This window comes from Elephantulus edwardii, unplaced genomic scaffold, assembly GCF_000299155.1.
Source record: "Elephantulus edwardii isolate Elephantulus edwardi_28Jun2011 unplaced genomic scaffold, EleEdw1.0 scaffold00043, whole genome shotgun sequence".
Classification (NCBI taxonomy): domain Eukaryota; kingdom Metazoa; phylum Chordata; class Mammalia; order Macroscelidea; family Macroscelididae; genus Elephantulus; species Elephantulus edwardii.
The window spans coordinates 6,014,030-6,081,915 of record NW_006399793.1 but is presented as its reverse complement, the minus strand read 5'-3'; the positions used below and the strand labels follow the sequence as shown (position 1 = coordinate 6,081,915).

Below are 67,886 nucleotides of genomic sequence, written 5' to 3'. Positions count from 1 at the left end.
CTGGATAGAATGCATGGATATATGAAGGTGATAAGAGGTTGCCAAGAGCTGATTTTTTCAAAGATCTCTTGAGACAAAAAGTCTCTTTTGGCGCCATGAGACATTTGAAACACCCTCTCTTAGCATTTCCTCGCCTATGAGATTTCAAATTAATACAGATATTAACTTTATATCTGTCTCTACTAATTCTTGTTTTTTACTGAAACCTTTAAACTGTATGATCTCATCAGTATTATAACTTTGAACACAAGACAAAAAGTCAACAAACACAGCAGACAAAAGACAAAACAACACAAACATTGAGGCCTCTTATAACACCTTTCTCCTTATTATTTCCAACTGTTCCTCATATTTCTGTGTTAACATGTTTTTCTTCTTATTCTTACCCATATTTTAAACTCTTCTGAGTTTTAATACTTTTCCTATTAATAACAATGGAGAATTTCAAAGGGAGCTGCAGGCTCTATATCAGCTTTTCTATTAAAGGTGCAAGACTTTAGAATTCAGCATCTGACAAAGCAGGGATAGATACAAAACCTCCAAATTGTTTTAATAAATTTCTTTCCCATCAATTAGCACTAATGTATAGCACATAAAATTGCATTTGAGCCTTTTGGTCATCAGGTTCTGCACAATCATAAATATTCTTAGAGCTTTAACCATTGAGAGAGGTTCCTAATTCAGAAAGAGTTAATGTTAATTTTTTGCAAAGGCCAATTAAGAGACTAATTATTTTTTTTACTAATAACAGACACATTAGCTTTTATATCCATAGACCTGTAAAAGAAATTTGATTAACAGAAAAAGAGAGGACTTTTGATCATTAGTGATGGTTTTTCCAAAACAAATATTTCTCAGTACTTCCAAATCCTCTTACCTTTGATCTATTAATAATAGGAAATGCATGATAAGGGAGAAGCAAAAGTTGAGCAATTATTTAACCAGTGTGTAGGAAAAGGAACAATATTTTTTTTTTACTTCTAATGAAGAATTTAAGATACTAAAGAGCTGAACAGAAGACTCCAAAAGCAGCTCTGAATGACAAAGCAAAATATTACAATGAAATGTGTGAGGAGCTAGAGTCAGAAAATCAAAAGGGCAGAACTCGTTCAGCATTTCTTAAGCTCAAGGAACTGAAGAACAAATTCAAACCTAGAGTTGCTGTAATCAAGGATGCTTTAGGCAGAATATTAAACGATTCAGGAAGTATTAAAAGAAGATGGAAGAAATATACTGAGTCATTGTTATCAAAAGGAATTGGCAGATACAGAAGAGTTTAATGAAATAACTTACGAGCAAGAGCCTATGATGATGAAGGAAGAAGTTCAAGAACAGCTAAGATTTTGCTAATGAAATTCTAGTAAGAAAAAGCAGTGACGGGAATTTTCACAGGGCCAAAACAACGGTAATAGTCATTTAAACAATCCCCTACCCTATGCCATTGCTTAGAATCAATAGTTCCTTCTGGTGGAAACCATGGACAAACATCTTCTAAAAACAAGAAAAATTTCTTTAAATCTTTTTTTTTTCGTTCCCCTTATACCTCGTGCCTTGAGGGAATCCTTGATACCCTTTACGTACAATTCATGTTCATTTTATCCCTGTCCCATAATTTCTCTGCCCTTAGCTCCTCTCGTGCCTGTCTCACAGGGTGGGTAATCCTGTGGCGGCAGCTATGTGCCTGTCTCACAGGATGAATAGTCCTGCGGCTGGCAACAGTGTGAGTCTTCACTCGTGGTCCCAGACTCACAGCAACTCAATGGATAGACCGGCCGGTCACTTCTAGCGGGCAGCGTTCATCGTCCTTCCCCGTTCCTGTGCCCCACATTGGGCACCAATTATGCCCTGGCCCGTGGGAATCTTCAACGGTGACCCTAGGAGGGGAAGAATGAGAATTGGGGGCACAGGAGGCACAGAAGCACGGAGACAAGTTGAGATTCCAATCAAGTGTTGATTTTATTGAAAGCACTCACAGCTTATATACAGAAACACAATGGGGGGAGTGGAAAAGAGAAGTACACAATGGGGGAGAAAAACATCATGTTATTTCTAGTAATCTGAAAGTTATCTGGTAAACAGAAACTTAGCAGGGCATTTCCCTAAATTTATCCTCCAGGGTGGGGTAAACTGAAACCTATCCTCCCAGGGCAACATGTCCAAATATGTTCTTTGAGAATTACCAAATGGTTTCAGAGAATTACAAAATGGCTTCAGCTAAGTTGAACTAGCAGCCCCCAACAGCTTTGAGTTGTGTTTTTATAATACATTCTGCTAAGATTAGTAGCAGAGCAGTTATAAGAAGTGTTGAGTCAATGCTGTCCCAAATGTTTGACCTGATATATAAATCCATGATTTCTGATAATCAGAAGCTGCTCCTTTGATCAGTTCTCTAGCTCTTCTTTGTCTCTGCTGGTGGCTCACTGGAAGGTCTCCCAGAGCAACAGACCCTTTAGGGGAATGACTCACTTTACTGGTAAGTGATGCAGACCATCCCAGGATAAAATAGAGTTGGCACTGAGGTTCCATAAGCTTATATAAACTCTAAAAGGGTGGGAATTGTTTCCATTCAAAATCCTCTCTCGGTAATACAATAAAACTTAAGCACAAAACAAACAGTCAATCCTTAGCTAAAACAGACATTTTGAATCACAAACCTTTGACACTAGAGGTTGGCAGCTCAATTCCTTACCTCCAAGCCTCTCCTAACAACATGCTCGTAGTATATGAAGCTTCGCCATTCTTGCCTCCAAAAAGTACTCTGGTCACACTTTCTCCAAGAAAAAAAATATTTGTTTGTTCTTGTGGCATCTACATCCAGAGACAAAGTCCAGTCCAAAGCAAATCATCAAGTCATTGCAGTCAACACTAGCTCACAGCATGGCTCATCTTCTTTTCATCTAGTTGGGTTCTGGTCAACGTATCCCCAGCAATCTGTGGCAAGGTCCAAATGAGCATCAGCCATAAACTCTGAGTTCACACTTCTTGCTGCATTCCAAACCATTAGGTTCCTTCATTCAGCCTTAGCTCCTACATGGGTCAAATCAATAAGCCATGAAGTGCTTATAACTTCTTGCCAGTGGTGAGAATATTTGTCTTCTGATGTTGAGATGTAATCCATATTGAAGACTGTAGTCTTTGATTTTCTGCGCAAGCATTTCAAATCCTCCTTACTTTCCGCAAGCAAGGTGATGTCATCTGCATAAATGAAGTTGTTGATAAATCTGCCTCTAATCTTAATTCCACATTTTTCCTCACAGATTCCAGATTCTTGAACAAAATGTTCAGTATATAGATTGAATAAGTATAGAGAAAGAATACAACACTGAAGCACATCTTTGTTTTTTTAAAAAAAGTCTTTTATATTGGTATGCTTACAAAGTTCGTATATATTGTGTTTCACACTATCCTTCATTCACATTGTATTTCATACAATCATTCCCATTCATTATGCTTTATAAAAGTGAAATATGTCCACCATTACACTGTCAACACTAGATTTTCCCCATTTCCTTTACCCTCTTCCCTCCATCCACCAAATTGTGCAACTCTGTGATTTCCCCCCCTGCCCATCCTCATTCCTCTTGGATTCTCCCCCTCCCCCCTCCTTGGATCCTTATACACATTTTACTAATTTTCTATTTCTACAATAATGGTCTTATGCAGTATTTGTCCTTATGAGACCCTTGTCTGAGATTGTATTGCCAAAATATTTATTTCTTTTCACCCCCCCTTTTTTTAAAAAACGTTTTTGATGTGTACAGGGATTTAATTTTTATAAGGTCCCAGTCATCAATTTTATCCTCTCCTGGTTGTGTATTTCTGTCTGTATTTTTCAGACATTATACCACAGTCGAGGCTTGGAAAGGCAAAGAAGAGGAAGACTCTTGAACAATTGGGTTGACATGGTGACTGCTGCAATGGACTCTAATGAATCAGGAAGTATGAGTATGGCACAGAATAGGGTAGGGTACAGATCTATACTGTTCATAGGGTCTCTATGGATCAGACTTGATTCGACAGCACCTAACAACAACAACATACCTCAAATATGTTTATTTCCCAAGACCTGAATCCAAAATAGTTTAGTGACCTCTTTTTAAAAATTTTATATTAGTTTGCACATGTAGTGTTCTCTTTCCCTATTCATGCCACAGCCTCTTGGTCTAGTTATAGGTTTTGCGTGAACACAATTAAGTGCTCTGAGATGCCCTTTACTCTCAATTTTAACCATAATTTGTTATGATGCATACAGTCTAGAGTCAAATGCCTTTGCATAGTCAATAAAACACAAATAGACATTTTTCGGATATGTTCTGCTTTCAGTCGGGATCCATCTGATATCAGCAGTAATATCCCTGGTGCGATGGCCTCTTCTAATCCCACTTGAACTTTAGGCAGTTCCCTCTCAAAGTACTGTCCTGCTTTTGGATGATCTTCAGGAATATCTTGCTTGCATCTGATATTGATGATATTGTTTCCTCATTTCCATATTCTGCTGTTTCACCTTTCTGTGAATAGGAAAAAAATATGTATCTCTTCCATTTAGCTGTCCAGAGAGATTTCCTCCAAATTTCCTGGCATAGACTAGTAAGCATGCCCAGGGCTGCTTCTGTTAATTAAAACATGCAATTTTGTCGATCCCTGGGGTCTTATTTTTTGCCAGTGCTTTCAATGCAGCTGGAATTCTTTCTTATTACCTTTAGCTCTGGATCATATGACACTTTCTGAAATATTTCAGTATCTAGCAGTTCCTTTTGGTACAATGATGTACTGCCTCCATCTTATTTTGATGCATCTTGAATCATTCAAGATTTTGTCCAAAGCATCTCTAAGTATTGCACCTTTAGGCCTGAATTTATTTTTCCGTTCTTTCAGCTTGAGAAATGCCAACTGACTTCTTCTCTTTTTATTCTCCAATTCCAGAACTTTGCACATTGCATTATAATACTTTGCTTTGTCTTCTCAAGCTGCCTTTTGAAATCTTCTGATTAACTCCTTTTAAAAAAATTATTAATATTATACTAGTTTATTTACAAAATTTTACTACGTTGTTTTCCAGAAGAGATTCTTCTAATTTCCCTCACCTCCTCATCAAATTGTACAATTCCATGATTAATCCCCACCTCCACTTCAGCCTCTCTTCCATGAGCAACTTGAGCAACACAACAACATTAAAATAGCAGAGATTAAGGCATGAAGTTACTGGCTTACATGCTTTTATTAGTATAGTCATTAGTAACATGACTGTCAGAGGAAAGTTATTTCCTACAATATGAATATTAATGACTAGAAAAACCAAAGAGTGGTCTGTGGTATAACGCATTTCTTTTTTCAAAATTACTTTCTTGTTCGTTTATCCACAAGAAGATTGGCTCTTGTCACCATTAAATTGAGTGGATTCAGCAGTAAAAGCTGAGAATCTCAATACACACAAGAAGAGGAAGAGTGAGCCTCTTTAAGGGCCAGATACTACTGTGTCTGCCAAACAAGATCTACACCAGAGTAACCACAGCCTTGACCAATAACCAGAGGTAGTGCTGACATGGGGATGCTGCCCATGGAGCCAAAGCCAGAGGCCTTCACTCAAGCTTGCTGGAGGACTGAGAAATGACACAGTAACGGGCAGAACAAAGCAAACTTTGTAACACTGACCTAATCCATGAGATTGATGTTCAAATAATTTGAGGAGATACTTGAAAAGCTGTCTAGACTGATTGTTATCCAGCTGCCGACTTGAATTATACACTGTTAACTTCCCTAATAAACTCCATCAATATAAATATGGTTCTGTGAAATCTGTGTAGTATTTGAAAGTAATCTATGTAGTAAGACTGGTGTTGGAATTAGTAGGAGTAGGTGCAGGAGTGTGAGAGACCATGGCTGACTTTATCTCAATTAATGTTGTACTGTGGATGTTATTGATGGGGACAGTTTCCCTTTGTGAAGAAAGCAGAAGTCAAACTTGGCCTTTCTCATGTTGAGTACCCTCTTTTTACATTTCTTCCTTTTGTCCTCCAGCAAGCCTGAGTTGAAAGTCTCAGGTTTTGTCTTCTTGAGGCAACAGTCTAAGTCAGCTTTGTCTGCTACCAGTCTCTGTTTCTTGGAAAAGACTGCTGCTGCTCTTTTCTAGATCCTGGTTTGACTGGCACAGTAATATCTGGCCCTGAAGGATGTGTACTGCTTCCTCTTTGTTGTTTGTATTGAGATTCCCAATTTCTACCACTGAAATGACTTGATTTAAACTTTGTGGAATGGTGAGACTAGCCAATCCCTTTGTGAATAGGATAAATTACATTAGTTGTATGATCACACCCATCCATGTGGAAAACACAGTGTAATGGTGGTTGTTGCTGTTATGTGCCACTGATTTGCTTGTCACTCATAGCAACACTATGTGCAACAGCCCGAAACTGTGCTCTATCCTGTGCCAATCTTATTGGCTCTGACACACCTACCCACATCACCCAAGTCACTGAATCAATTCATCTCATCGAGGGTCTTCCTGTCTTGCGCTATCTCTCCACTCTGGCAAGCATGATGTCCCTCTCCAAGGACTAATCCCTTCTTGCAACTTGTCCAATGTTAGGAAAGTCATTTTGAAGTATAAACCCTTGATATCACAGAGGTGGACAGGAATTTGGATAGCTGAGACATTGTTAAGCTCCACCTAATAGAAACTAGTGCTGAACCTGTTGCTGTTGTTAGATGTCAGTGAGCTATGACTTATAGTGACCACACAATAGATTAAAAACCTTGCCCTGAGTTGTACCATCCAGTCACAGTGCCAATCCATCTTGCTGAGGGTCTTTAATCTGATCCTCTACCTTTCCAAGCATGGTATCTTTTCCCAAGAACTTGCCAAATAAATTATTTGTGCAGTAAGTGAATCTAAGCTAAAAACAATGCAATAATTTCACCAATGGCACTAAAATTTTTCTAGATATGCAAAGTAACACTTCTGTTGTTGTTGTTAGGTGCTGTCAACTACAACTCATCGGGACCCTATGAACAAAAAATCTGATCCCTGTTCTATCCTGCAACATCCTCACACTTCCTGACACACAAGAGCCCATTTCAGCAGTCACAATGTCAATCCACCTGGTTGTGGCTCTTCCTCTCCTTGGTCAACCCTCCACTCTTCCCAGCATCATGTCCTTTTCCAAGGAATAGCACCTCCTTGCAACATGCCCAAAGTATGTGATGTGAAGTCTCATCATTCTTGCCTCCAAAGAGTACTATGGCTGCACCCTCTCTGAGACATAGCTGTTTGTTCTCTTAGCCGTCCATAGGATGTTAAGTGATCTTCTTCAACACCACAGCTCTAAGGCATGAAATCTTTTCTTGTCATCCATACCCATCGTCCAGCCCTCAGATGCATAGCAAGTGACTGGAAAAACTATGGCCTGAATTAGATGCACCTTAGTCCTCAAACTGACATCAGTACTCATCAATAATTTGGAGAGGCCCCTAACTGCAGATTTTCCCAGTGCAATGCATCTCCTTATTTCTTGACTGCTGTTACCAAGGGTGTTAATTGTGGATCCAAGCAAGATGAAGCTATTGACAGTTTCAATCTCCTCTCCATCAATCATGACACTGACTATTGGTCCAGTGGTAAGAATCTTTGTTTTCTTGACACTGAGATGCAATCCATACCTAAGGCTGCATTCCTTGATCTTCTGCAACAAGTGCTCCAAATCTTCACTTTCACCAAGCAAGCTTGTGTCATCTGAATAACACAGGTTATTGATGAGTCTCCCTTCACTCTTGATACCACACTCCTTTTCAGAGTCCAGCTTCATAGATAATTTGCTCAGCATGCAGGTTGAATGGGTATGGAAAGAGAATATAACCCTGATGCACTCCTTTCTCAATTTTAAACCATGCAGTGTTCCCTGCTTTATTTACAGAAAATTCTGCTGGTCCAGGTATAGGTTCCACATGAGCACAATTAGTGAATGGGATTCCCATTCTTCTCAATGTTAGCCACACTTGTTATGATCCACATAGTCAAATGCCTTTGCTCAGTCAATAAAGCACACATAGATATTCTTCTGGTTTTCCTTACTCTTAGTCAGAATCCATCTGACATTATTATTTCTAACATACTTCATACATTTATGTTTTTACTATACATACAATTTTTGATTCCTGAAGAAATCTTAGAACCTAAGTGTTAGTGACAGAAATATAATTCCTAGGATCTACATATTCTCTCACCTAGTCTTTTAATGGAAATTACATCAAATGAAATCTCAAAAAGCCTTGAAAATTCCTTTATCTTTGCTGAGCATGAAGGATACCCTTTGCCCCCCTTTTTTTAATAGACAAGGTATTTGCTCTTTCTGAGCAGTTTTTTGGAACTTTGCCTAAATCCATTGTTAACAGCCTCCTTGTACATTCAACTACCTATAATTCTTTTATTGCCTCTGGGGAAAATTCTTAGTAACTGTGTTTTTCGCAAAGTCAAATAAAGTATGTAATTTTATGAAGTTATACTCGAGAAAGTACTTACACAAAAGAACTAGGGAGCAACTAACTCTATAGAAATGCTTCTCGATCTATTCTGGTGGCTCTGAGAGAGTCTACTGCCTATTGACATTAAAATAAGAAAAGTAACCTATATACAGAAAGAAGGTTGTACGCACATTAACATTCATGAAGGCTGAGCAGCTGAAATCCTAAACACCAAGTAGGGAATATACCCTTTGTCTACTGTTGAGAAAATGTCTCAGTGATAAATGGTTACAGACAGAGATGTCACAAGGGCAAGAACACACAGAACAGTTTCAACAAACTTTTTCCCCCCAAAGTCTTCTTCCCCTGCAGTTCTCTTTGTGGCATTGTTGAGCTCAGTGCCTATTCCCTCAAATGAAAGAAAAATAGTGCAGTGCAGAATTCCTAACCTTAGCTGAGGCTCTTCCCAGAAAACACGCCCGTTGAAAACAATTTAAGACAAAGCTTCAAAGGCTTCATGATGCATAAATATTCAGATGCTCTAAAAAGAAAAGTTCCTCACCCTGCACCCCGGGTGTTCTGACCTAAACTGGATATTGTCTTAAGACTTACCATGGCCATCAAAGCGCAATGTCCGTAACGCTGGGAGCATGTGAGACACCAGTGAAAAGCTTCACATTCATTTACATAAATTCAAATGTATTATCACTCTCGCCAAATTTGGTGAGGAAAATAAATGTATTCAAGTTTGCTTCCTGGATAACTCACGTTATGTACCTTATCAATGACTCTCAGTTAAGTTTCAAATTAAAGCTAATTTAAATGACAATTTATAGACAACCTATCTTATTTTAAAACCTATGAGTTGGGGCTGCAGGAGTGGACACTTCTCCAGGGCTGGCTCTAGGTGGCTCACTTTCCTCATCTATAAACAAAAAAAGCCTTAAAAAACCCGCCAACCTCCTTAATCCTGCCAAGCATTTTTCTCCAATATTTTGCATCTTTTGCAGAGATGTCTTCTGGCTTCAGCATTAAAAGACTACCATAATACCAAAACCAAACTGACAGATCCCAAAACAAACCCTCAAATTTCTTGCGGGCAAGTCGTAGGCGGGTTTTCGGAGGTTGTAAAATATCACAACAGTAGACTTTCTCTCTGAATATAATAAGCATGGCATAGTTTTAAAACAACAATAAAAAAATCAGGGATGTCACGTTTGTGCACGTAGTAAGTAACGTCAAGAAAATTCAAGATGCACACCAAGAAATAAACAATAGCTCCCTGACAAATCGTCAGCACTGTCTCCTCGTCACTTTTCTAGACAGTGTTCGCTAGCTCTTTGTGGAGGCTGAACAAAGGCGGTACTACAGCCCGCCCGGGTTTGCACAACTGGCCGCGTACTCGGATCTCTGAGCCATTAGACACGAGCTGAGGACCCATCGCCCAAAGGGAAGAGGCGGGGGCTTGCATGAGGGCCCGCCCACGAGCCCCGGAGGCTCCCTGCGCATGCGTGCTGTGAGGCGGCCTGGGCTGGGAGTCCCGGGCGTCGGGCTCGCCTTCCTGCCTCCGCCTTCCGCCTCCTCCTCTACCCCTTCCCACTTCCCACTTGCGCGATGACGCACGACAGGTTTGCGGACGTGGCGGCGGCGCACGGCCCGGAAGGAGGGGACGTTGGTGGCGGGGGCGGTCTTGGAGAGCTGGAAACGGATGTTCATTTCAGGTCATGAACTTTCCCGGGACGGTGGCAAACCTGGGAACTTTCCACTTGTTGTGTCTTCCCTGCTAGCGGGACAGGTAAAGATGGCGGGGAGTTGGGGCCGGGATGTTCTGGTTGGCCGAGGAGGCGCAGAGCCTTTGGCCGCAGGTGCGGCGGGTGCGCTGGGAGGAACCGGACAAGGGCGAGCCAGCTTGGACTCGATTGAGGGCGAAAGGAACCGCTGGAGGACCCGAAGACCTTGTAGGTAGTCCCCGCCAAAGCTCTCGTTACAATGTCGAGGAAACTGGCCTGCAGAGAATTCCCACCTGCCAGATTCCCAGGGTAGCGCTTTATCTCCCAGAAACACTATGTTTCTTTCACAACTTGTGGAATTGCTGCTTCTGTGGCATCCGAGTGTGCTGGTGTCACATAAAAACCTGACCTCTGATTTTCGCTAATACTGACAAGGGGGGTAAATCCCCAATTTGGCTTGTGGCATGCAGACAGAGCAGAGAGAAATTGGGTTGTTGTGGCGTTATTTTTTTTAAGTGGACTTGATCTTGGCGAATATGGTCCCTGTGGACCTGTCACAGAAGTGAACTAGTTTCTGCCTTGTAGCCCTTTTTATTACCCCTTACGTAACGAAGTTAAAAGCCCAGTGTAACAGCAAACACGGTATTGTACAGTACAGAGGGGTGGAACAGCTCTTTACTGTGGATTGAAGTTCACAGTCAAGAAAACAAAGATTCTCACCACTGCGGCCACTTGGCAGTTTCATGATTGTGAAGAGATTGAGATAGTTAACTTAAGTTTGCTTGCTTCCACTGGCAGCACTGTTGGTACCAGCAGTCAGGGAATCAAAGACTACTTTCACTGGGAAAGTCTACTCTCAGAACAACAGTCAATGTCAGTCTGGAGACTAAGCTGTGCTTGATCCGGGCCATGGTCTTTGCAGTTAATTTCTGTGCAACAGCTCTGGACAGTGATTAAGGGTGATAGGAGGAGGATCGATGCCTTCAAGTTGTGGTGCTGAAGAAGAGTGTTAAACATATCTTGGACTGCCAGGAAAACAAACAGATCGACCTGGAGAGGATGAAACCAAGCTGCTCCTTTGAGGCAAAAGATTTTGAAGCTCTGTCTTACATATTTTGGATACATGGGCAGGAGGGACCAGTTCTTGGAGAAGGACATCATTCTTGGAAGGGTGGAGGGACAGCACAGAAGAGGAAGACCCAGGATGAAATGAATTGACTCATTGACCTGAGAAATGGGTTTAGGAGTGTTGGAGACGATGAGATTGGCTTAGGATAGGGCAGGGTTCAGAGCTAATGTACATAGTGTTGCTGTGAGTCTCAGGTGACTAGATGGCACATAACAGCAACAAAGGTAGGTGGTTTGAATCCACCAGCTGCTCCCCTAGAAGAATGAGCAGTCTCCTGTGCAGTGTTCTGCCTCTGAAAACCTGCTGAAGGGTCATATTTTGACAGAACTGAACCACGAAAGAGTGAATTAAAGGGAGTTCTCTGGTGGCCTAGTGGTAAGGAAAGCTCTGCCAAAACAGGCGCTGGCAGTTGAATCCAACCTGCTGCGCCACAGGTCAAAGATGGGCAGTTTTCTCCCATGTGATTAACTGCCTTAGAAAACTTTCTTGAGGGTCAGCTATGAGTGGATGACTCATGACTCCACATTACGTAATAACAGAGAAAGCAAATTAATAAATGCTTTAACACTGGATCCGTTAGTAGTCACTTTTTTTTCCTATAATTATATTTTATTAATTTTCATAAACATTTACAGAGATTTTGGGTTTCCATTCATTCATTGTTGCAAGTAGTCACTTTTTAAATTGTACTAGAAGTGTATATACCTTTCAGTTTTCCAAAAAGGAAATGTTTGTCTATTTCCTACTTTAAGAGATTTAAAAGAAACAAAGAGCCAGACAACCTGAACACTGCTAATCTCAGATAATCATCTGCCTGGGCCAGAGTCCAGCTTTTCACTTAAATTAGACCCAGCCAACTCTTTATTATTTATTCAGAAACAATATGCAATTTGTGGTATTTTGCTGCCTGGATTTCAGTACAAGGAGAGTGGAGAAATGATGAGGCAGGTGAAGTTCTTGTCTTTAAATGTTACTTGGCAGGTGCTTTGGAAAAGAATTGAAATATTTTAAGTGGCTTTTGGACATTCCGGCATGAATTTCAGTTAAATACTGATCCAGTTGGGGATTCCAAGAACAGATTATCAATGAGAAAAAAGCATAAAGGTATAAAAGTATAACTCATATTTTACTATATAGTAATTGCTCTTAAATGGCTCAGAAATTCCAACTGGATTTAGAAGAGATCATGAAACCAGGGATATCATTGCTCATAGCAGATGGATCCTGGCTGAAAGCCCAGAATACTATTTGTGCTTTATTGACTATGTAAAGACATTTAACTGGTGGATCATAGTGAATTATGGCTAACATTCAACAGAATGGATATCTCAGAACACTTGATTATGCTCATGCAAAACCTATACCTAGACCAAGAAGCTATTGGGCGAGCATAGCACAGGAACACATGATTTAAAATTAAGGAAAGTGTACATCTGACTTATATTCTTTTTTCATATTTATTCATCTCTATGTTGAGCAAATTATTTGAGAATCTGGACTCCGTGAGACAGAATCATCAATAACCAATGTTATGTAGATGACACAACCTTGCTTGCTGAAAGTGAGGAGGACTGAAAGTGCTTACTGCAGAAGATACAGAATATGGTCTTCAATATGGATTGCATCTCAACTTTAAGAAAATAAAAATTCTTATCCCTGGACTTAAAGGCAACATCATGACAAATGGAGAAAAGATTGAAAGTGTCAACATTTTAACTTGGATCCACAGTCAACATCTTTGGCAATCAGAAAACTGTACTCAGGGACCTCTCCAGATTATTGAGGAACAGTGTTATAAGTTTGAGGACAAAGGTGTGCCTGATTCAGGCCATGGTCTTTTTCACTTGCTGTGGAGCTGAGAGCTGGACAGTGGAATAAGGATGACAGAAGACTTGATGCCTTTGAGTTGTGGTATTTGAGCACAGTACCACATATTTTATGGACTGTCCAAAGAACAAACATATAGAAGTGCAATTAGAGTGCCCCTTGGAGGCAAGGGTGGTAAAGCTTCATCTCTCATACTTTAGGCATGTTGGAGATCAGACTTGGAAAGGTAAAGTGTCAGTGAAAGAGAAGACAACCCTCAGCCAGATGGATTGACAGTGACTGCAACAGTTGATTTACGTGTGCGAGAGACTGTGAGGATGCTACAGGACAGGATAGGGTTCAGATCTGTTCAAAAAGTTGCTATGGGTTATACTTGATTCAACAGCACCTGATAGCAACAGTGGCTTTTAAACTTTCCCTCCCCTATTTCATGTACTTCTTTTGAGAATATGGAATTAATAAATATTTTCAGCAGAAAAATGTTAGGTGCCATTCATTGAGTCTACTAACTCAGGGCAGCCTGTTGACCTTAGAATGAAATGTGTAATCAGTCCTATGCAGTTCATCTCATTGAGGGTCTTTAAGATATCTTTTGGAGCACATTTGCCCAATTTCATAGGTCGTTTGACTTCTTGATTGCTGATTTCATGGTTGTTGATTGTGAATATCTTACTGTAATGTCATTGGTTCACTTGTGGCAGTTTTCATTTTTTTTAGTCTTCTATATAGTTCATGTGGAAGATTTTAGCCTTTGATCTTTCTCAGTGAAAGCTTTGTCATCTTCTCTTTCTGTAAGCAGGATTATATGATCAAAATTGAACTAAGTCATTCTTGAAAACTTACAGAAATTTTTATTATGTATTGATTTCCATACAAGGTTCATAAACACTGTGTTCCATACAATCATTCTGATACATTTTGTTTTATAAAACTAATCACCATTGAATCATGCCCACCATTACTCTGCCTTTCCAGATTCCTACCCCATCTTCTCATTGCTTTGTCTGCCTCTCCTTCTACCATCCAAATGATGACCCTATGGTGTCCCCCCTTCCCATCCTCACCACTCTGCTCCCACTCCTTCTCCCCTTGGATCCTCATACGTGTTATGCTAGTTACCTTGCTATTTTTATAATAATGGTCTTATGCAGTATTTGTCCTTAGGAGACTGTATTAGTTCACTCATCATGTTGCTCTCCAGTCTCTCCCAAGTTATGTAGTAATTTTCTATATCATTGCTCCTAAGTGCTACGTAGTATTTCATTGTGTGAGTGTACCATAGTTTCTCAATCCATTTGATTGTGGTTGGACATTTGGGCTGTTTTCCATGTTGATGCTGTTGTGAGTAACACTGCTCTGAATTGTGGTGTATAAATCTTTGTGTGTCATTCTAATTTCCTTGGAGCATATTCCTAGCAGTAGAATAGGAGGGTCATATGGAATTTCTGTGTTCATTTTTTTGAGGAACTGCCCCCAGAGTGATTATACCACTTTACAGTCCCACACATAGTGTATGACAGGTCCTATCTCTCCACATCCTGTCCAACATTTATTGTTTGTTGTCCTGTTAAACTTTGCTATTGCTACTGGGTGAGATGTTATCTTGTGGTTTTCATTTGCATTTCTTATTGCCAGTGATTTTGATCATTTCATCTCTTTGCAATCAGAATATCTTCCTCTTTGAAAAATCCTTCCATATCTTTTGCCCATTCTGTAATTGTTACCAGTCTTTTTCTTGTGGAAGCCCAGAGTATTCTGTAAACTTCTGTTATAAGACCCTTGTCTGACGTAGTATTGCCAAATGGTTTTTTCTCGGTAGGTTTTCTTTTGACCCTGTTGGAAAAAGTTCTTGTTGTGCACAGGAATGAATTTAATCTTTAGAAGGTTCCATTCATCAATTTTATCTTCTCCTGGTTGTATATTTCTGGCTGTATTTGTCATCCTCTTTATACCACAGGCTAGGCCTTGTAAGCTTGGTCTCACTTTGTGAGAAACTGTTGTGAAGACTTTTGCAGTTTCCTCCTCTTTGGAGCACTCCTTTTCCATCTTCTTTAGGGGCTTATTTTTGTCTACCCAGATATTGTTAGAATTCAGAGGTCAATGTTGAGTACTCTTAATCTCTACTCACCTTCAACGTAATCTCACCTACACCCATGACTTCACCTAAGTGCAGATGAGTCATGAAATGATACAGTAACCTAGACCCTGTTGACTATATATTTCACTTATATGTGTGGCATTTTTTTGCTGCTGTCTTCTTAGTTTTCATTTCTGTTGAGTTGGAACCAGTTCCTAACTGACCCTCCATTGGCTTTCCCAGGCTGTAAATTGTGTGAGAGAAGATTGCGTATCTGCTTCCCTTAAAGCTGCTGGTGGATTCGAACCACTGTAGTGTGAAAGGCCTTTGGGTTAGCAGTGAAGCTCCCTACATACTAGGCCACCAGAGCTCTTTTTACTGTTTTAGAGGAGTTTATAATCAAGCCTTTCTTCTATTCTTATGTATATTTGTGAGTGAGGGCACTATTTATTTGATTATGCACATCAGAAATAAGAAGTCTCTTTTTAACTACTTCTCAGTCATCTGAGTCATGTTTGTAAATTCTAAATATTTTATCTCTGATTTGCTACTTAATACTGCCATCTGACCATAGCAGAAAGCAAACTGCTGTAAGATTGTTGTTTATCCAGATAGATTTGAGAACATGGCTTTGTCCTATGTGAATGATATATAAGTTAAAACTGACTGTGGAGTTAATTTTTTTACATTCTTGTTAATTTTTAATGAAGTTTGATCAAGGGAACTTTTGGTGGCCTACTGGACAAAGAATTGTGATGTCAGTTCAAAGGCAAGCAGTTCAAAACCAGCTGCTGAAAACTTGGTGGGTCAGCTATGCGTCAATTCCAACTCAGTGACACATAACAGCAGATCAGCTTGATGAAAGTGACTGGTGACTTGAGAGTTGTATGTGTCTAGAGAAGGCCATGGTGGCACAAGGCTGGGAGTATGTTTCTGAAAGGGCCAGAAGGAGTAAGAATAGCATACAGCTCCTCACCGAGCAGAAAGCAAATAAAGAGCCCATAGGCCAGCCCCATGGTGCCTCTAGAGTCACTGCAGTAGCAAGAGGTTCATGTATTTGTTGCTGACTATCAGGGAAGGAAGTCAGGCAAAGAGTATCATCCAGTGCAAATCCAAGTTTTAAACCAAAGTCCAAGGCACAATTCCTCAGTGAGTCAGGCTTTGTAAGGTGCTGTTGAGTTGACCACAACTCACAGTGTTCTTATGAACAACAAATCAGAACCTTGCCCTATCCTGTACCGTCCTCACAATCTGTGTAACATGTTTAAGGACATTGTTACAATCACTATGCCACTGTCAGTCCATCTCATTGAAAGTCCTTTCCTTTGCTTACGATCCTTTCCCAGCACAATACCTTTTCCCAAGGACTGGCCTCTCTTGACAGAATGCCCAAAGTATATGAGACAAAGACATTATCATCCTTGCTTTTAAGGAACTCCTGTTTTGCACTTGGAAGGTCATGGAATATTTGCCAGCAGTACTTTGATTCTTTTGCCATTTTTATCCGTTGTTCAACTTTCAGAACTCCACTTTGGAGGCTTATGCATGAAGCAGTTGGATTTTGGAGGGTAGATTCTCTTGTGTTAGTTGACAATCTAGTGTTAATTGTTTTTGGGGAAAACAGACTTCTAAGTGGTACGACACTGGCCTGTCAGTTTTTGTACTGAGATAACTTGGTGTTGCTGTGATACTGAACACTGTGCCACTGGTGTGTCAGATGCCATAATGGTTACCCATGGTGGACAATGTTTAGTTGAACTCCCAGATTAAAATAGGTTTGGAAGCAGGATTGACATCCACTTCCTAAACAGCACACCTCTGGAAACTGAACATTAGAGAAACGACGATAGTTATAAAACAGGGTTCAGATCTTTTGTTCATAGGTTCACTATGAGTTGTACTAGACTTGACAGCACTACAGCAACAACTTTCAGATGCGTAAGAACAATTGGAAATACCATGACTTGGCATCAGATGCATCTTTGTCTTTAACATCCTTGCTCTTTAGTAATTTTGAGAGGTCCTTGATAGCCGATTTTCCAGCAGCAAATCTTCTCATAACGCTGATTGCTGCTGCCATGGCTGTTGATTGTGGATCTAAGTAAAATGAAATTGTAGCAACTTCAATCTTTTCTCCATTCATCTTGATGTTGCTTATTGGTCTAGAGGTAAGGATATTTGTTTTCTAGATCTTGAGACGTAACCCATATTGAAGGCTTTTGTCTTTGATCTTAAGCAAATTCTTCAGTTCTTCACTTTCTGCAAGCAAGGTTGTGTCATTTGCCTAACGCGAGTTGTTAATGAGTTTTCCTCCAGTCTTCCAATATAATGCTACATTCTTTTTCATGTAGTCTGATTTCATGAATTATTTGCTGACTATACAAATTGAGTAGACATGGAGAAAAGATGCAACTTTGACACACACCTTTCCTGATTTTAAACTGTTCCTTTTCTTTTCAGGCTGTTGTTTCTTGTTCTAGTAATAGGTTTCTCATGAGCACAATTAAGTCTTCTTGGGTATCCATTCTTCTCATTGTTATCCAGTTTATTATGATCCAAACAGTCAAATGCCTTGTGATAGAGCTAAGTAGTTGTGTGTTGTTAAGTCAGCTATGACTTACAAAAACCGTAGGAACATCTCTGAACTTTGGACCTGTCCTGAGCCAACCTCACAATGTCTCATACACCTGATCCCATTGCCACAATCACTGTGTCGATCTCGTCGAGGTAGGTAATGCAGAATGCTTTCTAGCCCACATGAACTTAAACTGCAGTCTTGGATTTGTAAAAGTTTGTGTGTAAATGTAAACCTATGCTTTGATCTCTTCAAAACTATACATTATGTATTTGGTTACAAGTTTTTAAAATGTAATAGAAAATTCAATCCATAATTTTTTAAATTTTTAATAGTGGTAAAACCTAGGATGGCCATTTAAGCTTTTAAGACTCTAGCAAACTAGATGTAACAGTTGACCCATGAACAACATAATTTTAAATTACATTGCTCCACTTAAACATGCGTATTTTCTTCCCTGTTGCTATTGCAGTAAGGTCAAATGTTGCCGAGTATGTACTAAAAATATGGTGTGGAGTTGATCATGGGGGCGGGGGGAATTCTATTAGCTGGGCCTGTGAATTTTAGATCTATGTTGTTCAAGAGACAACTAAGTGACACACATTCTAGTCCCTCCTCTTACTAAGGACATTTTTTCTTTAATAAATTTTTTTAATTGTGATTTTACTGAAGGTTTACAGAAAAGTTAAATTTTCATTCATTCATTGTTGCACACATTTTACTCCCATTCTCTCTTTACCCCAGTTCACTTTAAAAAAAAATCATTCTTTGTTGCCCAATTATCCCCTCTCCAATCCTCTTTACAGTGTACTTCTTATTCTGGGCTGTTGTCGTACATATAATGCCTAATCATATATTCCTTTTAAACAGCTCTTTCCTTCATCTGTTCAAATGGAATGTTCATTATCTGTCTACTCTTATCCTATTCTCCCAACCCTTCATGTCAGACATGCTTTATAACAGGTGTGACTGAGAAAATATTCTTATACCTAGAATGTACATTTGTAAGCTTTTAAGACTTTAGCAAACTAGGAGGTAGTACAGAAGCATTCAGCATCCTTCCATTAAACCATTAACTGGGAAGTTTTATGAAATAATGGAACTCCAATGAAAATCCAAACCAAGGAGTAAAATTCCATGAGGTGTTTGTGCATAAGCAGCTTTAGCATCTCCTTTTTTAAAATCAATATATCACATAACTTTTACCAGTCCAACTATTACAGATCTGTGTAACACTGAACACAATTTTTTCCCTCACTGTGGTATTAAACCCAATACTCAGTGAGCAGTAACTCTTCCTCTCCCACCCTTGTAACAAGTAAAAATTTTTCATCTCTGTATGTTGACTTCTTGTCTTTTTTATCCCTCAGCTCTGGTGGCATACTTCATGGAGAATTATGCTGTAAACCCAAAGGCAGTGCCTCTCCAACTCAGTCAGTCTTCAGGAGAAAGATGGGCAATCTCCCCTGGTGGAATTCTCAGCCTCAGAAACCCACTGGAGGGTCAGTTATGATTTGGTTTTGCCTTGATGGCCATGGAAGGTAGAAGTGTCTTTTCTTAGACATGAATTGATAAACTATTTTACCTTTTGAGATTGACTCATTTCACTCAGCAGAATGTCTTCAAGCGCCAACTATTTTGTAGTATACATACATCAAGAACTCCTATGTTTTAATGAGCTGTATTTTAAATGAGGAGAGGTCATATTGAAGACAGATTGGCTCAAGATAGAGCATGGCTTATAGTTATTGTTCATAGGAATGTTCTGAGTCATCTAATTGATGGCACATAATGACAACAGTGCACATATTGCACAGTATGTCATTATTTTGTAGTATGTGTATAACTTCAATTTTAATTTCTCTTTAATGGGTTTAATGTTGATTTTTTTGTGCCTAGGAGAATTGATGCCTTTGAGCTGTGGTGCTGGAGAAGAGTATTGAGGGTACCATGGACTGCTGGGAAAACAAAACAGATTCATCCTAGAAAGGGTTAAACCAGGCAGCTCCTTCTAGTCAAGGATTCTGAGGCTCTGTCTAACATACTTTGGACATGTTGTAAGGAGGGACCGGTCCTTAGAGAGGGACATCTTGTTTGGTGGGCTGGAGGGACAGCGCAGGAGGAGAGGGCCCTCTATGAGGTGGATTGGTTCAGTGACTGGGGTAATCGGGATGGGAGTGACAGAGACAGTGTGATTGGCACAGGACAGAGCAGAGTTTAGGGCTGTTGTACATAGGGTCGCTATGAGTCGCAAGTGACTCGATGGCACATAACAACAACACATTGAAGCAGACGTTTGGCATCTAGCAACAAACCCTCCCTAGCCAACCTTTAGGTTGACTTCTATCAGGAATCTTCCTGTCTTCTGAAAACTCTTTTCTCTAGTGCAGAAAGAAATCCTTTTTTTCTGCCCTGCAAACAGCCTGGCCCTAGTCCAGGAAGTGTATAAGTTTGTGTATCCCCTGCTAGAGAGGCCATTTAACCCTGTGAGGCAAACATGACACAGCTACATTCATTCAGCTTCTCTAGCTCTGGCTATTTGTAAAAGCATTTTTGGGGACAGGTTTCAGAGCTGGGAGCATAAGATAAAATAGGCCCTGTGTCCCTCACTTAGAGAGGCCTGACCACCAACAGGTCCTATAGGGATGAGGCAGTCCGCAGCCACAAATAACCATCTTGCTGCCTAGCTTGTCTTGGGGCCAGTCCTGGGAAGAATGGGTACACACCATTGCCCAGTTTGAATCAGCTCAGATTGTGGCAGCTGTCTCTGACCATCTGTGCATTTCTGTTATGGTGTATTAGTGCAAATCAGCTCTAAGGAATATCACTGCTCTCAGTCCCAGTAGCAGACACAGTTTTAGAAGTTCGTTTTCCTTTACAGAGCCAAAATTCATCTATGACTGCTTGCCTGACTATGGTGTAAGTGATACATATATACTATTAAGTGAGGGTAAAGGAGGCTGAAATTCACATCTGGGAATGTTAAAAGATGTGTGTTATATGCATACGTGCACTGTGTCAGAAGGATCTTATTGGTTTTGGAGGTTAGCTTGTGTTTTTTAATAGAAATCTCATTTTCACTCAATATATGTGGTGCAAATTGCTGACCCACTCACTTGACTTGTTTTGGGTTTCCAAAGCTGTAAATCCTTACTGGTGGAGAATGCCCGTCATTGTCCCATAGAGCAGTTCGTGAATTCTAACCTCCAACCTTTCTGTTAGCAGCACAGTCACTATTCATTATGCCAAAAGGGCTCCTTAAGTTGCTTATCAGGGTGTGATATTTGTGAAAATAATGGTATTCCATAGTTGTTGTTATGTGCCTTTGAATCAGTTGTGAATCATTGTGAACCCGTGTACAGTAGCTCTGAACCTTACCCTATCCTGAGCCAATCTCACTATCTCTGACATACATATCCTCATGACCCTAGTCTCTGTTTCAATCCATTTCCTCCAGGGTCTTTCTTCATTGTGCAAGCATGATGTCCTTTTCCAAGAACTGGTCCATCCTGGCAACATGTCCAGAGTATATGAGACAAAATCTTTGCTTCCAAAGAGCAGCTTGTTTACACCCTTTCCAGGACAGACCTATTAGTTCTCTTGGCAGTCAATGGTATGTTCAATATTCTTCTCTAGGTATATACCTCCAAGGTATATTTCTTCTCTTCTCTTTGGTCATTGTCCAACTCTTTGATGCATAACAAGCGGCTTGGATCAGGTGCACCTTAGTCTCCAGACTGAAGTCCCTGAACAGATTTTCCTAATGCAGTTTGTCTTTTGATTTCCTGACTGCTGGTGCCAAGAGGGTTGATTGTGGTGCCTAGTAAACAGAAATTGTTAAGAATTTCAATCTCGTCACATCTATCTTGGTGAGAATCTTTGTCTTCTTGATGTTAAATTTCAACCTATCTTGAATACTGCAGCCCTTGACCTTTTGCAGCAAACGCTTCAGATCCTCTTCAGTTTTCTGCAAGCAAGGTTGGGTCATCTGCATAATGAAGAAGGTTGTTGATGAGTCTTCCAATTCAGATGTCACAATCCTCATAGATAAAAAATATTACCTGAGTCCTTAAAACCTCCAGGGCCCCTTCTATTAAAAAAAAAAAAAAATCAAAAACTCACACACAAAAACAAACCTCTCTACTTTAAATAATGGGGGAGTAGTTTATGTTAATGAAGGAAGAGCAAGTCAGAAAAAGATGGTGAAAAGTGGATGCACCACTTGAAGACCAGTTGTGCTATCAGCCCAAAGACACATAATTCAGATCCACCAAGTCATGGTAGAAAGACACGTAATCTCCTATTTTCAAATTTACAGTCTTTGAAAACCTATTGGAGAGTCAGCTGATTTGTTTTTGACTCAGTGATACATAACACTGAACTGTACATCCAGAAATTGTTAAATTGGGGTGTGTTCTGTATACTCAAAACCAACTGGAAACAGTAAGATTCTATTTCAGAAATAATTTAAACCAGTTGAATTTATTGAGCTGAATTCCAAAGTTGGTCTTCTTCTGTTGTAGGTTTTGACATGGCAGGAAGGCATCAGAATCGCAGTTTTCCTCTTCCAGGAGTTCAGTCGAGTGGTCAGACACATGGATATGGAAGTAGTGCTGATGGTGATGTGTTGGAAGAGGATGCTGAAGTATATGAACTTCGATCCAGAGGGAAAGAAAAGGTCCGAAGAAGTATATCAAAAGATAGACTTGATGATATCGTAGTATTAACAAAAGATATACAAGAAGGAGATACTTTAAATGCAATAGCCCTTCAATATTGTTGTACGGTAAGTTTTAGTTTATTATGCATGTCAAAATACTCTTTTCATTAGACCAGTTTGAAGTAAGTTTTGTATACTTTTTATCTGCCTCTTCCTATTTTTGCTGTTTTCTCCTTTCCACAGAAATCTGTTAACATTTTGGTGAATATGAACTTTAAAATAATTGTAAATGCATATTTGAATGTCTGTTTCTCATTTTCTTTGTTGTTGTTGTTGTTGTGTACCATCAAATAGGATCCAACTGGCACAGGAGGAGATTGCGTCTCCTTCTCCAGCGGTGCATCTAGTGGATTCGAACCACGCTCCTCCGGGAGAATGTCTGTTTCTTTCTAAAGTCACAGTTCTGTTTCTCACTATCAAAATTCACTTAAGTGTATTATGTTTTTGTTATCTTTTCCTCCTTAATTAGCATGTAAGAAAACTTAAATAATCTGTGAGGAGAAAATTTAATGTATCCTCTTTTTTAGAAAAGAATTATTTTTTGTCTCATTTTCTTGAGATAATTAATGATTTCATGTGCTTCTTTCCATATCTTTTTTAATGCTCTTAAACATACATAAATTGAGAGGAAAAGGTTGGTAATTTTTGTACTGTGCATACTAATTTGCAGAGAGCTGTGGTCATTTAGTAGTAAGGAGTTGCACTGACATCCCAAAGTTTGTATCCACTAGCTGCTCTGCAGAGAAACATGAATAGTCTCCTTCACTGTGATTTCCGCCTCTGAAAACCTATAGGCAGGTCAGCTATGAGTTGGTTCCACCTCAATGATATACAACAGCATATTACTTTGCAGGTGTCCTTTTTAATTTCTTAATATATCAGGGAGTTCCCTTAAAATTACATAGCTCTACCTCATTATTTTAAAATGTTGTTAGGTGCTGTCGAGTCACTGATTCTATGAACAGATCCAAACTCTGTCCTGTCCTGTGCCATCCTAACACACATCCTGACACATTGCAGCAATCACTGTGTCAGTCCACCTGGTCTAGGGTTTTCCTGTCCTTCACTCACCCTCTGCATTTCTTAGCATCCTTTGTCTCTCTCCAAGGCATAGCCCCTCCTAGCAACATGCCTGAAGTATGTGAGGTGAAGCTTTATCACCTTTGCCTTCAAAGAGCAGTCTGTCTACACTATCCGAGACATACTTGTTTGTTCTTTTGGCAGTCCACGGGATGTTCAGTACGCTTTTCTAGCACCTCAGCTCAAAATCGCCATGTTGTTGTTGTTGTTATGTGCCCTCGACTTGCTTACGACTCATAGCGACCCTATGTACAACAGCCCTACACTCCGCTCTGTCCTGTGCCAATTGCACTGTCTCTGACACTCCCATCCCAATTATCCCAGTCACTGAATCAATCCACCTCATAGAGGGCCTTCCTCTCCTGCGCTGTCTCTCCACCCTCCCAAGCATGACGTCCCTCTCTAAGGACCAGTCTATCCTCACAACATGTCCAAAGTATGTTAGACAGAGCCTCAGAATCCTTGCCTCCAAGGAGCCACCCGGTTTATCCCTTTCCAGGACAAATCTGTTTGTTTTCCTAGCAGTCCATGGTATTCTCAATACTCTTCTCCAGCACCACAGCTCAAAGGCATCAATTCTCCTTCTATCCTCCTTGGTCATTGTCCAACTCTCTGATGCATAACAAGTGATTGCGAAGACCATGGCCTGTATCAGATGAACCTTAGTCTCCAGAGAGACACCATTGCTCTTCAGTACTTTGGAGAGGTCCCTAACAGCAGACTTTCCCATGGCAATGCGCCTTTTAATTTCCTGGCTGCTGATGCCAAGACTGTTGACTATGGAGCCAAGCAAACTAAAGCTGTGTACAATCTCAATCTCTTCACGATCCATCCTGATGCTGCCAATTGGTCCAGTGGTGAGAATCTTTGTCTTCTTGACATTGAGCCTCAATCCATATTGTAGGCTACAGTCCTTGACACTCTGCAGCAGGCGCTTCAGGTCCTCTTCAGTTTCAGCAAGCAGGGTTGTGTCATCCGCATAATACAGGTTGTTGATAAATCGTTCACCAAGCTTGCTTATTTTAAATAGGAATATAATAATATATAATATGTTGTTTTTAGGTGCCATTGAGTCGGCACTGACTGATTATGACTTCATGTGCAGCAGAATAAGACTTTACTTGATCCTATGCCATTCTTGCATCGCTGCTATGCTTAAGACAACTTCATTGCTGTCACTGTCATTCTGTTGTGTTGAGGTTCTGCCTGTTCTGTAGTATGGATCACCATAATCTTTACATTGTTCTCCTATTTACAGGTAGTCAGGATTTTCTCTTTTATTTTCCTCATTTTTGCATTTTATGATAAATTTCATCATTTTTGTGGGATAGATCTGTATAGGTGGGGTAGCTATATGATCTATCTAGTGAGTTGTTGTTATGTGCCGTCGAGTCGCTTGCAACTCATAGCGACCCTGTGTACAACATCTGTAAACCGTGCTCTGTCCTGTGCCAATTGCATCGTCTCTTGACACACCCACCCCCATTACCCCAGTCACTGAATCAATCCACCTCATAGAGGGTCTTCCCCTCCTGTGCTGTCCCTCCACCCTCCCAAGCATGATGTCCCTGTCCAAGGACTGGTCCCTCCTTACAACATGTCCAAAGTATGTCAGATAAAGCCCTAGAATCCTTGCCTCCAAGGGGCAGCTTGGTTTAACCCTCTCCAGGATAAACTGTTTTCTTAGCAGTCCATGGTACATTCAATACTCTTCTCCAGCACCACAGCTCAAAGGCATCAATTCTCCTTCTGTCCTCCCTAGTCATCGTCCAACTCTCTGACGCATAACAAGCGATTGCAGAGATCATGGCCCTGTATCAGATGCACCTCTCCAGAATGCAGAGATCATGGCCCTGTATCAGATGCACCTCTCCAGAATGACACCATTGCTTTTCAGTACTTTGGAGAGGTCCCTAAAAGCAGACTTTGCCAATGCAATTTGTCTTTTAATTTCCTGGCTGCTGGTGCCAGTAGTGTTGACTGTGGAGCCAAGCAAGCTAAAGCGGTGAACAATCTCAGTCTCTTTACTCTCCATACTGATGCTGTTAATTTATAACAAGAATGATGCAAAATGATGGAGAAACTTCTGCTGGAGGGAGGAGATCTAGTAAAGAGACTTTTAAAAGTAATTTAGATGAAGGTGATAAGGATTTAGGCTAAGATACTTGGGATACCAAAACTAAACTAATCTCATTGTCTTCAAGACATTTCTGACTTGACAGTGACACTATAGGACAGAGTAGAACCATAGAGTTTTCAAAGCAAAAAGATGCCATAAATCTTTATGGAAGCTAATAGCCACAGTTCTCTAAATAGTTAAGCAAAGAGCATTTAAAGAGATTAGAGCTGGGCTTTGGTTCTGTTTTAAAGAGTAAAATGACAAAGCACTATTATCTCTACTGCTTTGCTTCCCTAAATATTTTTTCAGTCCTCCTTTCCATCCTACCCAAGCACATACACACCCTAAGAAACGGATTTTCCCCCCTTATGTTTATTGGATTTGATAACTCATCAGCTTTTGATTTTGTCCACCAATCTCCTAAAAACATCTTTGCTTGACCACCTTAAATACCCCTAATTTCTGTTTTTCCTAAAACTAATATGTACTAACAGCCAATATTTTTGAAATACATTCTGTATATCATTATTACAGATGCATAATATGATTTTTAACTCATTAGTTTTCACATCAGCCTTGTAAAGTCGTATCATTACTGCTGTATTACACAAATGAAAGCTCATTCATAGGTTAAATAATTTGCTTAAACTACACAACTAAAAGTTAGTTTTATGCTTAAAAGCCAGATAATTCACACTCTTAACTGTTACTTAGCGTGGACGGAGGAGTGGCATCCACTTCCATAACAGTTTGCCTCTGGAAACCCTATGAACCTGGAGAGAGGATGAAAGGCACCCGAGAGTCAAGGACTCTCCTTCATAGGGTTGCTATGAGTTGCCTGCGACTCAACGGCACTTAACAACAACAACAACTGTTACTTACTGCCTTCCTTGCTAATCATCCTTAAAGTCTTCAGTTTATTCTTCTTAACTTACTCCTTAATTGTTAATGCTCTTTAGCAACCTTTCTTTCCCTGTGTTCTTTTCAATCTTTTTCAAGTAAATCTGCCCACTTTTGTCATAATAACTGCCATTTTTACTGGTAATGTGCACATTTTAATTTCTAATTCAGAACCTTCCCTTGAATTTCTGACAGATCCACAGCCTTCTAGGAACATCTCCACTAATGTGTCTCATAAGCACCTCACACGCAGTGTGTGTGTAAAAGTTATTACCTCACTCTGCAGTGTCGCATATCTCCGTGAATGGCATCACCATCTACAGATAACCAGGTTTCATTCCAGACTCACTTCATCTCTTGGATAACAAACAGAAACTAATCCCTCCATCCTCATGTCAATTCTGACTCATGGCGAACCTCCACTAGATTCCTGAGGTTCTCAGACTTCATGAGAGCAGACTGCGTGTTTTTGTCCCTTAGAACAACTACCTTGTAGTTTCAAACCACTGACTTTGCAGTTAGGAGTCGAACATGTAACAAAATATGCCACCAGGCTGTTTCTCTGATATCCAGTTAGGTGATAGTGATCCGGGCTTAGTATAAAGAAAGTATAGATGAAATGATGAATGAGATTAATAATGTAAGGGTGATGGAGGAGCCTGGCATGCCAATTAGAAATCTGAGAAACTTTCTCTTTATCCCCCTCTTCATAGTAGCAGGTGGATGAGGTATGCAGTTAGCTTCCAGACAATATACAAGGAAACCTCATAAAAATAATCCGAGAGTAATTGAGTGATATATTGATACTGAGAAGTTTGGGGGAAATGGCTTCAGAACAGCAACTGAGAGCTTTCATTACTGTATTATGTCAGTTCTAAGGTATATATTTTCCTGTACATTTTTACATTTCTGGAAAGAAAATGGTGGCATCTCTAATATTTAACATAGTGGTCTTTTTCATTAGCAGTTTGTAAGACATGCTACATCTTTAAGAGTCAGTAGTATCTTAATTTTGAAAAACGGTAGTTTAGAGTTGGAAAGAAGTATCTAATTGTTCTCCATAGTGCTTTAAAGCAGTAAAAGGGTGCTGTTTGTGCATAATGAATGCATAGTTACAGGAAATGGCAAAGGTTCTGGAATTGTTCGATAGCATTGGTGTTAATATGATTGTTATTAAAAAGTAATTAATAATTAGGTAAAAAATGGTATAAACTTATTACTTGCAAAATAAATTCATTTAGGTGGAATAACATAACACTAATAGGCTTACTTATTTTTTCCTTCCAAAAGTAACTGAGATGAATGACTATTTGCTACTTTGCATTATTTTGGTTAAGAATTCAGATGACTGTTGCTTTTTTTTTTTTTTTAAACAGGTAGCAGATATCAAGAGAGTTAATAATCTCATCAGTGATCAAGACTTTTTTGCTCTTAGGTCTGTTAAAATTCCAGTAAAAAAGTTTAGTTCATTGACTGAAACACTTTATCCTCCCAAAGGAAGACAGGCTTCACGTCCTTCATCTGTTCAGTATGCATCAGAACAACAGGAAATTGTACCAGCAAACGATTCCCTCTCTTCCAGTGAGTCAGCTGGTAGCTTTTTAAAAGAAGTAGACCGAGATATAGAACAAATAGTAAAATGTACAGATACCAAAAGAGAGAACCTTAATGAAGTGGTATCTGCCTTAACAGCTCAGCAAATACGCTATGAACTGGACAACAAAAACACCCAACGCAAGGATCCTTATTATGGAGCAGACTGGGGTATAGGATGGTGGACAGCAGTAGTGATAATGTTGATAGTAGGTATAATAACGCCAGTATTTTATTTGCTATATTATGAAATTTTAGCGAAAGTAGATGTTAGTCACCATTCAACAGTGGATTCTTCACATTTGCATTCTGGAATCACACCTCCATCCCATCAGAGAGAAATGGACAATGGAATTGCCCCAACAAAAGGAATACACTTTGGCCAACAAGAAGAACATAAACTGTATAGTCAAGATTCTCAGGTGCCTGCTGTTGAACATAAAACGTAGCAATTTGTTTACCTGCTGCTCTCAGCACAAAGTAATTAGTTCATGATCATTTAGTGATTAGGTGTATTTATGGAATGTATCAGTTCTATTCAATAACCACTTCAAAGGCAGTATTTAGGGAGATTAGAGATGCTTTATTTTGGTTTTCACTTTTTTTCTGGATTATGGATTGTGCATAAAATCTCTTAACTTGCTAATTCATGTTGAGAGTAAGCGGTTTGTATTTTTTTAACATCACTAAAAGTAGTGAATTTATGTGTTTTGGAAGTTCTAAACTGAAAGGATCATATTTTTCTTGTTCAGGGCGAGTTAAGCTCAAATTTAATTTTTAAGTATTATTTTGGTTTAATGTTACTATTAAGCAATGTAAATGATAGTAACTGAAGAAAATTTACAACTGTGACAGAATATTGAGTTGCAAAAAAGGTGATTGATTAAAAAATTAGGCACATACTACTCCATTTTAAAATTTTAAAAACACACTTAGCACATATGGAAAAGATAAGTGAAAACAAATGGAAAAGTAATTTTTGTAAGAGGATAGAAAAAGAGATTGAATATTTTTAAATCCCTACATTAGCATATTGAGAAGTTGCCATTTTGTCACAGAACACTGGAATGGACCTAAAAGATTCTCTTTTAAAGATTTTTTTTTCTTTGCCTCTCTAAACAGACCCTTTAAATTTTAGTTTTGCTTCTGTTTTTAAAATTAGACTATTCCTCTATGTGATAGCATTTTTGTACTTTGAAAAGTGCTATACATTTACAAATTAACATTATGTAGGAAATAATTCCTTACATACTGTGATAAATCATTAGTGTTACATGTAGTAACATGCCTTAATTACATTTTGCCTTAAATTTTTATTTCATGTAAACTGAATAATTTTAGAATTAAATTGAGCATTACTTCAAATGGTCATTACACAGGTTGCATAAACTTATTTCCACCTTCATTATTAATCACCACTTAAAGAGATCAAAACATGTTTATTACTTCTGAGATCTGTTGAAGAAAATGTCTCATTAAGCACATGGCCTTTTTAATAGCAGTTCTTTCTTTATTGACGCCTTAACCTCTCTCAGAGTTCCCGAACTTTGAACAACAGTTGGGGAGAACAAAGGTAGTGGTTGGTCAGAAAGTTTATCTGCATTAAGATAGATCTTCTATGGATCTGTCATTCTGAGTAAGAAGCATTTGCATATTGGTTCCATCATCTATCTAAAGTCTGCTTTTAAAGTGTCCCCAATATGATGTAATAGAAGTGAGATAAGTGGAGTCTTGATTGCCTGTTTTGTGTATAATAAAGTGTACTTTAAGATAGATAATACCTCCTCATTTTCTGGGTAGTAATTGCTAAATTTTTTATGTTTCTGCTTTTAGATAGTCATTTTATATCTCAAATTCCAATCTTAATATAAAGTTGGGGTATGTGTGGAGATACATACATACATATTTATACAAATAAAATGGAGTTTTATATACTTTGAAAGAGCAGAGCAGGATGAAGAAGGTAAAACATTATAGCTCATACTTGTTTTAAAAGGACCTCAGACTATTACCAAAAAGTGTTAATAAGAAAGTTGATTCTTTGAGTTAATCTTTTAAATTTTTTTAATGTGCCTTGGACATCTTAAAAAGGGTATAAATTTCCTAACCTACAGTCAGTGTTAACTTTGTTGGTTTACAATGCATTTATTTATTAAGCCTGCTGAAAAATAAAGTTATAGGGAAGAATATACAGATTCTTTTAGGATAGAATGGAGTAAATTTCATTTGAAGAACATTGTTTACATCAAACTAATGAAATCATGGCAAGTCAGTGATTCCTTTGTGTTAGGAGTACTTTGAAATTATGATGGAGGAGTCTAGTTTCCAAACAGATAACCATTTTAAAAGAATGATGTGTACAGACTCTTTGTTGCTTAGAAATGATGTCTTTTTTAAAGGAAAAGTAACCTCTATCCTTATGACACAATCTGGCAATTTATATTTCACAATCTTAATTCTCTAATATTTAAATTGTGTCTTTTTCGTAAATTCAATAATTGGATTGATTTATGTACTGTATAGAATTCTAGAATCTAGTCTTTTAAGTGCCAGTTTTTAAAGAAAAATATTTCCCAAGCATCTGATAAAAGTATTATTTTAACCTTTAAAATCTATTTATGTCTAATTTGTAGCAAATTCAAATTACTTTGTATAACAAAACATAAGCAGTTACTATTGGATAGTATGAATTTTACTTGTTGAAACCCTAATTAAAAATGTAAAAATAATAATACTCAACAATTAAATTTGGTTCACTTTAAAGTTTCACATTGCAAATGAAGAAAAATCTGGTTTTTTTAGGGCAGATTATGGTTAAGACAGACCTGGTTAAGAGGGTTTTGCAACAGCAGATGCCATCTGAATTTAATATTGTTTCTCACCCAATACCCAGTAAATTATAAGATTCGTGTCTTCATTCACTAAAGCATATATTTTAACAACAAATATATTAAGTAAGAAAACTAGGAAAGCTGCTTGTTTTTACAGGCTATCTGCTCTTTCAGTGGACTGAACAGATGTTAAATTAAAATCACTACTTGGTAACAAGTTTTTAAAGGTATCTTTGGAAATAGGAAGGATGCTTTTAGAAAGATGAAGCAAAGATTCAATCAGGTTACAGGGTGAAGATGGAATTTTCAATGTGTATTTAAATGGTGCATTGTGATAAAATCATTATTTTTAATGTTAACAGTTGCTCAGGAAATCAATATATTTCTTCCAAGTATGTGCATATTGCACTGTTAGATAATAGAAATATCTTAATGCTTTATTTAATTATTTTTATGTATGCAAATACTATACATAATTTGTATTTTATACAAATGCAAATGTAATTGTAGAAAATTTTGTTAGCAGGTACATATGTAAAAGTTCAATGGTTTTTAAAACATTTTGCCTGTATTTTTCGTACTTTAAAATATATGTAAAATGTAATAAAGTTTCTATTTTATTATCCCATTTAAAATAGTAGCTGGTGAATTTAATTGAATAAACAGACACTTGCAAACTATTAGACTTAGAAGTACTTTCTAAGATCAAATTGTTACCAGTTTACAAATCTTTATTTCCTTGTTATGCAGACATAAAACCTACTAGATCATATGTAAGAATGAAATAAAGCAAACTTTAGACGTCTGTTCCTTGGGGATCTTCCTCAAGAAAGAAAAAGCATTTACAACTTCATATTAACTCTTAGGTCATACAATATATAGACTATTATCAAAAAGATTCAACTTCCAGAACAATTTTTAGAAGTTATTGGCTAGCTGGGGGGAGGGAGGACAGGGAGGAAAATGTGCAACAATGAATGAATGGAAATCCAAGTTCTTTTATAAACTTTATTAAAATAAAGTTACTGGTGAGCTGTGGTGGCCTAGTTGTGAGGAGCTGCGCTGCTAACTCTAAGGCAAATGGTTCAAATCCACCAGCTGCTTCTTGGGAGAAAACCTGGATAAACTATTTAAAGCTTTTGAAAACCCACTGGATGATTTGCTGTGGGTTAGTTCCAACTGAATCGCATAAAACAAGGTAACAAAAGGGAGTTCTTGTGTTCTAGTGGGTGAGGTGTTGCACTGTCAACCCAAAGGCATACATGCAGTTCAAATCCGTTCGCTGCTCCCTGGGACGAAAATGGACAGCTACCTCCACTGCAATTCAGTCTCGGAAAACTGCTATAAAACTGGAGGTTGGGATTGAGCTGGTTCCAACCTGAAGGCAATGAGTTGCAATTTGAGTAATAGAATTCAGAGAATTCATTAGAGTTCTAATAAATCATGGCCTTTGTACTATGTTTTTCCATTTTTAAGAGCATTTGGGGAATTTTTGCTAATTCCAGAACATTAAACTACAGGAAGATAAAGCTATTTGCATGGTACTTTTGAAGATGGTAAAAGAGATAGTTAAGCTCTACTGAATTAGCATTCTCTAGTCTTCAAAAGAATCCTGGTTCAATGGTTAGGTGTTTAGGTGCTAACCAAAAAGGTGGTGGTTGGTGGTTGATACTTATGACAGTTTGCTGCTTTGAAGATTACAGCGTTAGAAGCCCTAGGCTCCAGCTGTGCTCTGTCCTATGGAGTTACTATTAATCTTCTGATCAGCTGGGCAATGGAATGTTTTATTTTTCCCCAGGAACTCAATGTGAATGTAGGACACCGATACTGACACTGTAAGCACTTGTTGCAGAAGATCAAGGAATGCAGCCTTCATTAAGGATTGCATCTCTTTTTTTTTTTTTTTTTATGTGTGTACCGTCAAATTGGATCTGACTGGTACAGGAGGCAATTGTTCCTCCTTCTTCAGCAAAGCATCTGGTGGATTTGAACCGCGCACCTCTGGGATTGCAGTGCAGGATTGCATCTCATGTCAAGAAAAAGATTCTTACCTTTGGACCAACAGGTAGCGTAATGATGGATGGAGAAGAGATTGTAAAGGTCTACAGCTTCATCTTGCTTAGATCCACAGTTAACACCCTTGGTACCAGCAGTACCAAGGAAATGAGACACATTACACTGGAAAAATCTGCAGTCAGGGGCCCCTTCAGATTATTGTGAAGAAATGGTGTCAGTTTGAGGACTAAGATGCGTCTGACTCAGGCCATAGTCCTGAGTACTAGCTATGCATCTGAGAGCTGAACAGTGAATAAGGATGATGGACAAAGTTGATGCCTTTGGTTTTTTTTTTTTTTCGCTGTTCACACTATTTATTTGCTTCTCTGGGAAAGTCAAGAACATCAGGGGCCTTGTTGCACATCAAAAGCAGAGAGGGGGGCACAAGGTCAGTTCAGCAGAGGTCACAGGTTGAGGGGCTCAGGGCAGAGGGAGGAAGAGGAGGGGTCCACAGGTGCTGCCCAGGGCACCCCCAAGGGAGGGCCTCTTCTCCCAGCTTCCAGGAGTGCCTGAGCCAAGGCTGCAGGCAGGCTCTGGTCAGCAGCGGCCCTTGCCCCTGGCCTGCTATAACTGGGTGTGGCAACAGGACCAAGATGTGGTCTGGACCCTGGGCATCAGGCAGGAAGTCCCAGGGAAGGGGACAAGACATGGCCTGGGTCCTGGGCACCAGGCTGGAAACCCCCAGGTAAGGGGACAAGATAGTGCCTGGTGGTTCAAAGCCAGCATGTGACAGGAGGGTGTCTGTGAGAATGTGCATGAATGTGCCTCTGGGAACGAGAGTGGCTGCCCTCAGGGGAGCCCCTCACCCCTTCCAGGGAGAAGGGGCAGGAAGTGGGCTCACACCAGACTGGGCAGCAGATAGGGGTCTCCTGCCCTGGGATCTTCCCTGCCAGGGCTGTGTACCCCACTCTGGTACCTGCAAACGCTCCAAACCCTGCAGGACTGGTGAGGAGGGCCTGGTCTGGGGTGTGGTGAGTGGGGGACCCAGGACCCTGGCCTATGCAAACTGGAGAAGAGGCCAGAGAGTGGTCCCCAGGATCCCCAAATTAGCACCAGGAGGAATGAGGGCCTGGTGAGGGTGGGGAGTTTGGACCGAAGTGACTCACAGGGTCCATACCTCAGGCAGGGGCCTCACAAAGGCCCCTGGCACACCCCGTAAAGACTGCCAAGGCTACAGACCCACAGTGTGTTCCTAGGGCCTTCCTCCACCTCCCCAGGCTCCGTGACCCACTGACCAGGCGCAGAGACGAGGGGGGGGGGGCTCACATTGGGCTGGTTGTCCAGGGTACCCCATCCCAGGACCATGGGTCCCGCTGCCCCCACAGACTCTGGCAGGAGTCCCAGCACCCAAGGCCCATTTTAAGGGTCTTCTCGGGGAGCTCCTCCCTGGCCGGCCTTGCTCTAGGTCACCTCGTGGAAGGCAGATATGAGAAAGAAGCCCAGAGGATGAGGGGCTTGCTGTGATGTTGGAGAAGAACACTGAGCATCCCATGGAAGGCCAAAAGAAGAGGAAGGTGCAGCTGGATTAGGCTTTTCCCTCACATACTTTGGGTCTGTTGCTAGGAGGAGCTATTCCTTGGAGAAGGACATGCTAGGAACTGTGGCGGGTCTGCGAAGGAGAGGAAGATCCTCAACTAGGTAGGTCAACATGGTGACAGTTGCAATAGTCTCTTGTGTGTCTAAGTGTGAGGATGGTACAAAATAGAACAGGGTTCAGATCTTTTGTTCTTAGAGTTGCTATGAGTTGTACTCGAGAGCACCTAATAACAGCCAAAATGGTTGCTGCCCAGTTGATTCCAAAGCATAGAGACCCCTTTGGTAGGATACAGATCACCCATGTTTCTAAAGCTATAATCTTTACAGAGCTGAATGCCAAGTTGTTTTTTTTTTTTTTCTGTAGAGAGGTTGATGTTAAGTCTGGACAAAGAGGGCAAAAGAGAAGTGTAAAGAATTCAAACGCTAATAAGAGCAAAAGGCTTTGGCTGCCTGTTGGAGCTAACAGGCAACACGCCATAAATCACAGCAGGATGTACCGCCCCTCCTTCCCTAAAAACCCTCCTCAGTAAGTTCACAGTGTGACTTCATTCTGCATCCCAAGTTTGAGGAACTTCACCCAGGAACTCCCCTATTCCCCTCCTGCATTAAGCTTTCTCTCTCTCTCTGATTTCTTAAGTTCGCTAACTTAACAGTTGATAGGTTCGAACATTTTTAATAATTTTTTTATTGTGATTTTAACAAAAGTTTATAGAAAAGTTAGATTTTCATTCATTCATTGTGGCACATTTTACCTCCTCTCCCCCACCCTAGTCCATGGTCTTTTTTAAAAAACATTCACTGTTGCACAATTACCTCCCCCCCTACATTCTCTTTGCAATGTATTTCATTCTGGGCTGTGTTATTCTACTTATTATGCCTAATCATATATTCCTTTTAAACAGGAGGCAGCTAAGTGCTTAAATACGTCACCACCAGTTTATTACACTACATACAAAACCAAACCAAACCTACTGTAGGTGAGTTGGATCTAACCCAGTGATCCTCCATCAGATCCTCAGGCTGTAGTCCACAGCATGTTTCCCATCTTTCAAATCTAACAGGCACTTTGAAGAAAGGGAAAAAAAAGCACATTCTCCTACATTAAGACTTAAGGCTTTGAAAACCCAGTGTTGGGTCATGAAATACTGATTTTTGGAGTTTTTTCCAAAGATGATTTTTTTTTTTTTTTTATGCGTGTACTGTCAAATTGGATCTGACTGGTACAGGAGGAGACTGTTCCTCCTTCAGCAGAGCATCTGGTGGATTTGAACCGTGCACTTCTGGGATTGCAGTGCAGTTACCTGCCACTAGGCCACCAGAGCTCGCCGATTTTTTTAAAAATTCAAACTGCTGACCTTTTATTTAGCACCCTGATATATGCACTATATACTACCAGGGTTCCTGACACTAATACACTGTCTGCTGAATATCTTATTTTGTTACCACTTCTCCCCAAATCAGGTATCTAGAGTTTTCTTTTGGGAGTGTGGGTCAAGAATATTCATCTTTATTCAATGATTTTATACTTACTTAACTAGGTAAAATCATTAACAAATTAACTCCGTATCAGCTAAAGAGCATATATCTAGATTAAAAATGAGGCATTTCAACATAAAACAGATCACTTTAACAACTGTGAACAAAAACATTAGAGCAACAACACCAGGTTTGCTTGTTATATAGCAGTTTTAATGGTTTACCAACAAGCAGTGTTTTGCAATTTACCTTCCTGTTGTTAGAAACCTAATTTTGCAAAGACGTACCAGAAATTAGTGCAACATATACAAATAAATACAGAGTAGCTATGATGTAAATTAGGGAGGCAGAAGACAAGATAGGCAGGTTCTATACAGCAGGTCCTGGGCGGGTAGTTTCCCAAGGGGCACTGTAAACTCCTTCAATGTTGATTTCTTTTATGAGTTATGTGCTGGTCTTTAGGGTGAGTCAGCTGTAAAAAGGCATCAAGAACATGCAACCCAGAACCCTCTGCTGTCAAGTGAATTCTGACTCACGGACTCTCAGTTTCCTAGGTGTAAGGCTTTAGGTGAGGAGACAGCCCATCTTTCTCACATGGACCAGGATTCATACCACCAACTGTTTGGCTTGCTGCCCTATATAATATACACTATGCCATCAGGGCTCCATAAGGGCATGCCATATATCCTAAACCACAGTCCCCAGATTCTGGAGTTCCTGCTTCTCAAAACTGGCTGCATCTAAAATGATACTCCAAAGAGAGCCTGATAAACAGTCTCTGCTCAGTGATATCTGACCTGACGACGCCTGCAGGAAAACTAATTCCTGAAAGGTTCAAAATCAAAAGGACAAATGGCCTGGGTTGGCTACCCCAACCTATGGACCTGAAATCTAGATTCCAGAAGTAAAATGGTTTCACACTAAGGAATAATTTAAACAGTGACAGAAAATTGGGTGGAGAATCTCCTGTGCGATTTACTGCCTCTAAAACCTGCTGGAGGGTCAGCGATGTGTGGGTTTCACTTAAACGGTATACAATGATGAGGATTTAAACCAGAAAAACAAGACTTATGTTAGTAAAGCACGTGCAAATATTTCCCGTTTTCACAGCTTACTTTAAACCGGTAAAATGAGAATGCAAATTGAAGAGGGAAGACTGGTGTCCTCTATAAGTAGATATTTGCCCAAACCTGTTTTAGCTACAGGATTAAAATGAAAGAGACATGGCACAGGATAGGACAGGATTCAAATCTGTCATTCATGGAGTTTCTGTGAGTCATACTTGACTCAGTGCCTAATAACAACAAACTCATTTGCCCTTTAATACAGAACACTATTTACTTGCTGTAAAATATATTATTATCAGAGATTTTAAAAAAATGAAAGAGACAAACTGAATGTTAGGGAAAGAATACCTAATTTGTCCAATTCAAATAGAAATCTACAGATTTATAATGAAACTGCAGAGATAAAATTTCATTAAGAATACAGACAGAATGAATAAGGAAGATTGGAGAAGAACTGATTTATTTGAATTGGTGAAGAATATTGAATGGACTTGTCAGAAGAACAAACATATCTGTCTTGTCTTGAAGGTACAGTCAGAATGCTCTTTAGAAGCAAGGATCATAAGATTTCATCTCATGTACTTTAAACACTTTTTTTAAATTTTATACTAATTTACATACAAAGTTCATAAAGTTTGTATACACTGTTTCTCACACTGGATCTTTCCCCCTTCCTTTACCCATCCCTCCCTACACCCATCAAATGGTGTGACTAAACACAGATTAGTCCCTGGAGAAGGACATTATGCTTAGCAGAGTATCAGAAAAAAAAAAAAAGGAACAGCAAAAGGGACTGACACAACGGCTTCAACAGTGAGCTAAAATATGATTGACTGTGAGAATGGCTCAGGACCAGGCAATGTTTCATCCCACTGTCCACAGGGTTGAGTTGGTGCCCTTTAAAGGGCATCTAACCACATTGAAGAGGTGAGAGAGTAAAACACCTATATGAATTAGTGATCCGAAGTGACTATTTGCCCATTACTACTGAAAACCTAATGTGTGGTTTCTCAAATATCATTGCTGTTTTTAAAGTACACTTGTTTTATTAATGTTTTCCATTTTGAACCGTTTAAATTTTTTATAAGCTCCTTTAAATGAGAAATAGTTCATGGATAATCAATATGGCACTCACCTAGTAATGGTCTTCACAGTGCTTTAAATTATTTGAGGAAGTATTTGCCATTAGAATTGTTGTTTTTTTTTTCCTGAGAAAGTCATGGCACGAAGCAATTTAAATTCTCCCCATTAAAATTACATTTTTTAAGACAAAGACCTTTGCTTCTTAAACCTGTATTTCCTATAATTTGCCATGCTACAGTATCTTATAGGACAAGAACCAAATGTAATTGCAATGATAAGGTAAAAGAATGAAAACATGTGTAAAATTTTTTATTAATGTTTAAACATTTTTATAGAAATTGTTTACAAATGGAGAAACTAAGGCACCGAAAACTTAGCTACATTTCAAGGTCAGGTATTAACAGTACAGGAAGGCAAAAAAAAAAAAACAACCCACAACTCCAAAAAGCAGTACAGGTAAAAATAAGAATCTGGGTCTCTGATCCTCAGGTTAGTAGGTGATATTTTCCAAAGGGGATTTTTTTTTTTTTTTTTTTTCAAATATTTAAAAAAAAGATCCTATCTAAAATCCAGTCTGTTGCCATTGAATCCCTTCCAGCTGGCCTTTTTTTACTATTGGTGGTGTGGCTTCAAGGGTTAATTGCTCAAAATGGCTTTCCTAGCAACTGAATTTGACATTCACCACTAGTGGGAAATAAGGTGTGTATAGAGTCATTGTAATAGGATTTGACCAGTTTTTGCCACCCCACCAGGTTAAACGGAGGAAAATTAACAATGAAGGTGGGAAATTCACTATCAGCAAGGAAAACAAAGCAGAGAGTGCCAGAGACTGCTGCATTAGTCGGACTGAGAGCTATACAAAAGCAGCAGCAACCTCAGCAGAGAATCCAAAACCAACATGAGACAGAGCTAATTTGGGACTACTGTCCCTTGGAGCCAGAGCCAGAAGCCTTCACACAAGCTTGCTGGATGACTCAGGGAAGACACCAATAATACCATAATGGGCCGACTAACAGAACTTGTCAAACTGACCTAAGCTACAAGGCTTAAGGTCAAAGGGCCTGTGAGCACACTTGAGACGATATCTGGACTAAGGCTTTGTATCCTCATGCCAACCTGAACTGTAACCCATTAACTTCCTAATAAACCTCATAACTATGATTATGTTTTTATCAATGTTGTGTGGTCATTGCAATGGATTTTGGACCCAGTAAAGCAGTATGATTGGTGCTCTGGAATTAGTATAATTAAATACAGCAGTGTGGGAGATCATTTTTGACCTTATAGAAACTGTTTCTGTACTGTTGATGTTGTTGATGGGTAGTTACCCTTTTATGGAGTTAAAAGAGGTGAGATATGGCCATTGTCACACTGTCTACACTATTTTTAAAGGTGGGTAAATTAGTAATTTTTATATTAGATAATATAAATATTCTTAAATATCTTTGGCATTGGTTACAATCTTTGAAGGCTAACTGTGTTAGGCATTTCCTCAATATAGAAAGAGAGGCTAGTTTTTAAGTTAAAATGAAAAAAAGGTTTAATCTTAATTTTAAAATTACCTGAGTTTTATCCTAATTATGTAAATCAATTATATAGTTTATGAATCCGATGAAACATAACACAAGATACCTCATACATATCACACATATGTACTCTGTGGTGAGATTTATATGGCTTCAAATTATTTCATATTTTTGTATATTATGAAGTGAAATAAAATGTCTCTGTATGATTTTTCATTAAACACTATCTGAAGATGTCAAACTGGAGTCCTGATAGCACAGTGGTTGAAAGTATCAGACTTATTACAGTAGAATGATTAAATCACATACAGTATAAATGATGTTAGCCCAACATTCAAGTACTATTCACCCAGGTCAATGTCACTTTTGACTGGTTGTAAAATAAATGTTGCTCAAACTGGCCCTTTTTTTCTGCTACATTTGCTTTCAATCATAAAACTTCAAGCCTTTAAACATTAAGCTCGGGTTGGTTGATATAGTTACAATGTAGACGTACAGAATATACTGGGTAAAAATTTAAAACCATTCTTTTCAAGTGTGTTTGTTTTGAAAGTGCTCTATGTGCATTATTAGATAAATTTTTAGACTACAGAAATCCATTATGATGATTGGCAATATTCACAAAAGGTCAAAAATTAATTTGTTCAAGTATATTCAAATGCATAGATTGAAATAGGCAAAGGATCTTTAGGCACAATCTAATCCAAATAAATATATTCCTGAACACATAAAAGAATGACAGAAGGATTTAGAGGGAATGTCAGAGTGTCAAAGATTCAACTGTAAACCAACTACTATGTAAACAAAGTGGCTCTGAAAGTTTTGATAACACCACAAAAGGAACAAAACCAGAATACTTATTGTCTGAAATAAAAACAAATTGGCCTGTCTAAATGTTTAGTAACTGAACAGTAAACTTTCCGAGAAATAAGGCTAATATGTTGCTTCATCCATGTTGTCGTCACTGTCTGCACCAAAATCATCTCCATCTTCAAAGTAAGAATTAATGTAGTCGTTTTCCTAAGGGAAATAAGATATTCCTTAGTAAATATTACAATGAAAACAGCAACATTACTAAATAATACAAGTCGGATTAGGTTCTCTCTTTAGTTTAAAGTTGTAAATACCAAATTTATGTGATAAGAAAATACATAAGGCTTAACATCTGCTAAAAAACATTCGCTTTTATCCACATATATTTGTACTTTTTCTTTCTTTAAGACCATCACCTCCTACATTATGTGGAGTGAGATATCTCAGTCACAAAAGGAGAAATACTGCATAGTGCCACTGTTTTAAAATGGGACTGACATTGGGGTCGGGGGGAACCTAAGAAAAGAAGGGATAAATAATGTATATTGCATTGAATCAGATGAGGGAGAGAACTGTTTAAAAGGAACATATGATTAGGTATTATTTTCATGGCAAGATTCCAGAAAAAGAAATGTATAGTAAAGTGGACTGTGGACTGACTTAGTGGGAGAGACTGTATAACAATGAAAGAATTTTTTTTCTTTTCAAAGAAAAAATCAAACTGGGGGGGGATGGATGGGAAGGAAAGAAAATGTGCAATGATGAATGAATGAGAAAAATAATTGAATGGGAAGAATATGCTGAAAAAAATTAAATAAATACCAATCCTAAACCCCCACAATAAATAAAAAAATAATTTTTTTTTAAAAAAAACAACACCCAACCACCACCTCCTTCAGTTCTTTTTGGCATCAAAAAGTGAAAAGGATATGATGGTGTTCTCAGTATATTTTCATAGAATGATGGAATTATCAAGCACTGACACTTAATTCACTAACTGCTCACACACCAGTTTACATTCACATTTATTGGACAGTGAGGGTTTTCATCAGCAACAAACTGGGCAATATTAGAGGGACTTTTTTACTTGTTATCAAAAGAAAAAGCCTCAAGAAAGCCACATGTGGAGGACAATGTTTTACATTCCAGCCCTCCAGTTTCCTAAAGATGAAATGATAAAACCCCTTGGGAGATTTCATTTCTCATGGTTGAGAAAGACTTATCCAAGGAATGACTGAGTCAGAAGCTCTCTGTTTTTCCATCTTTAAAAAATGAAAAATTCATTCTGGATACAGATCAAAATAAAATGAGGAGACTTATCAATGAATTGCTTTGTTTGGGCTAAATAAATTTTTTTTCAGATCTTCAGAAAAACACTAGTTTCATATATAGTGATATTAAAGAAATTATATTTCCCTCTGATTGATATAATAATGATAGTGTGATGTTATTATCTTTGAGATACATACTGAAATATCTGTTAAATGATGAACAGGATTTGGTTCAAAACTGGATCGAGGCACACAGATCATTACACTGACAGACAACTGCCAGAAGTTCAAGCTGAGTTTAAAAGAAGCTATGGCACCAGGGATATCATCAAATGGATGGATGGAAGTGGAGAATACCAGAAGAACGACAATTTGTGTTTTACTGATCATGCAAAAGCATTTGACTGTACAGATCATAACAAATTATGGCTGACATTGAGAAGAATGGAAATCCCAGAACACTTAATTGTGCTCATGTGAACCTACACCTAGACCAAGAAGCTGTTGCCTGAACACAGCAAGGGAACACTGCATGGCTTAAAATCAGGAAAAGTATGCATCAAAGTTATATCCTTTCTTCATACCTATTCAATCTGTATGCGGAACAAATCATTCAGGAAGCTGGATTCTATGAAGGATACTTCAGCAGGATAGGAGGAAGACTCATTAATAACCTGCGTTATGCAATTAGCACAACCTTGCTTGCTGCAAGTGAAGTAGACAAAAAACATTTGCTGCAACAGATGAAGGACTACAGCCTTCAATATGGATTGCAGCTAAAGAGCAAGCAAGAAGACAAAAATCTTCACGACCCATATTTATACATTAGCAAAGAGATGGAGGTGATTCAAGTGTCCATCAACAAATGAATGGATAAAAAAACTGGTAGAATCACAAAACGGAGTATTACACAGCACTGAAAAACAATGAATTCGTAAAACATTATGCAGCATGATACTGAATGAAAAAATCTCAGTAATAAAAGGACAAATACTGTATGACATTGGGAGTTAGGGGGGAAATATGAAAAAAGTGGACAGATAATGAACATTGGATTCGAACAAATGAAGACGGTAAGAATTGCCCAAAAGGAATGACTAGGCATTATATGTATGACAACAATCTGGAATAAGAAGAGGTGTACTGCAAAGTGGACTGGGGGAGAGGAAAAGGGGGAGGTAAGATGATGCAACAATGAATGAATAAAAATCAAATAAAAAATCCTCATAACTAGCAGCCCATCATGATAGATGGAGAAAAGACTGAAGTTGTCAACTATTTCTTCTTGCATAGATTCATAATCATCACCATGGAACCAGAAGTCAGGAGATCAGGAAATGTATTGCACTGGGAAAGTCTGCTGTTAGGGACCTCTCCAAGTTACTGAGGAGCAATAATGTCAGTTTGAAGATATGTGCCTGATTCTGAACATGGTCTTTTTAATTATTTGTCCTGCATCTGAGTGCTGGACAATGAATAAGGATGCCATGACAGAACTGGCGTCTTTAAGTTGCGGTGTTGGAGAAGAGCACTAAATATCCCAGAAACTGGCAAAAGAACAAACAAACATATATTGAAGAAAGTGCAACCAGAGTGCTCACTGGATGCATGGATTTTGAAGCTCTGTCTCACATACTTTTGATATGTTTCCAGGAGAGGATATTGCTTGGACAGGACATCATGTGTGGAAACAGTCAACAAAGGATAGGGATATCTTCAACAAGATGGACAGTGACTGCAGCAATGAGCTCAAGTGTGTCAGAGATGATGACGATGGCACAGGATAGGTTAGGGTACAGATCTGTTGTTCATAGGGTCACTGAGTCGTCCTCGACTCAATGGCACTTAACACCACCACCGAAGTAGCCTTACTCCACTACCAATACAAAATTGGACATTCATCTAATTATATATTCTGCAATCTAATGAAACACTTGCTTGTTTTTGTTTCTTGGTTTTGTTTTTTTTTAAATCACCTAGTGATTCTAGCTATTTTGTGAAGACTCCTACCAGGTGATCTGATTCTGAGTCAGATACAGATGCATATGCGTAAATAAATTCCTGGCTTTCACTTGAGCCTTTGCTTCTTCCTTTAAAGATAGAACATTCAACAAAACAAGCAGAAATAACCATGTGTATGCCCTCAATTACATTTGTAAGTGTTACACAGATAATTGCCACCATTTTATTCTTGAAAATAAAATTCTCATCCAATCTTCAATACAGTGGGTATATTTACATTAATGCTAGGTGATTAGCTGTGAAACAGAGCAAAGAATCTAACAATTTAGTTCCTTTAAGGAACTCTCCTCACGCGTCCTCAGAATATAGACCAATTTTCTATTAAATTAGAAAGATTTAAAAAGAAAAACAAAATGAAATCATATAAGCCCATTGGTGTTTCATCTTCTGCTGCCTCAAGAGACATTGAGAACAACTACACTATAGATGTTGGGAGACTATAGATGTTGGGCTTCATTTTCTGTGTGAAGGTGGTTGTTGTTGTTGTTATGTGCCATCGAGTCACTTGCAACTCATAACAACCCTATGTACAACAGTCCTAAACAGTTCTCTATCCTCCCATGCCAACCTCATTGTCTCTGACACACCTTCCCTCATTACCCCAGTCACTGAGACAATCCATCTCATGGAGGGCCTTCCTCTCTTGCACTGTCCCTCCACCCTCCCAACATGATGTCCCTCTCCAAAGACCTCTCCCTCCTTACAACATGCCCAAAATATGTCAGATGAAGCTTCACAATCCTTGCCTCCAAGGAGCAGCCTGGTTTCATCCTCTTTAGGATGAACTTGTTTGTTCTCCTAACAGTCCATGGTATATTCAATACTCTCCTCCAGCACCACAGCTCAAAGGCATCAATCCTCCTTCTGTACTCCCTAGTCATTGTCCAATTCTCTGATGCATAACAAGTGATTGCAAAAACTATGGCCTGGATCAGGTACTTTAGTCTCCACATTGGCATCACTGCTCTTCAGTACTGTAGAGAGGTCTCAGACAGCAGACTTTGCCAATGCAATTTGTCTTTTAATTTCCTAGCTTCTTTCCAAGAGTGTTGACTGTGGAGCCAAGCAAGCTGAAGCTATTAACAATCTCAACCTCTTCACCATCTACCATAATGCTGCCAATTGGCCCAGTGGTGACAATCTTTATGTGAAGGCATAGTCGTTTAAATTAAAAGTCAAGGGATCTGAGGGTCAGGGAAAGAGAAGGCCCTCAATGAGATGGACTGATACAGCGTTTGTGGCAATTGGTTTAAATGTTCCAGGAATGATAAGGATGGCATAGGATAGGATACAGAAATATTGCATGAAACAATTTATGTTCAAGAGGCAAAAAAAAGAGAAAGTTTAAGATGCTCTAAAAGAATTGGAAAAAAAAAAAGGCCCCAGGAATGGATACAGTATCAACTGACATATTTCAACAAACAGATGCAGTCCTGGAAGTGCTCACCAGGCCGTGCCAAGAAATCTGGAGAACCACCATTTGGCCAACTGACTGGATGAAAACTATGTTTATTCCCATTCTGACAAAAAGGTGATCTAACGGAGTGTGGAAACTATTGAATGCTATACTAAGATCACACGCAAGCAAAATGCTGCTGCTGATTATCCAAAAGTGACTGGAACAGTATACAGGCAGAACACTACCAGAATTAAACCTGAGTTTAATAGAGGCCATGGAACTAGGGACATCATTGCCAAAAGCAGAGAATATCAGAAGAATGTCTATCTGGGTTTCATTGACTATGCAAAGGTATCTGACTCTGTGTATCACAACACATTGTAGCTAACCTTGAGAAGAGATTGGAAATCCCAGAAGACCTAATTGTGCTTATGCAAAACCTATATTTGGATCAGGAGGCAATCATCAAAACAGAGCAAAGAAACACTGCAAGGTTCACAATTAGAAAAGTAGTGCATCAGGGATGTGTCCTGTCTCCATAGCTTTTCAATCTGTATGCATAATAGATCATTCGAGAGGCTGAACTTTATGAGAAACGTAGCATAAGGAGTGGAGGAAGACTTTTCAACAACCTGCAGTATGCAGATGATATAACCTTGATTGCTAAAACTGAGGAGAGTCTGAAGCATTTGCTGCTAAGGATCAAGGACTATAGTTTGCAATATGTATTGAAGCTCAACATGAAGAAAGTGAAGATTCTCACCATTGTGCCAATTGGCAGCATCGTGATAGATGGAGAAGAGATTGTGATTGTTAACAATTTCAGCTTGCTTGGTTCCACAATCAACACTTTTATCACCAGTAGTCGGGAAATCAAAAGACGAATTGCAATAGAGAAATGTGCTGTCAGGGACCTCTCCAGTGTGCTGAAGAGTAAGGATGTTAAGTCTAGAGACTAAGGTGTACTTGATCCAAGCCATGATCTTCACAATTTTTTTCTATGCATCAGAGAGCTGGATAATGACCAAGGATGACAGAAGAAGAATTGATGCCTTTGAGTGTGAGAGAAGAGTACTGAACGTACCATGGACTTCCAAGAGAACTAATAGGTGTGTCTTGGAGAGGGTGAAACCAACCTGCTTCTTGGAGGCAAGGATTTTGAAACTCAATCTCACATACTTTGGGCATTTACCTAGGAGGGGCCAGTCTTTGGAGAAGGTTATCATGCTTGGAAGGGCTGAAGGACAGCAAACGAGAAGAAGACCCCAGGTGAGATAGAATGACACAGTAACTGGGGTAATGAGGGCAGGTGTGTCAGACTGGCACAGGACAGGGCAGGGTTTAGAGCTTTTGTGCACAGGGTGACCACGGGTCATAGTCAACTTGACAGCACATCAAAATAGCAGTATAGGACAGGTTGAGATCTCTTGTTCATAAGGTTGCCATGAGTCATACTCGACAACAGCTAACAATTAGAAGAATGATGGCAATCTGAAATAACTGCTGCAGAGAACTAACTTGGCAAGTTGTTGTGTACAGTCAAGTCAGAACCAATCTATAACTGACCCTTCAGCAAATTTTCAGAGGCTGTAAATCACATGGGAGAAGAATGCCCATTTTTCTGCTGCAGAGCAGCTGGTGGATGTAAACCTCGTACTTTTGTGTTGGCAGCACAATATATTTGGCAAATAGGCAAGTGTGACAGGGAAAAGGCTGACTTAGTGAAACTGAGCAAAGGTAGCTTTGCTACGGTGTGTTGGAGAACAAAGAACAAGGGGAACTGCAAGAAAGAGATTGAAAGGAGCCAAGTTTAGGGTCCCTGGAGAAAAAAAAATTAAGAAGGGAATCAATAAAGATGAAACAGAGGAGTACAAGGCCTGGAGTGTCACTCATGTCAAAGTGAAACAAGAATAAAAAAGCAAATGATCTAGAAGGAAAGTTGAGGTCAAATGTGATGTTTAGTTTAAAAATGTTTAGCCTTAAAAGTAACCTGCAAGAATGAACAAAGAATATTACGAAAGTTCCTTTATAAATAAAGTATATTAGGGAAGATAGGTAATAATATATGAACAAATAATTAGAAGCCTCTATTAATTAGCTTAGTGTTAGATCAGGATTAAACAACAAGTAAATACTGCTTAGTAATACATCCAAGTAGATTAGAAATATAGTAACCAATAAAAGAATGTAAAACAAACAATGAAGTTATTAATAAATGAGGTCAGAAGTTAGCTAGCAAACTGGAAACAGGTAAGACTGTATCCATAACTCTTCCTATATGTAAATATAAACTTTAAAAGAATAAAAAAATGAATAGATAATAACTAAACTATATAATAAAGTATTTCAGATGAAGAAAAGATTCAGAGTGTCTTAAACTGAAATGAAGCCAGATATTTTAATGGAGAAGAAACACTAGGCCAATGGTTTTTGTGTGAATGTATTTACCCATTTCCAAAAAGCTGATAATCAACAAAGTGGTCCTGCTCAAAATGTCTTAAATGATTTACTTATTTTTTAAGTGCATCATATTCTAGTAGCTAGAAATCTCAACTCATGAGCACCAAGTCCTGATTCAGTCATATACCTAAGGTTGGATTATAAATGTTCCCTGAAGGTGCCTGGAGTCAGTGCCGTAAATGATTGCTAACTCCAAGAATGGAGGTTTAAATCCACTCAAAGGTGTCTTGACATACAAGCGTGGCAATATACTTATGTAAATTATCATTGAAAATTATGGAACACAGTAGTACTACGAGCCACCGTAAGGCAACCAGAACTGGTACTGGTGTCCCACGTCCTCAGAAACCACGTGATTTTGAAACACACTGGCAAAGCAGGAATTCTCACTCAGATCTCTATCTGAAAGAGATAGTTTTCTATCAATTTTTGTGTGGTTTTTTTTTTTAAGGAGAAAGAGGATCAGGCAAGTCTCCCTTCTGGCCTAAAGAGACATTATGAGTCAGATCTGACTCAGAGCCACTTAATAATATTCAATCTGATGTCATTATAAATTCAATGCAATACTAATCCTCTTGATATCACAGATTTAATGTCAGGAGAATAGCAATCTATTGGTTCCTATTACCTTAGTGTTTGCTTGCTGATTTTAACTACAGATTACCTTTCCTTATTATTGATTTAAGCTTGCCGTTTTAGGACTCTCTGTAAATGGATAATTACCTCTTCTTGCTCCTCTTCATCATACTCCTCCTGTTCTGCAGCATCATCATCTTCATCATCATCTCCTTCTTTATTTCTCTCTTTGCTTCTTTCTTTCTCTTCAGTTTCTTCATCTGAATTTTCACCATCTCCTCTTTTTTCTAATTCCTAGTGTGAGTGAGTTTCATTAGCTTATACAGAAAGTAGACCCCTGACCCAACCTCAAGAAAATCCAGTACCCTATGGTAATATTCTAATTGTATTTTACACAGCCTCGTAAACTAAGCTTGCAAAGCTAAAGAAAAGTGGAGGAATTCACCTCCTAAAACTACATTAGTATCTTCTTGGATTTTGTTACATTATTACTAAATCACAGGTCACTATGCAGGTAACCATCTTTACTATATGATTTCTTTTTACAATTTCTATGGTATATCCTGCTAATATAGTTGAGGTCAGGTTAGGGAGAATTTACAGAATGTCACTGTTATTTCTAAAATACAATAGGGGAAAAAAGAAAACTGTTAGTAATATAATAAAAACATAATATCATATCATATATAATAGATATAATAAATATAATAATTAAAATGCCAGATTTATTTCAAAGTGAGATGATTTAAAACAAAATCAAGCTATTTTGAGTTAACTTGCCTATTTGCAGATTCTCTATGTCCCTGCCCCTTTTTTTTTCTTGATTCTATTACATTCCCAAGAATTTCTACTACTTTGTAAATTTAGGCAGATAAGAAGGTGGAGGTTAAAATTCAAATCAAAGTCAATGCTAGCACTCACTGACAACAAAAAGAAGAGATTCAGATCTAGATTAAAATTTTCAATTATCTAAAAGTTCCTTATGTATTCTGTTAAAATATCTCTATGCAGCCTTTTTTTTTACTATGCTACCTTTCTATAGTGTACAAATTTCACTTTAAAACTGCATCTTTATGTTTCTATTATGATTATAAATATTTTCATAATCTAATGTTATTGTTGACTGCCTTCAAGTCAAGCACGACTCATAGCAACCCTATGAACAAAATGCCTGAAGCCCCTCTACAACTATCGACATTTATCAAAGTTCATAGTTTCCAGAGGCAAGTTCTTTAGGAAGTGAATGCCACTCCTGCTTCCAATAATCAATTACAATCATTGTGTCTATCATCATTAAATTATACTGTTTAATTTTCACAAATTATTGTATTTCATAAGTTTCCTAAGAAGTGGTGGTGGTTGTTATGCATCAATTCATAGACACCTTACATTATAGGGTTAAAGGTATCAATTCATAGCTTACCCTTACAGTTTTCAGAGACAGTAAATTGAATGGGAAGAGACTGTACATCTTCCTCAAACAGAGTAGTTGGCGAATTCAAACTAAGTACATCTGAGTTGGCAGTGCAATTCCTTAGCACTAAGTCATCAGAGTTCCCTTCTAAGAGGCTAATACCACCAATATTTTTACATATAAAGAGTTATAATAGTTACTATTTTAAAAGAGAAATCAGAACACCAGTTTACAAATCTACAAATAACGTCTACATTTGCATTAAGAAATAAATACTACCTTTGCTTTGTAGAGAAATATACAGGGAAAACACTTTTTTTATTTAGAGTGACTAAAATTTGGACAATCATTGCTTCTTAAATGTATATATTTTATATATTTTTTGAAATACATTCAAACTTCTATTTATAGGAATTAAAAGCCATGGAAAGACAACAATAAATGGACTCTCAATGCTAATTAAAATTCCAACTCTAACATTCTATTACCTGAAAAAATAAGACTGAAATGTTTTATCTTGATAATTACCCACATATCTAGATTAATACAATATAATGTGTACTTTTTCTGAAAATTCCTTTGGAAAACATTAAATAAACAATAGTGTTTTAAAGTATACATAATAATTAATAAGGTGCCTAGGTGGCACAAATGGTTTGCAACCAGATGCTAACCTAAAGATTTGCAGTTCAAATCCACTCAGAGGCAGAAGAAATTCCTCGTAATCTGTTTCCAATAAAGACAACTGAGTAAAATATCTTAGTCACAAAAGGACAAATACTGCATGGTGCCACTTGTAAAACAGGACTGACTTTGGGGTTGGGGGAGACTGAGAAAGATGGGATAAAAAATGTATACTGCATTGAAACAGATGAGGAAGAAAACTGTTTAAAAGAGATATGTGATTAGGTATTTTTGTCATGACAGGAGTCCAGAACAAAAGCTGCACTGTGGAGAGGACCTGGGGGGAGGAATTGTAAAACAATGAAAGAATTTTTCCTTTACTTTTCAAAGAGAAGAGTGGGGGGGGGGAGAAGCAGGGAGAAAAGGGAAACAATGAATAAATGGAAATCCAAAGTCTCTGTAAATTTTTATTAAAATTAATAAGAATGAAAAAATTTTTTAGAAAAGGGAAAAAAAAGACTACATTCAAAGAAATCTATAAAGCTGAGTTCTACTTTTTAAGATATGGAGTCACCCTAAGTCTGAATTGGCTCGACAAAAAAAGGTTTCTTTTTAAATAGTAAACACATGAATACATATTTAGGATGCTTTGGTGTCTTAAGAGGTAAGAAGTTGCACTAGTAAAGGCTTATCATTCAAATCCACCAGTTGCTCCACTGGAGGAAGAGTGGCAATCTCCTCCTGTACAATTTACTGTCTCTGAAAACCCACTCAAGTGTCAGGTCTGAGTCAGTTCCATTTTAACAGGACATAACAACATTACATACATATTTAACATGCTACACCAATATTAGGGAACTCTGGTGGCCGAGTGGGTAAAGAGTCATGCTGCCAACCCAAAGGCTGATGGTTCAAATTCACCAGGTACTTCAGTAAAAGATGGTGGATATTCTCCCGTGTAATTTACAGTCTCTGAAAACCTGATGGGAAGGTCAGCTTTAAGTTGGTTCCAATTTCATGGCAAGCATCACAATCACATATGGTATTTTTTGTTTGTTTGTTTGTTTGTTTTGGCAGTTTTTTTTTCACATATGGTATTTTTTGTTTGTTTGTTTTTGTTTTTTTTGGCAGTTCTTTTTTTTTCCACATATGGTATTTTTTATTATTAATCTAATTAGATAATAGCTTAAAAACAGATTCTTCAAGCCTATAACATATAAATTTGTGGTGTTAAAAGGGAATAGTAATACTATATTTATTTAACTCTGCATGGTTTACACAATTTTAGAAAACTCATGCTAATTTTTTTTTATAAAAAATAAATGTGCCTATCACATAGAAATATTCTAAAAGAATTCATTCAATAGAGCAGGCAACTTGACAGCACATAACAACAGAAAAATAACAATATTACAGCCACTCTAAAGAGCTTTAAATAAATGACTCCCATTTTTATTCCTACTAAACAAACCTAAGTCAAACTTCTCAAACACCTAAATATGCTAATAAAGAGCAAATTTAGGAACTGTTAAAAAACAAAACAAAACAAAACACAAAAAAAACCCCCAACAAAATCAAGCTCTGGGCCACCTGTACTACTTTATAACTTCATTCTTTTTGCACTTGTTTACTTCTTGTACTTAGTAGTTTCCATTTTTACTTCTGTCTAGCCTTACTAATTTACACATATTTTTTAAGAATAAATAAATAACTTCAAATCTATTCATTTATGCATTGGGCTAACTATCTACTAATTCTAATATTATATAGTCACCAGGAATACTGGAGGGAGCTCTGGTGGCATAGTGTTAAGAAGCTGTGTTAAAATCCCAACAGCATGTGGTTTGAAACCACCAGCTGCTCTGTAGGAGAAGGATGGGAAATTTTCTCCCATGCAATTTACTGCCTCTGAAAACCTGCTGAAGGACCAGTTATGGGCTGGTTCCAACTCGACGGCCTACAACAACAGGACTGGCGTAGTCTGTACTGAGTGACATGGCGAAGCAAAAGCCTGAGCATCGCTGGTGGTTCAATTCGGCTCCCAAGTGGCTCCTTGGGAGAGAGATGGGTAGTCTCCTCCCATTATGATTTACAGGCTTGGAAACCTGGTGGAGATTCTCTATGAGATGCAATCAACCTGATAGCAATGAGTCTGATTTTTAGTGGTTTTTGTCCTTTTTATTATCGGTTTGTTTACAAATTTCATATACATTGTTCCACACTATTCAGTCACACTTTGTTTCATACAATCATTCTCATGCATTATGTTTTATGAAATTAATCACCACTACACTTTGCCCATCACTACCCTGTCTTTTCACTTCCCCCCCTCCAAACCGTACAACCCTGTGGTTAGGGTTTTTTTCCCAATGATTTTGAGGTGTGTGTGTGTGTGTGTTTTAAATTTATTTCATTTGTGTGTGTGTGTACCATCAAATCAGATCTGACTGGTACAGGAGGAGATTGTTCCTCCTTCTCCAGCAAAGCATCTGGTGGATTTGAACTACGCATATCTGGGATTGCAGTGCAGCTTCTTGCCACTAGGCCACCAGAGCTCGCCTGATTTTGAGTTTTATAGAGCTTCATATAAAACATGAGAGGAACCCTGATGATCCATTGGCTAAAGAATTCAGCAGCCTAACCAAAAGGTCAGCAGTTTGAACCTAGCAGTATTCCATGGAATACAGACAAGGCAGTCTGAAGATTTACAGTCTTAGAAACCCTAGGAGTAATTCTACTCAGTCCTATAGGGTCACTGAGCAAGAAGCAATGGCAACAGGTTTTGGTTTTGGATTTTATTGTTGTTGCTTCTTTCTGCACTGAAGAAACAAGATGGAAGCTCTGGTGGCCTAGTGGCTAAGAAGCTGCACTGCAATCCCAAAGACATGGTTCAAATCTACCAGCTGCTCTATGGGAGAAGGATGGGTAATCTCCTCCTGTGCTAGTAACTGCCTCTGAAAACTCATTGGAGGGTCAGCTATGGGTTCGTTCCGACTCAATGTGAAACAGCAACAACAACAATAACATGTCAGATTAGGGAGTTCTCTTGACTTAGTGGTAAGGGATTGCACTGTCAACACAAAGATATGCGGTTCAAATCCACCAGCTGTGCTGTGGTAGGAAGATGGGTAATCTCTCATGAAATGGACAGACTCAGAAAACCTGATGGACTGTCAGCTTTGATGACAACATTATCAACAACATTGTCAGATTATTACACATTAAATTAATTCTAAAATTTAACTCTGCCATTCTATCTCCACTCTAAGATATTTTATTAAAAACAAACCCCCAAAAAATCTTGAAACTGCTTTTGTTGAAGAAATGAGTAGCACAGAAGTCACTGGGAAGCTAAATTTGCTCTATTAAAAATGCTAACTCACTGGGGAAACTTAAATTTCCAGTTTTAATAATGTTTGTACTAAAGTCAACAATAACTTATTGTCACTGAGTTGGAACCTTCTCACAGGGGACATTCCAGCAGATTATCTGAGACTGTAAATCATGTAAGCGTTTGTCCATTTCTTTCCTGCAGAGTAGCTGCTAGGTTCAAACTGCCTGCTAGTGGGTTGGTAACTCAAGTCCTTATCCAACAGGCTTCAGACGCCCCTGTGTGTACTGAAAGAGGATTTTAAATGTGGGAAGTAAGTAGACACAATTTGTTCTGAAGAGAAGCTACAACATTAAGTAGCCAAGATCAATATACCTTTCAGTACATGGCAGCTATTCTTGTCAGAAAGAACCAGAGTTCAATCAATACAAGCTGGCCAGACTTGCAGCTCCATCTATCACAGCATTAAAATTAAACTGGGTCATTATCACTGTTCCTTCATCAATGATCCTGCCTGTATTTTCCTGGATATTATCTCTGGCTCAACTGCTGTTCAAAAAGAAACTACTTCTCATTAAGGTTGCATAGTGGAGTGTACTTGGGCCGGGATGGGGGTGGGGGGGTAGGAGGGGTGCAGGGGGATTGTATACTAATGAAAGAATTTTTTCTCTTATTTTTCAAAGAGAGGAGTAAACTGATGAGGAGGGCTGCGTAGGGAGAAAAGTGCAACAGTGAATGAATGGAAATCCAAAATCTCTGTAAATGTTCATTAAAGTTAATAAAATTAAAAAAACAAAACAAAACAAAATTACTTCTCACCAACAAAAAGCTGTGCCATTTTTGCCCAGAAATTAATATCTCCCCAACTTTGACTTCTCTCCTTAACTACAGAATAATAATAATCTCTCTTTACTATTTAGCAGTATAAAAGACATAATGTATGCAAAGAGTTCATCTCAGAGCCTGGTAACATCATCATCATGAATGAAAGATAATATATACGCATTGATAGTGAAAGTAAGTTTGTTTAAATTCCATGAAAATAATTTGACAATATTTATCCATATTACAATGCATAAAACAATAAATGCAACAAATCCACTTCTAAACATTCATCCTGTTGTTGTTGTTAAGGGCCACTGAGTCAAGTAAGACTCATAGTGACACAATGAACAAAAGATCTCAACCCTATTCTGTAACTATTGTCAGTTCTCTAATGCTCACAGAGTTACCAAAGACCTTTGTTTAAGAAGTAGATGCCAATTCTGATTCCAAATCTGTCTTAATCTGGGGGCTTTACTAACCCTATTCACTATGGGTAACTATTATGGCATTTGACACACCAATGGCAGTGTTCAGTATCACAGCAACCACAAGTTACTTCAGTCCAGCAAACTGACAGACAAATGCTATACTACTTAGAAGACTGTTTTTCCAACTTTTAAATACAAAGGTCCACCAACCAGGTCCTGATTGACTTAAACAGGCGACTTCCAGCCCACAGCTGATAGTTAACTAAATCCAGGTGACCATTCACTTTACCCACAGTTGTGAACAAAATAAAAAAACAGTCAGTTTACACTTGACTTTCAAGTAAATCAAGAAAATCTACCCTCCAGAATCCAACTGCTTCACACCTGAGCCTCCAAACTGCAGACTTAACCAGGGCCCAACCAACTTTTAAATACCAAGGACCACCCACCAGGTCCTGATTGACTTAAACAAGAGGTTTCCAGCCTAGAGTTGATTGTTAACTAAATCCAGGCAACCACACAATAGTGAATGAAATCACACATTTAACATGTAATCATTGCAGTATTGTTCACAATACTGAAATTTTAGATGAAACTTAGTCTATCAATAAGGCAAAGATTAAATAATTTATGGTTCATCTTATAGTGGAGCAAGGGAAAAAAAGAATGCGGCGACTCTGCATACATTGACAGCGAACCATCTCAAAATACAGAAGAGTGTAATATACTACATTTCGTCATTTTTAAAAGGGAGAAAACCATCTGTATTTGTTATGCTTAAACAGCTCTTAAAGGCTCTTTAAGAAACGGTAACACTGGCCACAGCAGAAGAACTAGACATTAGAGGTTAGGGATGGAAGGGTAAATCTTCAGTATTAATCTGCATTCTACATCTTTTCATTTTTGAATTATTTAAAAAAGAAGATATAAAATGAAGTTACATAAGGTACAGTTTTCTCCCATAAAACACAAAAAAGCACATATACACTCATAAACTTATTGCCATCAAGCTGGATCCAACTCATAACTGATTCTCTAGCAGGCCTTCAGAGGCAATAAACAGCTCCCAGGGAACAGCTGGTAGATTCAGTTTTACAAAGAAATACATTTCTAACACAACTCTCATGATTCTTTTCCTCTATGTAATTCAACTCAAGAGGGGAGAGGTATGGAAAAGTCAGTACATTATAATCCTCAAAGAATGCTGACAAGAGAGGAGTTTTGGTGCACTTGAGTAAGTACCTGGCTGCAAATCAAAATGTCAGTGGTTTGAACTCACTGGCTACTTTCAAGACAAAGATGTACTTTGTTTCCAGAAACATTTACATCCTTGGAAACATCAGGGGGAAAGATGTCTGGGTCCTATAGGGTCACTCTGAGTCAAAATCCATTCAACAGCTACAAGTGTGATTTATTGCTATGTTGAGAAAGGAGAGTCAAAAAAGGACAGGATGGTCTCCCATACTCTCCCAGCCAATCATTCTTAAACCTTCCCAGCTATCCTATGTCCTAGGCTCACTTCAAACCCACATTATTAAAAAGAGAGAGAAGACTGAAAGGTTAAAGCAAAAAGGCAAAAAGATTCATGCCAGTTTGTTTTCCCAGTTTATGTGTGGAATAAAACCTTACCTCAATTTTTTTCAACACATCAGTACTATTATTATTAGGGAGCGAAGTGACTTTGCTGGTATCTGTTATCCTTTTGGATTTTGGATCTGTTGGAGTAAAATAGCTTGTTAACAGACTTCTCTATTATAATGAATTGTAGTTCTTTGTCTTTCATATACTGTGCACCACAATGATAAGTCATGATCAGTCAGTAACCTAATTTGCCGACTGAGTTAAGGTTCTCAAATACTCAAATTCATTTCCATGCAGTCAGAACCAACTGATAGCTGAAGTTCCAGTGGGTGCCTGAAGCTCTAAATCGAACGAGAGATCATCCACCATTCTCCTGTAGAACTGCTGGTGGATTCAAATCACCAGACAGGAATCATCTTTGGGTTAGCAGCGTAACTCTGTATGCCACAAGAGCTGCCCATGTTCTCAAAGAAACAAAGCAAATCCATCATGCCACTTTACCAATGGTAAAGAATGATAGTCACTTACTTAAAAAAAAAAAACAAAAATATTCCAAAATTGTCACCAGATTTATTTTTACTAATATTGAAAATATGGACTGAGAGTTAATATTGCTAGGACCAAAACTGTTAAGAGGTTATGTTGGCAGAAGTACTGGCATACTAATGAAAAGCTCTTGCATATTTGTTGTAAACACCAGCTCCTGCTCACTGGTCTGTACACTTAATTTAAACAAAAACAATTTCACCCACTTTGCAAAGTGAAAAAGAAAAAGTGCAAGAGAAACATGCATTGACAAATGAGAAAAGAGCTGAGAAAGAAGTCACACTTGGCATAGTATGGATTACTCTCTAGACTGTAAATTAAAATTTTTTAAATTAACACACCCATCACATAAATATGGAAATTCAAAGCATTAGAAATGCAATTAAGTGCTTTAATGATTTGAGGTACATGAACATTTTTAGCAATATAAAAAATATTTCATTTTGAGTCTGTTCTGAAACAGCATGGAATAGAGAATTATTTCACATACAGATCCTGCCAGTCTCTTATGAAAGTATTATGATATGTTATAAAATTGTCCCATTATGATCAGAAACTATTACAGTTCTTTTCCAAAATCAAGCTAAATACCAGAAATTACTTGGTAACAGGAAAATATGGCTCATAAAGAGGTAATTTTGTTAAAGATTAACATTTAACCATAGAAGAAATTTTTAGAGTGTAGCGGATGACCCATAGATGACAGAACTGTAATTTACTGTGTTAAACAAAATTGCCCCTCAGGGAGTCACTGAGTCCCAAGCATATATATTAGTGTAGGTTTGCTCAAACAAAAGTAATTGTTAGTTTAATGATGGTTAACTTTCTCTGCCCTAAACCCTTGGGAGTAAAGACTATTTAATGTGAATTATGCTATATAAAATATAGTATCACAAGTGAACAAGATCTCAATGTATAGCAATATTGATGCCAAAAACTACTACCTAAGATGTATTTTACTTGCACCATGAAGTCTTTTTCCTTTAAAGATCTTTTATCAAATTATTTCATTTCATAACACTTAAGTCTATTAAGCCAGACAAATATTAGAAATTATTTCTAAAAAATCCATTTCCAACTCAAGTCCACTCAGCATTCTTTGCCAACTATCCTTGTGGTTTTACAGAATGGTGAAATGTCACAAATATAATTAGAGAAGGATAAAATTATCAAAACTGGTTGGAAGACTGTTTTAACTTTAACTCAGTGGCATTAGTATTTTTCCTCCTTTGGTCAAAGATAAAAAGATGGCAGACAAGCAAGTCAGAAAGAACCGGAATACTTAACATCATGGAGCTATTCCAACTAATCATGATTTATTTCTAAAACTGTCACTAAGAAAAAGAATTCTGTTTTTAAAGTCAATATTTATTATATTTGCTTACACTCACTGCCAGATACATTTGTACGTAATATAGTAATACTTATTGATTTCCATCACTCAGGACTTTTACTGAATTCTCCTTCCTGGTTGTGGAAACTTTGTTTCCATTCTGTTAAATTCAGTCAACTTTCCTTACTTTTGCTTTAATTTCTCCTTCTTCTTCTTCTTTTTTTTTGTAACTACTTCAAATCACACTCTCATAACTCACCTGAGATGGCCTAGGACTTTCATGGCCTCCTTTTGCAAGATCTCACTGAACAGCTTACATATACTCCCCTGATTCTCCCCCTTCTCTTTCTCTTCCTTTATTGATTCCATTTCCTCTACCTGTCTATTAAATCTTAGAATTCCTCCAAGTTCAGGTTTATGCTCTCATTTCTTCTTCAAGTCTCTAATGTTATCCTAAACAATCTCATACTTTGTTACTGGCTCAAGGATCATAATTATGCTGATGACTACTACTTCTATTTTGGACACCATTCCCTTGTATCCAACAATCTATTTTACAATTCTATGTTTATCTCTGAAAAATTCTAAATACTGTATTTGACTTGACCTTATCATTTTCTCTCACAAACCAGTCTTCATCCAATGTCTCTCTCCTCTCCTAATCACATCCTATTAAGTTTTATGCATTCTTCAACCTTGACTCCAATTTCATGTCCTAAAAGAATCCTTCCTAGCCTTCTCAGAGAAAACAGTATATTTTTGTTTAATGCTTTTACCTGTTTTTACTGTAAGCTTTATAAATGTAAAACCATTCCAACTCTACTCACAGTGCAGTATCTAATATTATGACGTAGATGATCACATCTATCAAATCAATCAAATTATTAATGAACAAAATAGAAGAATTCACTTGTATTTTTTTATATAATACAAAGTTCTAACAGTTTCCAAATTGTAAATCTTTGCAGTTAAAAACTTAAGTGTAGCCAGTATAATAATACAAAAGCATATTTATGCAAAGGAGTTTACTCAATTGAAGTTTTTCTGAGAACATCAAAATGCCACAATTAAAGATTTAACAACTAAACAAATAAGAAAAAAGAAAATTTTAAAAATCAACAACAACTAAAAAGAAAAGAAAAAACTTCAGCAAAATAATCAAAACGTCAAACATACTTTAAGGAAAAGCACTAGATGCTTACATCAAGTTGACAATGTCATACTAATGAAATCTAAACAATTACTCTTTCCTACCAGGATTACTTTACTTAGTTAATGTACCTTTTTTGCATTTTTTCCTTGGCATCATCTCTCTTGGTAGTCTCCTCCAATCTACACGGAACAAAAACAAACAAAACAACCAAACCATAAGAATTTTATTCTTCTCAAGATGATACTGGACATAGAGCTTTAAAGAATATGACAGTTACTCATGTAAAGAAAATGTCTAAGAATGTGATTTTTTAATCTGTAGCCATTCCATTAATTTATTCCTTTAATTTTTAAGCATAAAAGTCAGCAGTAAAAAGAACATGTTAAAAAGGGTAAATACTTCACATTAATAAAAACATTTCAGTGTATTCTATATGAAATATTTAGATTAAATGTCATTTTACCTGAACTAATAAAATTTGCTTTAAATATATTTATTTGTATTAAGTTTTCATAAGCAATCATAAGTAAAGGAAATCATTTAAGAGGTGATTATTTATGAAGTGAAAGAAGAGACAGAAAAGTGATACCAGGTGCACTGAAATTTACCAAATGTCAACACTGAAAGACAGACTAATATAACCCAAGAAAGTGAGGTTGCTCCGCTGGTGCCAATTATGCTCTCACATTATAGGACAGTTTCCATAAAACACCAAGAGCAAAGAAGTAAAAGGTTCCACTACTTGCCAAGCCATCCAAACAAATCACGTTGTTTCTATGGCAACTGTATGTATTTAAAATGAATGAGCTGGATGAGATCTCCTGTCTGTGTCCAAGGTAACATCTTTTATTTTTTTTTTAAGGTAAAACTTTTAAAAAAATCTTCTTAGGGATGAATCTGCTGAAAAGGTATGTTCACAACTATAATTAGTCTATGCAGCTTTATACAGTGGAAAACCCATAAAGTTGGTTTAAAACAGCCTTAAAACTAGAATTTTGGAAAAAGAAACCCAACCTAGAATTTTGGGATTTTTTTTTCTTCTCGAAAGCTATAAATTTGCTCAGGGGTAAAAAAGTATTATTACTACTACTAGTTAAAATTGTGACTATAGCATAAAAACAAAAGAAGGAAATAAAATGTGACTTTGGCAAGTCCTATTTTTATTTAAATAAACAATTTAACGTTTTTCACATAAACACTTCAGTGTTCTTTTTTCATTGTCATCGAGTTGAAATTGACCCAGAGCTGATCCTCTAGCAGATTTCTAGAGGCTGTAAACCACGCGAGAAGACCACTCATATTTCTTCTATTCCTTGTAGAAGTAGTATCAAACTTTTTCCTTCTAGTGTCCAAACACTGATCTCTCTAATTAACTAAGAATGAAACTATTTCCTATAAAATGTAGGGCAAAAGTAGAATACCTGACCTATAAAAAAACAAGAAGTGCAGAGATAATCGTTAAAAATGATTTTAACTTTATTTTACCTGGTACCCATTCTTCTTTGTATATTCTCATATGATTTTTACTATACCTTTCAATATCTAGAAAACAGAAAAGAAAAAATATTCATTAGAAAAACTGAGACTAAACCTGAACTTAGGCCATTCTTTTAAAGTAATTGAAAACATCAAATCACGTTTTTTAAATTTCTCATGGTTTCCTACACTTGTACATAAAGCATTCTTGAACTCAAACTGAAAAGTTCAATGACAATTACACGAATAAGGAAGTGGCAAGGGGTGGATAGGTATGAAGAGCCAAGACCAAGGTGAGACCCAACCTCTACTTGTGGTCCCTAGAGTCAAAGAGCCACTCATTTGTGAGAGCCAAATCTGGGAAGTTTTAATTGGAATCTTCTACTTGCTTCTTGTGACACTGAGCTTTTTCTCCTCATCTGTAGACCTTGTGTAACTTGGGTACATTTATTGTATTTTAGGGCTAATAATGCACAGGCTATATATTAGGCTTTTGCAAACTGTGGAGTTCCCTCCTCTAGTTAATTTCTAAAGGACAGTATCTAAGTGGGTAGAGGGGCTGTTTGTTTACTTCTAACGCTAATTACATACAGAATTACTCATTTGGGGTCCTCAATTAATTGCTTTTCACAGCCCACTGGGGAACAAAAGAGGGAAAAAGAGAAGGATTAGGCAAGGCTGGACTGGGTAATGGGATCCTTGTCAGGAATATAAATTATCAAGGTGTAAGTTTTCCAGGCCAGTTGCTGGAATATTATGCAGGGATCCTCTTAGCTCAAAAAGATCAACATCCCAGGTCTTAGTGAACTGGGACAGTCTGGTATTAGCCATTTTGAAGAAGACAAAATCGTATGAGTTTACCGAGGATGATAAACTGAAGAGGATGGTATCCTATCCATTGTCAAGAACATTTTCATCTTTTAGTACAGGGCTGTGAGATATAGGAATAGGATACTAGTCACACACATACAAGGAAGGCTGTTTAAATCAACTATTATTCAAGTATACATGTCAACCACTAAAGCAAAAGAAGACAGTGATGATTTCTATAGACTTCTGCAATGTGAAATGGACTGATTTACGCAATCAAGATGATTATTAGTAATAATAATTAATAATAATTGGTGACTTGAATGCAAAACTTGGAAACTAAGGAGGACTGGTAATCAGAAAATAGAGCCTTGGTGACAGAAATGAAGCTGGAGATCACACGACAGAATTTGGTACAATCAATGATTCATTCCTTGCAAATACTTTTTTAAAACACACAGATCGTGACTATATACATGGACCACACCTGAGGGACTGCACAGGAATCATACTGACTATATCTGTGGAAAGAAATGACAAATCAGCTCAATATCAATATTCAAAACAAGACCATAACTGTGCCACAATTACTCATATTCAGGTCCAAATTGAAACTGAAGAAAAAGAAAACAGGTCCACAAGAGCTAAATTACACCTCTGAGTGCATCCCGCCTATATTTAAAAACTGTATCAATAACACATTTTATGTACTGAACACCGGATGAAGACCAGATGAGTTGTGGAAGAGTATTCATGAAAAAAGCCAAAGGTCATTACAAAGACAGAAAGACCAACACAGATGTCAGAACAGCGTGTGAAACATGAACAGAGAGAAGCTAAATTAGTAAAAGGAAGAAATACTGAGATAATAGTTCTGAACAAATTATTTCAAAAGTCAGCTTGAGAAGACAAAGCATGCTATTATAATAAAATTTGCAAAGACCTGGATTTGAGAAAGCAAAAAAAGTAAATGTTTAGCATTTTTTCAAATTGAAGAATGGAAGAACAAATTCAAGCCACAAGCTCCAATTCTGAAGGGATTTATGCACCAGGTATTACATGATGCAGGACACTGAAATAGATGAGGGAGAAAACTATTTAAAAGGGATATGTGATTAGGTATTATTGTCATGACAGGAGTCCAGAACGAAGGCTGCATAGTGGAGTGGACCTGGAGGAGGGATTGTGAAACAATGGGGCAACTTTTACTTTTCAAAGAAAAGAATGTACTGGGGTGGGGGAAGGGGTGGGCAGAGAGAAAAGTGCAACAGTGAAAGAATGGAAATTCAAAGTCTCTGTAAATTTCCATTAAAATTAATTAAAAAAATGATGCAGGAGGTTTCAAAAGATGGAATGAATACACAAAATTGCTGTACCAATAGGAACTGGTTGAGACTGAACCATTTCAGGAAATAATATATGATCAAGAACTAATAGTAACAAAGGAAGAAATCTAAGCTGCATTTATAAGGCCTCAAGAGTTGATGGAATACCAGTGGAGGTATTTCAGGTAACATTTACCTCTGGATATACTTACTAGTCTATGCCAATAAATTTGGAAGTCAGCCACATGAACAATTGATTGGATGACAGCTACATTTGTTCCTATTTCTAAAAAAGATGATCCAACAAAGTGTAGATTTATAGAACAGTATCATTAATAACACAAGCAAAATAAAATTATGCTGAAGAGCATACAAAATAGGAATACAACCGTACACTAACAGGGGAATACCAAAAATTTAAGCCAAACTTAAGAGGCCATGAAATGAGGAATATCATTGCTGTTTTCCAATGGATCTTGGCTTAAAACAAAGGATACTAGAAAAAGGTTATTGTGTTTTACTGATTATACAAAGGCATTTTACTGTGTTTACCATAATAAATTATGGATAATATTGAGGAAAATGAGACTTCCAGAACATTTAATACTGTTCATGTGAAACCTGTACATAGACCAACAGGCAGGCATTTGAACAGAATAGGGGGATACTTGATGGTTTAAAATCAGAAAAAATGTACTTCAGGGTTGTGACTTTTCTCCATATCTGTTCCGTTTGTATTTGAGCTCCTTTAGAGGCAACGATGGTGAAACTTTGTCACAAATACTTTGGACAAGTTGTCAAGAATTCCCAGTCCTTACTCAAAAAAGGTATCAAGCTGGGAAAGGTAGAGACTCAGTGAAAGAGAGGAAAACCCTCAAAGAATAGATGAATTCACAGTGTGACTGCAACAATGAGTTGGAGCATGGCAGAGATGATAAGGATGGCACACAAAAGAGTAAGGTTTTCTTCAAGTCACAACAAGTTATAGTTGATTTGAGATGAAGAAACTCTTCTCACTCTCTTGGCCCTTTCAGAGAGACGCTCATGGCCCTGTGCCCTCATGTCCCGTTTTCTGCTCCTTATGCAGCCTTTGAGCTATGGTGTTTGGAAAGAGTACTGAGTATCCCATGGTCAGCAACAAGTAGCTAGGTCCTGGAGAAGTTACAGCCAGAGTACTCCTCGCAGGCAAGGATGACACAGTGTCGTTTCATATACTTAATGTATTGTTGTTGTTATGTGTCATTGAGTCAACTACAACTCACAGCGACCCTATGCACAATAGCTCTGAACCCTGCTCTATCTTGAGCCAATCTCACTGTCCCTGATATACTGTCTCTGGCAATCCCACTGTCTCTGACATACGAATATACTGCTAGAAGAGGGTATTCCTCAGAGAAGGACATCATGCTGGGAAACATCTGCAAAAGAAAGGAAGACCCTAAATGAGATGAAGTGACAGAGACTGCAGCAATGGGCTCAAGCATGTTAGAGATGATGTGCACGACACAGGACACGACAGTGTTCAGATATGTTGTTCACAGGGTCATTAAAAGTCATACTCAATCCAATGGCATATACCAACAGAAGTCACAAATACATACACATGTATATATGTATAGATACACATATGATAGAAATTCACACACATATATATGTACATATGTTTTAAAACCTTACTTTTAGTCTTGATTTTTAACTATACTGCATCAAGAAATAGAAAGATTCCAAAAGAAAAATTATTTTTACTAATTCAGGAAATTTTGTGTAAGTTTTATCCTGCAAAGAACAAAAGCAGAAAACTCTTGATTTTATAAAAAATAAAGAGCACTTGATCTAGGTACAAGGCAATGACTCAAAGACACTAATCAAAGAATTACACTTTTGTGGTGTACTATTGAGTCAGATCTGACTGGCACAGGAGGAGATTGCCCCTCCTTCTCTGGTGGAGCATCTGGTAGATTAGAAAGATGTACCTTTGGGATTGCAGCACAGCTTCTTGCCACTAGGCCATCAGAGCTCCCTTAAGAATTACACTTTTAATGTCCCTGTCTAGTAACCTCTCATAAATGATTTAATGATTTGATGCAAAAAAGGTGTTCATTAAGATCATACTTAAATATTTAAGTTCATTCCACAATCTATAGAGAAAACAAATTTGTTACATATCTATTACTTATACTTTTTACTGTTTACAAATTCAGTGTTAATCTCTTTAACCCTTAAAATGAGTGCTTTTACTTTTGAACTAAAATTGGTAAAAGTATGTTAACATAATCATGAAAGTAAAAAACTACATCTTATGAAACTACGCTGTATCTTCAGGTAGCTGTTTTTTTTTTAAAAAATAAATAAAATTGTCTAAAATGCTGTGATTTTTATTAGTGCATGTATTACTGAGGTAAAAAGTGCTTTTGAGTCTTAGCCAACTTTCTTTTAGGGACAAGAGGAGAATGTATTTTTAATAATATTGGAATAAAATACTACTATATGAACTTCTGTTTTAATGGTGTTCTGAGAATTCAATGATGATAGTGATCTCTCTAATTTCAACAATTAAGGGTAGAAACTGAAAATCAATATAGTTCTTGGGCTAAATGACTACTCAAGAATGTAATCCTTTTCTCCAAAACCACTTCCCGCTTCCAATCCCAGACTGTGGAGCTTCTCTGACTGTAATTTCTCCTCTTTGCCCTCAGCATCACTGATGAATACATATTTTATATTTTCTCACTTACAGAGTGGTAAACCAGAAAACGGTCAAGGCTTTTAACATGCTTATCTAAATAAATAATCAGAACCTTGCCTAAAAAATTCTGTACAAAGAACAAGAGTAGTTATCACAGCATTACACGTATGAGCAAAACGCTAGAAACCATTTTATATTGAATGGTTAGCTGCTTTTAAATTGATTCAATTTATGGCAATCCCATGTGAATTAATTATGATTAATAATCTTATTGCTATATTCTAGAATGCTATAGTTGTTTTCCAAGAATACTTAATGTTTTATAAAAGGAATTTTTAAAATTATATAAAAATACACATAATATGCAGATGAAAAAGTAGAAATACACACTAAATTTTAATTGCAGCTCTCTAGATGCCAGCACTACAGGTTATGTTTACCTTTTTAATATTTTTCTATTGTTCTACTATTGTTACTAAATACATGGGAGCTCTGGTGGCATAGTGGCAAGAAGTTGCATTGCTATCCCAAAGGCATGTGGTTCGAGGCAACCAGCTGCTCTGCCTTCTAGGTGATTACAGCCTCTGAAAACCCAATATTTTTACCTTTTAAATATTTTTCTACTGTTTTACCATTGTTCCTAAATATATAAAGTTTACGTTAATATGATGAAAAGTTCTTTTTAAAACAAAATATCAAAAAGGTTCATGTATTTCTTTCTGTTGAATCAACAGATGAGGTTTTTCTCACAGATGGTAGCTGATGATTTCTGATCACATAGAATCAATAAGCATTAAATAAAATCACACAGAATGTGCCAGAACATTTATACAATAAAGCTTATGTATCAAAGACTCAAACACAAACCTTGTTTTTCTTCAGGTGGTTCTAAAAAATAAGGCATCCTTTTCATTGTTTCTCTAAACTCCTGTTTCAAGGCCAGCATGTACTCTTCACCTTCTCCTGCTTTCAGTGGCACTGGTTTATAATCTATATCCTGTTTAAATTAAGAGGCAAAGGTTTTGTTTTGGTTGTAAGTAAATATTTTAACATTCTCTGTCTATACTCTATAAAATGTCAGTTCTAGTTTCTGCAGTGGTCTTGGGGACCTTCAACACACAGCCAATTTCCAACTTTCTTTGTATTTTAGAAGTAGGAAAAAAACCAGAATTTCTCTACACATAAAAACATACCAAGAAAATTGAGCAATCCATGTACTTACAGGAAATATTGGTGGTGGTTTCAATACTACATCAGGTAACTTTTCACCTCTGCTAAATCCAACTGCTTCAATATTAAAGGAATAGGCAGCACGTCCCCTTCCTTTATTCCCAGCCATCACTGTTTACACCAGGTAAACTGAGCAAAGTCTGAAAGACATTATTAATTAGCAAGGCTTATTAGATAGTACAAAAAACAAACAATATTTTAAAGCAGAATAAAACATTTTTATATGCAGAACAGATTACACAGGAGGCTGGGCTGTAAGAGAAGTGTGGCATCAGGACCGGAGGAAGACTCATCAACAATCTGTGTTATGCAGATGACACAACCCTACTTGCTGAAACTGAGGAGGACTTGAAGCGTTTGCTACAGAGGGTCAAGCTGAAACTGAGGAGGACTTGAAGCATTTGCTACAGAGAACAAGGACTGCAGCCTTCAAAATGGTTTGAGGCTTAATATCAAGAGGATGAGAATTCTCACCACTGGGCCAACTGGAAATGTCATGATGGATGGTGAAGAGACTGAGACTGTTAACAGCTTTATTTTGCATGGCTCCAGTCAACACTCCTGGCACCAGCAGCCAGGAAAACAAAAGACATATTGCAAGGGAAAAGTCTGCTGTTAGAGACCTCTACGAAGTACTGAAGAGCAATGATGTAATTCTGGAGACTAAGTTGTGCCTGATACAGGCCATGGTCTTTTCAATCAATTGCTATGCATCAGAGAGATGGATGAAGTCTAGGGATAATAGAAGAATTGATGCCTTTGAGCTGCGGTGTTGGAGAAGAGTACTGAATATACCATGGAC

At 37.8% G+C, this 67,886-nt stretch overlaps 2 protein-coding genes across 2 annotated transcripts; one reads left to right on the top strand and one right to left on the bottom strand.

Annotated features, from left to right (window-relative positions):
* The first annotated feature begins 22,325 nt into the window (after positions 1 to 22,325).
* On the top strand, positions 22,326 to 28,656 carry LYSMD3 (LysM, putative peptidoglycan-binding, domain containing 3). The gene is made up of 2 exons (XM_006885358.1): positions 22,326 to 22,581; positions 27,991 to 28,656. The coding sequence occupies exons 1-2, from the start codon at positions 22,327 to 22,329 to the stop codon at positions 28,654 to 28,656; spliced, it is 921 nt and encodes a 306-aa protein (XP_006885420.1). The 5' UTR covers position 22,326.
* A 12,058-nt stretch (positions 28,657 to 40,714) lies between these two features.
* Positions 40,715 to 67,193, bottom strand: POLR3G (polymerase (RNA) III (DNA directed) polypeptide G (32kD)). Its single transcript, XM_006885357.1, has 8 exons — positions 67,077 to 67,193; positions 66,722 to 66,851; positions 61,043 to 61,099; positions 59,686 to 59,736; positions 58,882 to 58,884; positions 56,574 to 56,659; positions 48,470 to 48,616; positions 40,715 to 40,801 (listed from the first exon to the last, which is right to left on the bottom strand). The coding sequence occupies exons 1-8, from the start codon at positions 67,191 to 67,193 to the stop codon at positions 40,715 to 40,717; spliced, it is 678 nt and encodes a 225-aa protein (XP_006885419.1).
* Positions 67,194 to 67,886: the final 693 nt, after the last annotated feature.

What these genes read in the sequence shown, in the direction of transcription:
- LYSMD3 (XM_006885358.1), top strand. Translation starts at nt 22,327, where the DNA reads ATGGCAGGAAGGCATCAGAATCGCAGTTTTCCTCTTCCAGGAGTTCAG. An exon ending in CCCTTCAATATTGTTGTACG is followed by an intron (nt 22,582 to 27,990) that starts GTAAGTTTTAGT and finishes TTTTTTAAACAG; the next exon opens with GTAGCAGATATCAAGAGAGT.
- POLR3G (XM_006885357.1), bottom strand. Translation starts at nt 67,193, where the DNA reads ATGGCTGGGAATAAAGGAAGGGGACGTGCTGCCTATTCCTTTAATATT. An exon ending in ACCACCTGAAGAAAAACAAG is followed by an intron (nt 61,100 to 66,721) that starts GTTTGTGTTTGA and finishes TCTGTTTTCTAG; the next exon opens with ATATTGAAAGGTATAGTAAA. An exon ending in ATGAAGAGGAGCAAGAAGAG is followed by an intron (nt 40,802 to 48,469) that starts GTAATTATCCAT and finishes TATTTCCCTTAG; the next exon opens with GAAAACGACTACATTAATTC.